The 59140-nt window shown below is 46.4% G+C and overlaps 2 protein-coding genes across 5 annotated transcripts; one reads left to right on the top strand and one right to left on the bottom strand.

Annotated features, from left to right (window-relative positions):
* The first annotated feature begins 17143 nt into the window (after positions 1-17143).
* On the top strand, positions 17144-33492 carry LOC144940736 (transmembrane protein 180-like). Of its 4 annotated transcripts, XR_013639163.1 has the most exons (12): positions 17144-17349; positions 19887-20048; positions 20782-20835; positions 21200-21466; positions 22012-22231; positions 22724-22944; positions 24299-24453; positions 27033-27116; positions 27816-27959; positions 29604-29773; positions 30838-30886; positions 31907-33492. XR_013639163.1 is itself a non-coding variant. In XM_078867107.1 (11 exons), the coding sequence occupies exons 2-10, from the start codon at positions 19896-19898 to the stop codon at positions 29743-29745; spliced, it is 1440 nt and encodes a 479-aa protein (XP_078723233.1). In that variant the 5' UTR covers positions 17144-17349; positions 19887-19895; the 3' UTR covers positions 29746-29773; positions 30838-33492. The 4 variants fall into 4 exon arrangements, 3 of the variants coding, with proteins under 3 accessions (XP_078723233.1, XP_078723234.1, XP_078723235.1); XM_078867107.1 differs by having other exon boundaries at positions 30838-33492; XM_078867108.1 differs by lacking the exon at positions 17144-17349 and adding an exon at positions 18167-18182 and having other exon boundaries at positions 30838-33492.
* Positions 33493-34318: 826 nt separating this feature from the next.
* Positions 34319-57432, bottom strand: SRP68 (signal recognition particle 68). The gene is made up of 15 exons (XM_078867106.1): positions 57320-57432; positions 54976-55042; positions 54160-54273; positions 53266-53461; positions 51871-51953; positions 50598-50707; positions 47860-47942; positions 47097-47237; positions 46075-46173; positions 44598-44656; positions 42114-42362; positions 41037-41166; positions 40071-40146; positions 38644-38696; positions 34319-38128 (listed from the first exon to the last, which is right to left on the bottom strand). Exons 1-15 carry the CDS (start codon positions 57393-57395, stop codon positions 37901-37903), a joined length of 1764 nt encoding a protein of 587 aa, XP_078723232.1. The 5' UTR covers positions 57396-57432; the 3' UTR covers positions 34319-37900.
* Between the last annotated feature and the right edge of the window lie 1708 nt (positions 57433-59140).

Below are 59140 nucleotides of genomic sequence, written 5' to 3'. Positions count from 1 at the left end.
AACCAAGAATGTGAAGCTCCTTTTGCCTGATCGCATCATACATGCTCACGGTCTCGAACGTTTGACGCTGTAGGGGCGCTCCGTTTGAAATTGTGTTATTTTTCACTGTTGTTGTTGTAAACAGATCATCTCATGGTGGTTGTCAAGGGGGCCCCAACTCGTAGCTTTGGCCACCATGGGGGGCGAGGATGGGGGGAGGGCAAGGCACCCCCTGCCTGCCCCGCGATAGTTAGGCTACTGGTGACAACCATAGCTTCAGCATTTTCATGTCCCCGGCTGAGTAAGCAATCCCTGCCTCATTTGATGCAGAAAATCTGGCTGTGACGATCCCACCTGATGACGGAGACTTGTGTTGCCTCCGAAACGTCGTGATTTTATTATTATTTTATTTTTATTAATTTTAATTTCATTTTTTTTACCTACGTGACTGTACCGATAAAACTAAGAGTATGAATCCTTGCAGTCACGAAAGCTTCAAATCTAGAATGAGTAAGCAAAACCCAACTTCTTACACAGCCGAACGAACCTCTAGCAGAATATGAAGCAACCCCCCCTCCACCCCCCCCCCCCCACAAAAAGCTACGTGCCGTGCTCAACGCAGCCAACCTCAGCCATGCCCCCCGCCCTCGCAACACAGCCATCATCTGTTACCTTGAAAAGTAAACACAGGAAAGTCCCACATCCTGACCTGTGGCCTCGTCTAACTTTGCACCCCAACCAACCCGTCAGCCCCGAGCGGTCTTGAGCGTATTTACTTTCAGTCCTGCCGTTCGGATTTACCCCCCCCCCACTAACCGCCCATGTGTCACTGTCGCTCGGCACAGATGACACAATAATTCACGACGTATCGTGTGCTCCCTCTCGCCCCCCCCCACCCCCAAGCCCTGGGGTGATGAACAGAGAACGACTCGCACGGCACGCCCTAGCAAATGGCGTAAAGCTAAAGATGCGAAACTTTTCGTCACTTAGGGTGGTGAATAGTGACACGCCCGTCTAGATTCGTTATTTGGCTGCTGTTAAATTTCGGCACGATAAGCCACTTCGTCGAGATATTCTTTGTGGCCAGGTAGCCTCTGAAAAACAAGCGAACAGTTCAGTGGGCTTTACCTGGTAAACTAAACATCTAAAAGTTGTATTTGTTATTTTTTGTCATTTGTTTACCTTCCATATACTTTGCGCTCATTTCGCGCTTTCATGTTGTTTGTTGTTGTAACGTTCTGACCCGCCCCTACTGGACATCTGTGAAAAACGAGATTAATAGCTCGTCGGATTCCTCCAAAATAAATACAGATTCATCTTGATTTGAAGCTTTCGTGACTGCAGGAATCCATACTCTTTGCTTCTTTCGGTAAAGTCACGTAGGTAGAAAATAAAATACAAATTATTTAATACAAATTTTTATTTTATACCTACGTGACTTTCCCGAAAGAACCAAAGAGTACAAATACATATTCTGATTCTGATTGAGACACCGGGTCGCATAAAGCTCGAAGATTTGTTTGGGGTTGGTCGTTCTATAACTAATAATAGCATCATGAAATTAATGAGAACATTTATCCCCAGTGAAACGACGGATATAGTTAGTCGTTTATCATTGTCAAGTTTGTTTTCTTTTCAACATGACCGGTTCGCTTAAACAATAAGTTGGCACGTATGACACCACGTGGCAACCCGATTTATCAGGCTATGTCAGGTGGCGGAGGTCTTACCCAGAAAAACTACTCATGAATCATATCATTGGTCATGAAAGCTTACGTATTAAATTACTGCCATTGTTAATATCATTAACACCGAAACATAAACATAATTACTGTACCTTAGATATGGAACGATGCCGTCATGGCGGCCTTGTTGCATTGGTTTTGTTTTCCTGGCTGGTGATTGGCTGGTCCAGGGGGAGTGATGACGTGGGCCCCTAGCAACAACTCTTACGTGAGTGGGACTTCCAATCCGACTGAAGGGACTCCACAATTTACCGTAACTTTTAAATTTCGATTTAAAGCTTTCGTGACTGCAGGGATTCATCTTCTTGGTTCTTTCGGTAAAGTCACGTAGAAGGGAAATAATAAAATAATAAAAATTTTACATAATAAAATAATTCTCACGACGTTTCGGCCACAACGCAAGCAGCCGTCCTCAGGTGAAGAACAGGTCTGTCGGGAAAACAGCGTCTGAATGAAACACCCCAGGCTTGGAGCATATATTTAAGCTGGGTTGGAGGGGGAAGAGCGCCTTGACAAAAGAATGTGCATATCAAGAGGAATTTAGCATATTTATGGGAAATGCAGATTTGGGATTAGTCACTACTTGTAAAATGCGTAGGAGGTGGGCGGGGGGGTTTCAAAGTCATATTATGTCCGTGCATTATGCAGGATTAGCAGCATCAAAGGGAGGGGATAGGGGTAGCATTAATAACTTGTAAATCCGTTTTCTCTTATGACAATTGGTACAAATCTTAAGAGCATTTTCTGCACTCTTTGCCCTCTGGTCTCGAGTGCGCTGCCACCAACGAGGCAGATGGCTGGGGCGAAGTGGTGTGATTTGTTGGGGTGTTGAAGACGCAATCCAGTGATTAAAAAAAATACCTGTATTTGCAAATATGTCAACACGCTTTAGCCCTGAGAGTTGCTCTACCTGCCAGCCTCCACACTGAAAATGAGATCCTTCCAAAGATGAACACATGTTGGAAAGCATCCGACGTGAGTTTGATTCTTGGTCAAGCAAAAATATATTTTAAAAATTGCATGATCATGTGTTCCATGTGTGCACTGTAGAGATGTCCCTATTTATTATAAGGACACATTCAACAAGTTTCAGTATACGTATTTCAACTTACAAATATAATGACACCTCCATCGCCTAGATACATCGCTATCGGGTAACGGTGCATCAAAGCCTCGAGTAATGCGAGAGATTAATCACTTCGTGCGTAAGTTTCGATGGTTTTCTTTGCATCCCAATTGAGTGCAAATTATATACTTTGAGGCAAATGGGGCAAACGCAACGGTGGAAATGAGAGAATACAAATGAGATGCAAAAAATATATAGGTTTTATGACAATTCATAGGCTCGTTGGTGGAGGGCGGGGCTGGGGCTTGGGGTTAATCGTTAAACCCCTAAAGAGAGAGGCAGGAGAACCCACAATTTATCCCACCACACGCGGCCTGCCGATCGACTCACTGTGGAGGACCCATTTACGCGGCTGAGTGGCTAGAGGGCTGGGGGGCGATGTTAAGAAAGCCGCGCCACAATTTGCAACTAGCAACGCCGAGTGATGGAATCAAAGCGGTGCCGTCTGGATAGCAACTCGAGTGTGCCAACGAAATGCACCACTTCGATTTAAAGCTTTCGTGACTGCAGGAATAAAAACAAAACATAACAAAATAATATAATAGTGAGAATTATATTATTTTGTTATGTTTTGTTTTTATTATTTTATTACTTCCCTTCTACGTGACTTTACCGAAAGAACCAAGAAGAGAAATAGACCACGTTCAGCTGGAGGGAATAAGCCCTGATAAATGGTTCGCGTTGGAGTGATGACAAGTATGCGTACGTATTCAACATACCACGTTTCTTCCCTCCTCTAATCTTTGGAGACAAGGCACTTGCGCATACATGTGATTATTCGAGAGATGCTGAAATTATGGGTGCCACTTCCAAGCAGTGAAATTTTTGACTTTCAACCCCATGTGTGCGTGCGCGTGAAAGTGACATTCCAAGACCTTGATTTTATCCCAGGAACAATAACAAATATTTATTCAACATAGTGACTGCGGTTGAGAGTCGATGTGTTTATTTAATTTTTTATCTGAGTTATTTATGAACTTCATACATTCCTCATTAATCGGATTGCCCCCCGCACTTCGTTCTCTTGAAATAAAAAAAACACTCATCTGTAATGAAAAGATGGAACGAAGACAATATACAGTAATACATTACACTTTCTAATTATTTCCATGAAATCCAAACGTCTTTGAAAATTTGTTTTTGAATTCCTATTTTCAGCCTTCTCTGCTTGGTATAAAGCTGGCTTTCACACAAAAACACTTAACGTGAACAGATTTCTGAGGAATATCTCAGTAAATCACGTGAAGTACAGACCGACCGAGGCACCTTAAGCGGTAATTTATTACCACTTCAGCAAACTGGTGTTCTGGAGAGAAATCCACGAAATTGCTGTCCCCAATTGTAAAATGTTGTAGATTACTAGCCAACACACTGGCGTACTGAAGCAGTCATCAATTGGCACGTTTGTTCACGTGACAACTTTATTGATTGGCTGTGTCTGGTGGAGGAGGGATTACGACACACATTTGACTTGCGCGATGTGACCCCAAAATTACCGATAAAATCACCCAGAAATGTCTGTCCGTCCCGCGCGTGACGTCACTCCACATGACGCCCACCCCCCTCATTAATATTCATGAGTGGGTGGATTTTTACACTAACGCACAATAAGGTCGCGTGGGCATTATACAACTTTTACCCAAATGCGTTCAAAATTTGACGTCTCTTTATAGAAAGTGAGGGCCGAGGCGCCTCCTCCCCCCTCCTCGGCGTCAACTTACACCCCTCGCTACAAAGGCAGAACCCTCACGTCACGTGATCCCCGTCACGCTATTGAGACATCAAAGTAAAAAGGACGTCATGATGAACAAGGGATTTTAACCTTTAAATGAAACAAGTCTGTGTCACCGCGCCCTTACAAAGTTGCACACGCATTAATGCAATGAATATATCACGTCACGGTTTGTTTTTCGCTTGCAAGTTTCAGATTTACTGCAATACACACGTCGTCCTTGGACTGCCTACACCAGAGACAGCCTTCTTCGTGGCCTCGTCTCTCCAGTGTCACACCAGAGAACGCCAAAAGGCGAACAGCACAAGGACAACGCATACTTGATCATAGCGTGTTTGTTTTGCATGTTTTTGTCACAAGTATACGTGTGGTGAATGCAGACTCGATTCCTTGCAAAAGGTTTCTATTTGGTGTTTGAGCATCTTCTATTGCCAGAAGGGGTAAAACCTATTCTTATTTTTCATGCAGAAAAAAGGTAAGCAAGTCACTGCAATTAAAATATATATTAAGTATAAAAATTGCAGAAGTACATACATTGTAGCCGATCTTTCAACAATAAATGCAAAATTTGGGCAAGGCAGCAAAACAACAGTCACAGGCAACAAAGACAAAGATACCCCGTATAGCTTTAACAGACTGTTGGGTCAAGTGCTGTTGGCGAGCAAGGGGGTGGGGTGACCAGTATCACGCCCGACCACCTTTGCCTCCCCAGTGGCGACATTTACATACGGTACTAGGTGCTGACTGGAGGCTGAGTCGACCTAGGGGAGGCCCAGGACCGGTTCAGATAATCGTCCCGTGAGCGGGAATGCGACCCAGGTTCGTAGCGCACACACACACGCACACACACACACACGCGCGCACACACACACACACGCGCGCACACGCACGCGCACACACGCACACACACACACGTGCTTATTACACACACGCGCGCGCACACACACACACACACACGCGCGCGCACACACACACACACACACGCACACACACATACACGCACACACACGCGCGCACACACACACGCACACACACATACACGCACACACGCACGCACACACGCACGCACACACGCACGCACACACACACACACGTGCGCATTACACACACACGCGCGCGCGTACACACACGCGCGCACACACGCGCGCACACACACGCACACACACACACACACGCATTACACACACACGCATTACACACATACACGCATTGCATACACACGCGCACACACAGACGCGCGCATTGCACACAGGTGCGTCCGTGCATACTTCAACACAAAAGCAGCACGACCATGCAAACACGCGAGTAGATAAACACATCGAATACACACACATAAACATTTACCCACAAGAAATAAGCGCGCATGCCTAATCGCTCGGACGTACGCGTAGCTAATGCAAGATCTTCGTTCAAGAGTGTCCACACACATGTCGTCCTTGGTAAGGGAACGTTTTCGTTTCACGCAGCACAACTCTCAGAGTAACAATAAAAAATTAACCCGTAAAAACAACGTTTTTCACTATAAATCCTTTATATGCGTGGCATCGGTTTTATTTTATTATTCATTTCTGTTTTTCTTGAGTAAGAGTTTCATTTTTATCACATTGGTATTTTAAATAAAATATGAAAAAATTTTTTCCTAAAAAGTGAAAAATTTTGGAAATGTTTTTTCACGAAAATAAATTGTCACGCACAGCGAGTCTGTGTGCAAAATGTCAGCTCGATTGGATCACGGGAAGTGGGTTAAAAAACGACCGAAAGATTTGCACGGTCGTAAGCGCGCAAGCAAGTGAACTTAATATAAAGGATTTAAAAATAAATCAGCAGACATCACGTCCCCTCCATATCACCTGCTCCTCCGCGTTCCTTCTGGAACCTTCCAGGTTTTAGTCGACGAATTCGATGCATAGTTTGCACCTCAGACCAATGCATCCAATACGGCCACTTATATCTTTCCAGCCGAAGCGTTAAGGCGCAGGACACAAACCGAGTTTGTGGAGAGAGAGAGAGAGGGCACTGTCAGTTCCGTAACGCGTTTATTGCAGAGGAGAATACATGTCGAGGGATTAAATCAGTTTGAAGGCGACTCTGTAATCGGATCGTCACAACGATTAGGCAACTGGCGTACATTAAGCTCGCCGCAAGAGAACTTATCTATTACCTTAAGTGGTAATCGTCAAGCCCTGGGACCCCGGCGCTCTGCCACCAGACGGACATCAGCTTCGATTTACACTCGCTCGCCCTCTTGCACCAGAGCCGCACTCTAAAACCATCGCGGCAACCTTCCACTCCGGAGAATCGCACTTCGTTTTGCGCCTTTCAATGCCGCGATCCACGTTCCGACGGGGACAGCCAAACGACTCGCATTGCCTGGCCCAGTTTCGATTTAAAGCTTTCGTGACTGCAGGGATTCATATGCTTGGTTCTTTCGGTAAGGTCACGTAGAAGGGAAATAATAAAATAATAAAAATGAAACATAATACAATCATTTTCACGACGTTTCGGCCACAACGCACGCAGCCGTCCTCAGGTGAAGAACAGGTCTGACGGCTGCTTGCGTTGTGGCCGAAACGTCGTGAGAATTATTTTATTATGTTTTATTTTTATTATTTTATTATTTCCCTTCTACGTGACTTTACCGAAAGAACCAAGAAGATGAATCCCTGCAGTCACGAAAGCTTTAAATCGAAATTATTTTATTATGTTTTATTTTTATTATTTTATTATTTCCCTTCTACGTGACGTTACCGAAAGAACCAAGAAGATGAATTTCTGCAGTCACGAAAGCTTTAAATCGAAATTATTTTATTATGTTTTTCACCTGAGGACGGCTGCTTGCGTTGTGGCCGAAACGTCGTGAGAATTTTTTATTATGTTTTATTTTTATTATTTTATTATTTCCCTTCTACGTGACTTTACCGAAAGAACCAAGAAGATGAATCCCTGCAGTCACGAAAGCTTTAAATCGAAATTATTTTATTATGTTTTATTTTTATTATTTTATTATTTCCCTTCTACGTGACGTTACCGAAAGAACCAAGAAGATGAATTTCTGCAGTCACGAAAGCTTTAAATCGAAATTATTTTATTATGTTTTATTTTTATTATTTTATTACTTCCCTTCTACGTGACTTTAGCGAAAGAACCAAGAAGATGGCCCAGTCTCGTTGGGTTTGTAACATTTACGCCCGTTAATCACGCTCGGCATGCATCATTTTCCGGTGCGTCCAGACACAAAACGTCTTAACGTACCCAACACAGACGCAAAATAATCATAATAATCGTCACTTGGACTTGTAACGCGCCGCACAGTGTCTGCTCACCCTTGCGGAGGGAGAGAAAGTAGCGACTGAGAGGCGCGATGAGGAACCACAACGAGCGGGGAGGCACCCACGCGGTGTGCCGGCGACAACAGTTTCCCACGCTCTGCGGTCCTCTGTATATCAAGGTGGTATCGGCCAATCAATGAGCGCGGGATGGAAAGCGGATCCCTCGGAGGGGGAAACACGATCCAATACAGAACGAGCAGGTGGGAGTGGTGGAGTCCCCCGGGGTTTTTGTTGTTGTTGCTGTTGTTGTTGTTGCTGTTGTTGTTGCTGTTGTTGTTGTTGTTGCTGTTGTTGTTGTTGCTGTTGCTGTTGTTGTTGTTGTTGTTGCTGTTGCTGTTGTTGTTGTTGTTGTTGCTGTTGTTGTTGTTGTTGTTGTTGCTGTTGCTGTTGTTGTTGTTGCTGTTGCTGTTGTTGTTGTTGCTGTTGTTGTTGTTGTTGCTGTTGCTGTTGTTGTTGTTGTTGTTGTTGTTGCTGTTGTTGTTGCTGTTGTTGTTGTTGCTGTTGTTGTTGTTGTTGTTGTTGTTGCTGTTGCTGTTGTTGTTGTTGTTGTTGCTGTTGTTGTTGCTGTTGCTGTTGTTGCTGTTGCTGTTGTTGCTGTTGCTGTTGTTGTTGTTGTTGTTGTTGCGATACCGCATTCCCGTGGCGCGCGCCAGCGGAGTAGCACCTCGCCGACGGGAAGGGAGCGTTCCGGTAACACGTTGTGCGATCCACCAATGCTCGCCTCCACGGTGCTGGGCTGCAGGCGTCCACGACCACCACCGCTCGGCTTACACGTGCTGACGGTGTTTTGGGGGTTTGCGTTGCGACCGGTTTAAGAGCGGGGGGGGGGTGATGGGAAAGAGGGGGAGGAATGGGATCAGGAGAAAGGTCAATGTCGACCCCGAGAAAATTGGGAATATAACCCCATTAAAGACCGACCTCCTTAAAGCATACGGATTAAATAGAGAGCGATAGCAAAGGAACAGGGTGTCAGATGAATATGAACAAAGTGACGGGGTTAGGACAGGGACATGGGGGTGGGGGGGAGGGGGCAGAGACGGGGAGCTGGGCTAAGGAGGGCGGAGGATAAAGATGAGAAGGGTGCATCTTGAAGGAAGGGTTGGTGCTGGAGGAAGAGGTCATTTGTACTATTATTAATTACTACATTTTGTTTAGCCAGGAAGGATTCACTGAGTCTCAACTCTTGTTTTAAAGGAGGGTGGGGATAGGGGGGGGGGGCTGTCAAATGTTTTGCTGTATGGGGTCGATTTTGTTACGCCGTTTAATGACACATTCGTATTTCTCTTCTTGGTTCTTTCGGTAAATCCACGTAGAAGGGAAATAATAAAATAATAAAAATAAAACGTAATAAAATTCTCACGACGTTTCGGCCACAACGCAAGCAGCCGTCCTCACGGGAAAAACAGGTCTGTCGGAAAGACAGCGTCTGAATGGACACCACCAGCCTTGGCAGCGTATATTTAAGCTGGGTTTACGCGATCTAACCCATGAGACCGTTATCACGCGACTCAAATTGAGTAATCTACAGGTGACGTTTTTGTTCCATTGGTATGTTTGGCCAGTATCAGAGACATCGTACGAGTCTTTCTTTTAGTATGGGAGCAAGGCAGAGAACCCGGAGGAATGGCATGCAGAACTGGGGGAGAATGTCACAACTCTGCGCAAGAAAAAACTAATTCACACGGGTCAGGAATCGAACTCAGGGCCCCTCTTGCCGTGCCACCCTGCGCCCACTGAAGCCTCGTCAATGTGGTCATCAAAGCAGGGTCAGTTCTTATTTGGTTCTTTCGGTTAAGTCACGTCTAAAGATAAAATAATAAATTAAATTAAATAATAGAATACGACGTTTCGATTGCAACACAAGCAATCATCATCAGGTATAATGAAATAGCGACATAAAATCTAACCAGAAAACTATAGACAGACATATTAGCAGACAGATATCACCAAGATACATAGCGGGAGCAACACAGGTAACAGAGAGGGGTGATCGTCTCTGTGGGGTGGCCTTAAATAGACAGGGGGGGGGCGGAGGCAGAGAGAAGGAAGGGGGGTTAGAGAAAAAAATTGCATATCAATGAGTGGTCAACAGACGTGGTGCTGCACGGCAAGTAAGCCTGAAAATCAGGAGGACACACTAAAATTAAATAACCTAGTAAAATATCGAAATGTAATGTAATACAACACAGAGGGTCGGTCAACACACAATTAACGCATAGCCTGGTTGATTACGTATTTCAAAGATTACTAAGTTAGAATTTAAGTGTGAACATTCTAAAGAGGACACAGGCAGAGAAAACAAGTCGCCAGAGAGAAAAAAAATAAGCTTAAAACTTCCCCGTAGAAGTGGTTCAATCTTAATTTTAGAACTTTCGTGACTTTTTTTGTTGACCAGTGTAATACAGGGTGCTTAAAAAAATGTTAACGCTTACATGGGACTATCGTTTTTAATTGACAAAGAACGGATGATACGCTGTAACATGAGAACAAATGTAATGTTAAAAGCTTCACTTGTTCGCCATCGTTGTCAACGCGTGGCCTGGAATCTTCTCCAGGTGGTCTCCAGAGCCCGGAGGCGGCGCATTTCTCGTGGCATTGTCGTTGCAAATTCTCAGAAGTGTTTCAACATTTTTGAACATGTTACGTGTTTTTAAGGCGCCTTCCACTAATGTCTCAAGGCGACTATTCCTGCCCCTCGGGGTAGGGCCGCTGAAATGGGACGTCAACGCTGTTTTATAGAAACAGCATTTCTGCGATACGTTTGTTTTGATCTGAATGCTACAGCTTAGAAATTGATTAAATACCTACAACATTTTTTTAAAATTATGACATTCAGAATATTGCAAAAACATATTTCGTGTCGCGTTACAGACAATGAGTGCAAAAAATGTCAGCGTAAATATGCGTACTGAGAAAAAGCCTCAATCGTGGTAGCGTTTTGTTCAGATTAAAATAAAATAATTTAGTAAAAGAATTTAAGTTATCCACAGCTAGAATGACGGGAGAGAGATGGCGAGGAGAGACGGGGGAAAGAGAGGGGGGAGGGGTATAGGGGAGGGGTGACCCTGGGAATAGAATGCGCCGCGCTAACACCTCAAAATAATCATTAAGCAATACCTAAAAATGTTTGCATTTTGACTGCTTGTGTTGTGGTTATTGCAAACATGATGCCTTGTATAAAGATGTCAGTTTTGTACCAGTTTAAAGGGTAAAAACCTACTACTATATTTTGCCACTGGTAAAGGAGGTCTCATAGTGTAGGCAATGCCCCCTTTACATATCCCGTGTCCACATCAGCGGGTGCACCGCCTACCGTCTGGGAGTGTGTCATTCCAGCAGCATTGTTTCGAGGCAAAGCAAACTCTGCACGGGCCGGTATCAACACGCAGAATGTCTCATGGGCAATCAGGCTTGCTTATGTAATGTAGGTCTCCGGCGACACTCACTGTCGAGACAACTTCTTTATTTATAGTACTCGTACTCACACTACTACACACGATTCACTGAGCACATCATGTAACGCTGACCATCAAGCTCGACGGCGCCAACTGACTGGCTAGCTCGCTGACTATGCGACAGTGGCGACGTCGGGCGATGACAAAGACGACTTCCACGGCGAGACGACCCCTGATTCCCACAGACAGTTCCGAGCTCCCTCTCTAGCCCCCTTTTACGCTTTCAGCGGGGCCCGGCCCTGCCCTGGCCACGCCCCCCTTCTCGAACCTTCTAGCTGATTCTGGGAGCCACAAGATGGATCCCTTCCACGACCCTTGGCCCAGTTCTTATCCCTTCCATGACCTTTGCCCCAGCTCTTCCCCTTGGGTGGGTCCACTCGCAATTGCTGCTTCTGGCCGCCAGTCGGAGCTGTTACACTACACTTTTAAGCAATGCTGGCGAAGTGCCGTCTTACGGGGGAAAGACCTCTCCTTACGAGATGGGGTGGGGGGAGGGGAGTCCAGTGTTTGCATGCAGTTTGAAAAGCGCGCACCATTATTACCGACATCACAGGCAGCAGCAGTAGCAGAGATCTTGGGTGATATTCAAGTGCAGTAGCGGCTCCTGCAAAATCTCTCAGGGGGGGCAAATGTCTGGATGATTGATAAGGATAAGGTCCACCCATGCAATGGATAAATTAACAGCTTAAGCATGTAAAGGCAACTTCACTTCTTTAATATTAATGAAAAATAAAGTGACTCTTACAATACATCTTGTTTGTTTCTAGCGTGACTCTGTGGTTGAATGACATTGGTGGTGCGTCGCCCAATCGCCCTAATGAAGAAACCGCCCCTGTTCAAGTGCTGTGTGTGTGTGTGTTAATCACCATTCATAGCCACAGTCCGTCCACTGCTGGATGAAATCCTCCCCAAGGCGACAATAAATTGCAAGCCAGAGAGTAAATATTACAACAAAAATAGAATCGATTCTCAAATCAAATCCCGATATCCTCAATGATCGTTATTTATGGAATGGCTGTGCAGCGAATCATTGCATGCTAAATAGGCGATATTTTATGCATTTAAACGATGACCATGATGTTTTAAAACCGTGATAGGAACGTATGCAGAGGCTGTAATTTGTCAGGATGAATGAACGCATCCTGCACATTTTGGAAGCACCGAGTGTTCTTATTTGAGTGCAGGCATGATGATGGGTTTCCATGGAAATTAATGCAATTAAGTGCGTTTCCATGTATACGGGTTGAGAATGTCTCTGTAGTGCACGTCCCTCTAATTCGCAGCTCCCGAGAATATTAGCCTTCAATTTCTTTATTAAAATACTTCACTTGGATAATAAAAACCCTTGAGACGGAGGAACACCTATACCTCGTCTGCATTGATTTGACCAGGGGGATGGAAAATGCAAATGATGAATATTCTGATCTTTCATCAAACAAAACATAGGCTCTCGGCATATGATTTAGTGAAATTAATCTAGCGTGCGCGTTTGCGCCCATCCAGGCGGCAGCTTCATTATTTCCAGGATTCGTCTTGATGAGCCGATAGTGTCCAACAAAGTGTGTCATGTATGTGTGTTCGTGTATGATGAATGTCTTCTGCACCGTACGTAGCCAACCGTGCTAATTAGAGGTCATCGTGGTCATCGTCGTCGTCATCATCGTCGTCCGTCTTGCACCACCACAGCTACAGTTAGGGTTGTCGCGTGTTACACCCCTTCTGTGTGTAGGCCTCGCTACAACACACAGGAGGCCGTGTGGCCAGTTCGCCGAAGGTCAATATACCTCCAGGTTAAGGACAATCCCGTGAGATAGGACATCTCGATTGCAATGATGTCCAGGGTTTTTTTTTATTTTCTGCAAACAATGACCTTCAGCAACTTTTATCAAACAAAACATAGGCTGATAATTGTTTTTTTACCCTTCTATCTGGCAACAAAACTGACATAGACCACAATACCCGCGGTCATAATGCAAACAAAAAACATAACTCTGATAATGTGCACTGTCCTTGAAGTTAATTGGTCCACACCCATGTGAGACTAGGCTCTAAGGAAAGCTGTCTCGGGTGTGGACCAATCAACTTCAAGGACAGTGCATACATTATCAGAGTTGTGTTTTTTGTTTGTGATTATGACCGCAGGTATTGTGGTCTATGTAAACATGACTCCTTGTAAAAAAAGGTGTCAGTTTTGTTACCAGATAGAAGGGTAAAAAACAATTATCATAATTTTTTACTGGCAAATGAGGTTCCAATGGTGTAAAAAACATAGGCTGCCAGGGAAAAAAATATAGCATGAATAGCGTTCGCAAAAGAGATTAACTGGACTTATGTACTCACGACAAATAATTATCGCAACATTTCTATTCTTCGTGGTTCTTTCGGTAAAGTCATCACGTAGAAGGGAAATAATAAAATAATAAAAATAAAACATGATAAAATAATTCTCACGACGTTTCGGCCACAATGCAAGCAGACGTCCTCACCTGAGCTGCTTGCGTTGTGGCCGAAACGTCGTGAGAATTATTTTATAATGTTTTATTTTTATTATTTTATTATTTCCATTCTACGTGATGACTTTACCGAAAGAACCAAGAAGATGAATCCCTGCAGTCACGAAAGCTTTAAATCGAAACCTTTGTATTCTTGCATATACGGCAATAAGTGCAGGAGGTAAATGTCAACGTCGAGATCTGCTGGCCACGACGGGAACGTTTCAGGAGAGAGTTCGTGTCGTTTTTTGCGATTCCTCGTCCGTTAAAGGAGTGCAGGCCACAGTGGTGGTTGATGCAACTAAATACGTAGATGAGAAAACGACATTGCCCATCTAGCAAAATAATAACTTACAGCGTTTAGTCAGTTTTGCAAAAACAAAGCTCCCTCGCACAGGAATAAATATATCGTAATTAATTTTGATTATAGATACAAGTAAATTAATTAAATGGAAATGAAATAATGGTATGGATCAAGAGATGTAATTGGGGTATTAGCATGCATTACGAGTTGGCCTCCAGACATTGTCGCAGCGCAGCCAAATTGTTTTTGTTTAAACAGTGCATGTAAATAGGCAAAGAAATTACGTTTTCCTTCCCACCACATTTTTCTCTGCACGTAAAAAAATTATAAGTTAAAGTATTTTACAAAACCTATCGACCAGACGGCCTTCAGTAGTCAGTGCACGTCAGCAGCAGCGTCTGTTCAACACAAACAAAACTCTGGAGCAGTTTTCATATTCAGTGTCTCATCAGGAGATGCTGGCCTGCTTGCTAATTAATGCTGGTTGAACTGTGTGATGTTTAAAGGCAATAAACATGTACTTTTTTTACAGGATCTGTTCTGGATCATAGTTCGATAATATATTTGTAACAATACAAAACACAAAATAATAATTCAACCTGGTTTTTGAACATTTGAATTTCAAAAGAGCGTTCCTCCACTGCATGTGTGAAAGTTATCTATTTCTCATAGCCCTCAGCAAGCGGTGGAAATTCCGCATTTATATATAGCGGGGGTGGCGAACTATCCATACAACAACCACTGTTGACTTGCCCACAAAGTGGTATTAATTGTATCAACCCTGTAGGGATGATGGGCTGAGTCAACCCCCCCAACCCAGAATATGTACTCCGCAGCCTTCCGACAGTTCGCTGTACCGCTAATCCACCTCTTCTCGCCTCCAACTAAACACATAAGAAGCTCTCTTGCTGTGTGGCACGAGTCTCATTAACGTAATCTGATGCGTTACGATCCGCTTCCACGCGTGGCTAATTAGTCGACCCTTTTATCCGTCGAGATTCGTGAAGATTGTCATTGCAGTGAGCACGCTGGCATCCACAAAGCTTTCACATGCCCCTAATTCCTCGGCTATGAATTCAGTTAGCCGGAAATATTTTTGACATTACAGTAATTGGTGCTCCAAATTATCATAACAAACAGCCATTTGCTCGCAAAGAGCGGGCTAGAGACTACACATTGCGAATTGTTAATACTGGTAGGAACCTCCTGGTTACACCAGCCCACAGGGGATTATTGTGTCCGTCCGTTCGTCGTGCAGGGAGGGGCTGGGTGGGGAGGGAGGGGCTGGGTGGGGAGGGGAGGGTGGGGAGGGGCTAGATGGGGAGGGTGGGGCTGGTGGGGAGGGTGGGGCTGGTGGGGAGGGGAGGGTGGGGAGGGTGGGGCTGGGTGGGGAGGGGCTGGTCACCCCGTGGTGCCCTTATAAAACTCAACGTTCAACCTACTCACGCCGGCTTGTGCCCGCCCTCACAGTCGGGCATATTTGTGGAATACACCACGCCGCCGTTGACCCTGGCCATTGACCGAGCAACCCAACGCTCCTACCAGCTCCCTCCGCAGGACAATGTGTTTAATTCCACCCGGTACATTTTGCACTTCGTTGTATCGACTCCCTTGAACTTTATTTTTAATTTTATTTTTGCAGTGGAACACTCTCGCCGCCTCGCCGACACAAAGAGTTCCGTTGTTGTGCTTGTAGATAGCTGCCCACACCAGCGCAGGTACTCCGCTAAAAGTGAGAAATGTTCACGCTGCCAACTCTTGCTTTGAAATACTTGCAGGGGGGCGCGGGGAACATCCTTTCAATACGGATCAAGGGGGGCGACTTTGGGTGAGTAAATGTGGCAGCGTTATGCAACGCATCGGGGCCCAGTCGGCCACAAGGGGACCCCCCACCCCTTTTATCTGGTACAAAAACTGACACCTTTATACAAGGGATCATGTTTGCAATAACCACAACACAAGCAGTCGAAATGCAAACAAAAATAAACAACTCTGATAATGATATGCTCTACGAATTCAATTGGAACCTGTCCCTCGTGTCTATCCGCTCTACGGATTCAATTGTCACCTGTCCCTCGTGTCTATCCGCTCTACGGATTCAATTGTCACCTGTCCCTCGTGTCTATCCGCTCTACGGATTCAATTGGCACCTGTCCCTCGTGTCTATCCGCTCTACGGATTCAATTGGCACCTGTCCCTCGTGTCTATCCGCTCTACGGATTCAATTGTCACCTGTCCCTCGTGTCTATCCGCTCTACGGATTCAATTGGCACCTGTCCCTCGTGTCTATCCGCTCTACGGATTCAATTGTCACCTGTCCCTCGTGTCTATCCGCTCTACGGATTCAATTGGCACCTGTCCCTCGTGTCTATCCGCTCTACGGATTCAATTGTAACCTGTCCCTCGTGTCTATCCGCTTTACGGATTCAATTGTCACCTGTCCCTCGTGTCTACCCACTCTACGGATTCAATTGTCACCTGTCCCCCTCGTGTCTATCCGCTCTACGGATTCAATTGTCACCTGTCCCTCGTGTCTATCCGCTCTACGGATTCAATTGGCACCTGTCCTTCGTGTCTATCCGCTCTACGGATTCAATTGGCACCTGTCCCTCGTGTCTATCCGCTCTACGGATTCAATTGGCGCCTGTCCCTCGTGTCTATCCGCTCTACGGATTCAATTGTCACCTGTCCCTCGTGTCTATCCGCTCTACGGATTCAATTGGCGCCTGTCCCTCGTGTCTATCCGCTCTACGGATTCAATTGTCACCTGTCCCTCGTGTCTATCCGCTCTACGGATTCTATCGGCAGCTGTCCCTCACGTCTATCCGCTGTACGGTTTCTATCAGCAACTGTCCCTCGTGTCTATCCGCTGTACGGTTTCTATCGGCAACTGTCCCTCGTGCCTATCCGCTCTACGGATTCCATTGGCACCTCTCGCTTACCGGAAGCGGTGCCCCGCGCAGCCCGAGTTGCATTTCGTAGTGCGCATTGGCGCGAGAGGCGCCCCAAGCGCGCTTGCAAATACAAAGGCGGCGTTTTAACCCGCACCGGTTTCCAGCGAGCGAGCGAGCGGTGATTAGTTTGGGTTGTGGTGGTGGTTGTGGTGTTTTGGGTGGTGGTGGTTGTGGTGGTGGTGTTTGGGGTGGTGGTGGTGGTGGTCAGGGTGCAAGCGCTTGCGTTGGACCAGGTAAGCATTGCAGGCGATGTGAGGTTTGCTGCTTGTGGCGGAGTCCGCGTTTGGTTTTTGATGGCGAGTGGAGTGGTGGTGGTGGGGTGGTGATGTGGGGTGGTGATGTGGGGTGGTGATGTGGGGTGGTGATGTGGGGTGGTGATGTGGGGTGGTGATGTGGGGTGGTGATGTGGGGTGGTGATGTGGGGTGGTGATGTGGGGTGGTGATGTGGGGTGGTGATGTGGGGTGGTGATGTGGGGTGGTGATGTGGGGTGGTGATGTGGGGTGGTGATGTGGGGTGGTGATGTGGGGTGGTGATGTGGGGTGGTGATGTGGGGTGGTGATGTGGGGTGGTGATGTGGGGTGGTGATGTGGGGTGGTGATGTGGGGTGGTGATGTGGGGTGGTGATGTGGGGTGGTGATGTGGGGTGGTGATGTGGGGTGGTGATGTGGGGTGGTGATGTGGGGTGGTGATGTGGGGTGGTGATGTGGGGTGGTGATGTGGGGTGGTGATGTGGGGTGGTGATGTGGGGTGGTGATGTGGGGTGGTGATGTGGGGTGGTGATGTGGGGTGGTGATGTGGGGTGGTGATGTGGGGTGGTGATGTGGGGTGGTGATGTGGGGTGGTGATGTGGGGTGGTGATGTGGGGTGGTGATGTGGGGTGGTGATGTGGGGTGGTGATGTGGGGTGGTGATGTGGGGTGGTGATGGTGGTGTGATGGTGGTGGTGATGTGATGGTGGTGAGTGCCCTGCGTGACGGTGACACGAGATGGGCATCGCCGCTCACGGCCAACAGCGGCGACGAACGCTTGAAGCGGCCCAGGGGCCTTAAGTCGAGTGCCTCGCGCGGTGTGTAAACGATCAGCAGCGTGGGGAGACAAAGGCGGCCGTGTACGGTGTGTTATTAAGCACGCTGCGTGTAGCATTACAACGTAGACGAATACAAAGTTCACCGTAGCTCCCAGTCGCTTCCTCATATCGGGGAGGAGAAGAACGTTCCAGACGGACGCAGCGCAGTCTGGAAGCGATGCCGGTCGATGGCTGAGCCAAAAGCTGATGATGTTGCTGTTGTTGCTGCTGCTGTTGTTGTTGTTGCTGCGGTTGTTGCTGTTGTTGTTGCTGCTGTTGTTGCTACTGTTGTTGCTGTTGTTGCTGCTGTTGTTGCTGTTGTTACTGTTGTTGCTGCTGTTGTTGTTGTTGTTGCTGCTGTTGTTGTTATTGTTGTTGCTGCTGATGTTGTTGCTGCTATTGTTGCTGCAGTTGTTGCTGCTATTGTTGTTGCTGCTGCTGTCGCTGCGAGAATGGCCGAAGTTCGCGTGAGAAATGTAGCGAGGTTAGTTTTTTTTTGTCGTCGCATATTTGTAAGGCGTCTCAACACAGAATTGTATGTAAAGGCTCTCGTCGTTTAATTTGTTATGGAATCCTGGCAAAGGAATGGGCACAGAGAGAGAGTCTTCAGCTTGACCTGAGCTAACATTGTCCTCAATATCTTGTGAGCACTGTCCAGCTACACAGCAAGTTATCCATTTATCTTTGTAAGCCAAGGGCAGGCAGGATGTAGGTCCAGTTCTAGGGAGATCTATTTTGTCAGCTCCAAATTTATTAGTATGTGACAGGATGGATAATAATGTTTGCTATATACACAGGAAAGCCTTAATGATCCTTACGACTCAAAAAGGACATGCATTTGGTTTGCTTGACCAATTCCATTCGTCAGCTTAAAAAAGTCGAAAGTTATTTACAGTTGCCGTAAAACTGGACGTGTGCTTTTTGATAGTCTAACCCTGAGGCTTGCCTGCTGTAGGCAATCATGCACACGCAGATGGATCTGCTGCATCCCAAGCCATGTGAACATATTCTTAGGTTTTTTTCGGTAAAGTCACTTGGGTAAAACATTAAAATTAATAAAATAAAAATCACGACGTTTCGGAGGCAACACAAGCTTCCGTCTTCAGGTGGAACCGTCACAGCCACGACAGCTGTATCAAGTCGTGGCTGTGACGGTTCCACCTGAAGACGGAAGCTTGTGTTGCCTCCGAAACGTCGTGATTTTTATTTTATTTTACTTTTATTAATTTTAATGTTTTACCTACGTGACTTTACCGAAAAAACCTAAGAATATGAATCCTTGCAGTCACGAAAGCTTCAAATCTAGAACCATGTGAGCATGCCCACTCTATCCTTGCGCATGGCAATATGTTCAGAAGCTAAATGCCAATGTCAATCAAGGTCTGTTGGCCATGAGAGGGCTTCAGGAGAGAGCTCGTGTAGCTTTGCCCTACTGCACCTGGGTTGTAGGAGCGCAGATTCTGACCAAATCACTCGCAATGCACCCGATCTCGTTACGTTGGTGAGCTTCAGAGGACGGTGCAAAACTCACTGTACTGTTGTACGTATTTACTCACATGTCCGGTTTCCACTGCCTTCACAAATCCACACTGACCACTGTGGTGGTGACGTGGGTTGACCCAGAAGTATGTTGACAAAAGGGTCTCCTGTACTTGGTGATATGTAAAGTTTGGCCACGTGTGCTGTCCGGGTCTTTTTTTGCAGTGCACAGCCATGAAGGGCTTCTGCCAGCTCAACGGCAATGCCCTGGCGTACTCCATGACCACCGCCGGGGCCAGTATCATCAACAGCATCTTCAGCTTCTACTATGTCAAGCTGTTCCTCAGCCAGTACCACATCTCCGAGGTCGACTTTCACCGAGCACAGGTACTGCTTACATCAGCCGCACCGTAACAACTCTTGGAACCTCCGAGTTCAACCAGTCTACACAACAAAGGCTCATTCCTAACAGCGTGCTTCAGCCGCACCGAACCTCACAATAATAATATCCAGGGCCTACCTTGGCTCCTCCCACCCTCAACCAGTATATATACATGGACTGTTTTCTTGGAATTTCTCTTACTTGATACAGCTATCGTGCTGTGACAGTTCCACCTGAAGACGGAAGCTTGTGTTGCCTCCGAAACGTCGTGATTTTTATTTTATTTTTATATTACTTTTATTAATTTTAATTTTTTACCTACGTGACTTTACCGAAAAAAACCTAAGAATATGAATCCTTGCAGTCACGAAAGCTTCAAATCTAGAAACAGGTACTTCTGTCCCCCGGGCGTTAGCGAAAGCAAAACAATCGGTTAGGGGTGCACTTGGGAATTCCATTTCATAAATGTTTATTTTCTTAATCATACTCTTTGGTTCTTTCGGTAAAGTCACGTAGGTATAAAATTTAATAAATCACGACGTTTCGGGCGCAACACAAGCGTCCATCATCAGGTGGGAAAGCATGGTCTGCTGCTGAGGCAGACTGTTTCAGGAGGCAATGCGTGTAAGCATTGCGAAAGCAGCATTTTACACGTAAAATATTTCATTCTGGAGTTGTCATATTCCCATTTGTCCTGGTTTTTCAGCGTCCGCTGACTTTTGATTGGGTTCTTCGCAGGTTGTGTACATGGTGTGGAATGCAGTCAATGACCCGCTGTTCGGATATCTCCAGGTGAGGCCATTTATCATCCTTTTCGTAATGTTTGTTGCATTCGTCAAACCGATATTATTATTATCCTGCTGGAATTTGGCCAAATTAATCGCAGAGCCAAATTTGATGTGATTCATGTTTTGTTCCGCCATTGGTGACCGTGCTGAGACAATGAATTCACTACACTTCAGAACCTGGTTTAAGCAAAGTCGACTGCTTGGATGCCCAGGATCTCGGCGGCACCAGCTCAGCGATCTGACCTCTAAACCTCCTGGCCACCTCCACGTTTTTGTCACTAACGCCTGACGAGGTGCACACCACGGAGAGAGCGGGCGCGTCTTCACGCTCACGACCCTCATTTATCTCCCTCGACGGTGCCGAGCAGGACACGGGCAGCTGGGCATGCTGCCGTAGCCGGCGCTTGGCCATTGCGTACGGCGCCACGCTCTACGCCGTCGCCTTCCTCTTGCCCTGGTTCCCGTGGCGGAGCGGGGGCTATGGGCCGGGCGATCCGCTGGCAGGAGTGCACCTGCTGGTGGCACTGTGTGCCTTCGACGGCGCGCTCACGTTCGTGCTGCTGGCGCAGTGCGCGCTCTTTGCCGAGATTTCCGGCCGGCACAGCGACCGCCTCACGCTGCTCAAGTACAGCCAGGTGCGACGCAGACAGATGCGCCAACACCTCCGATTAGCACGGTTGGCTTATGCGTGATGCGAAAGAAGGTCGGCGTATGTACATGCATACGGCAGATGCGCCGACGCAGGCAGACATTCGCACACAGGCCGACGGGAAGCTTCCCAGCAGGCAACGTTCCTATGGTAGGCTGACAGTGAATATATTTTTTGTAAAATACATTGGAATATGTCTAAACATTTTGAAAGATTGTGATCCTCACATTTGCTTTTGTCGACAGAAATGGCAGTTTAATTTCCACAGCTGTCTTGTCCCTACGCCCGTCGCCATCTTATCCCACTTGCAGAGCATTATTAAAATGCAGCATCTACCATAAACCAGAGGCGTAGTACCACATTTTCAGTGGCACAGCACAAATCCCACGTTAAAACATTTTTACATTTTTTTTTTTATATTCAGGTCTTCGATGCAAAAAAGGTTAATGAAGCTTTCGGTCCTTTGGTACATTGAATTTAAGCGAGTATAAAAGTAACCGTGCTCTTCGATGGCCTTCCGTGTCTGGGCAGGTGGCCTCATTCCTGGGCTCGGGCTCGGTGCTGTTGTGTGGCCTCATCACGAACAACATGACCGTGTTTTCCACCATGCAGTGGTATTGCGTGTTGGCGGCCTGCATCGCGTGGCTCTGCATGCGCTACACCGGCATCCATGTGGTGTCTGCCACTGATAAGCTTTCCAGCCACGCCACCGCCAGCAACCCAGAACCCCAAGACACTCCACTTCTTAAAGGTGCCGTGCCTAGCTTCTGCTGGGTCTTGTATGCAAACGAGCCGAGTTGGGGTTTTGAGCCTGGTGTTTTCTAGAGCTGTTTATCTAGAACATTTGGCTAAACCAAATATTAACCAGGGAATTAGACCCGTGAGCCTTTTATTGAAGAGAGCTTTGAACCCTTCGTGTGTGTATATCGACAAAGCGCTGGCTAAACATGGCCTATTGTATAGCAACGGTGCTCCCTCGTATTTCATGAGCCCAGGGGTGGGAGTATTCCCTTCTACAAACAGCAGACGAGGATTAAAATCTTAATTTGCTCTCATCGTCAGCCATGACGAAAGCCTCCCCTAGCCTCCACCACATCTCACGATCAGCACCCAGTACCTGCCCATTAAGCGAAGGATATCCAATCGGCAACACGTTCGCAGGGCGCGGAACTCTCTGCGTCTATGAACTGCAGCTCTGTCCATTCACGCAAAGCATCTGCACTGCATCCCCTGCTGCGTGCAGACGGCAAAGCCCTGCCCCAGGCGTCGGCCGTCTCGCTGTCGCTGCAGATCATGCGGCAGCGAGACTTCCTTCTGTTCGTCGCCATGAACTTCCTGCAAGTCCTGCACGTCACCTTCTCCAGCAGCTTCACGCTCATATTTGCCGAGCAGCTGCTGCCCGCCGCTACGATGCCCACGCGAGCACAGAGCGTGCTCTACGGAGCGGGCTTCATGTGTCCGCAGGTGAGGGAGGGGGGCCCGTTGAGATGCCCTGTGTATGTGTGTTGGTGAATGAACTAATATCCTTGTTGTGATAACTTTTTTATTTGCTTGTGCTTTTTGTTTTTGTGCCATTTGCTGCTGTGTATTTACACGTGAAACCCCACTTGGTTGAGCTATAATTTGTGGCCAGGTCGCTTCGAACAAATAGGTTAATACCTTTAAATTTCGATTTCAAGCTTTCGTGGCTGCAGGGATTCTTATTCTTGGTTCTTTCGGTAAAGTCACATAGTAGGGAAATAATAAAATAATGAAAATTAAAGAATACAATTCTCACGATGTTTCGATTGCAACACAAGCAATCATTAGGTGTGAAAACCACAGCAAGAATTTTTTTTTAAACGCCACTTTTTTTCAAATTTTCTTGCTGTGGTTTTCAAATGATTGCTTGTGTTGCAATCGAAACGTCGTGAGAATTTTATTGTTTAATTTATTTTATTTTATTATTTCCCTTTTATGTGACTTTACCGAAATAACCAAGAATAGGTTAATACCTCATTAGTATTTGCCTGCTATGATGGGCATGGGTCAGTTTAATTGATTTGTTTACCTTTGTTATACTTTGCATGACTATCGTGGTTTTGTATTGTTTGTTGTAACGTTCTAACCCGCCCCTACGAGACATCTGTGAAAACGAGCCTTGTAGCTCATTAGATTTCTCCAGGAACAATAAATATTCTAATTCTAGATTTGAAGTTTTCGTGACTGCAAGGATCCATACTCTTTGGTTCTTTCGGTAAAGTGACGTAGATGAAAAAGAAAAATAATAATAAAAATAATAAAATGAAAATAACTCAATCAAATCACGACTTTTCAGAGACAACACAAGCTTCCGTCATCAGGTGGCTGTTCCACCTTTTTTTTTTTTTCATCTACGTGACTTTACCAAAAGAACCAAAGATAAATATTCTAATTATTAATTGGTAGTAGGCTTTGCTTGGTACTGGCTGTAAATGAGATTTGGTCCTTATATATAATGAATGTACAGCATTGTGGAATCTTATTAGCATCAATGACGCTATATAAAATGAAAGTATTATTATTATTAGGGCTGAGTTGTGGTTTTTTTTATTTGTGTACATGTGGGTCTCATCCGCCTATTCATTCTCATCTCCACGGGGCATTCATCCAATCCCTCTTCATCCACCTATACGCTGACTCATGCGTGGACGCACTCACCCCATTCACCCAATTTCACACGCTCAAACATTGCGACCACCAAACTGGGAGCACTCAAACGTGTGCAGACACCAACTGTGACCCTCCGATTCGCTCGCCCCGAGTACTCGCTCTCCACCGCCCGTGTCTGTGCCCACAGATCCTGGTGCTGTGCAGCCAAGGCTTGCTGCAGCGCGTCGGATACTACCGCTTGCTGCTTCTCGCCTTCGTCCTTCAGCTGTGTCTCGCCACGATCACCTTCGTGGCTGGCTCGTCCTGCTACGTGTCGCTCACCGCCTTCCTGCTGCTCGACATGTGAGCATAAACTGGGAAGCAAATGTTTTTATTGTACCAGGTAAGGCCCACGAAGCTCTGTGTAGCTCTTTTTCAGAAGCGACCTCGCCACAAATTATAGCTTCACCGAAGTGGCTTATCGCGTGGAAATGTAGCGCGGCGAAATAATCTAAACTCGTGTTTCTAAATGTGGAAGGAAAAACCGGCGGTTGCACGTTCTCCACAGGGAGTTTGCACGTTCTCCACAGGGAGAACGTGCAAACTCCAAACATACACGAGACTCAATTATCCGTGCTGATGACGGGGAGGATGGCTGCGGATAATTCAAAATCACGGATTATCCAAAAATACAAATTTTCCGCTAATCTCTATACCAAAAACCACTAATATGTTGTATAAATGATGTTTAAGTTAAGAAAAGGTAGTTTGTTAACGAATACTGACGATCAACCGATCGATGCGCGTGCTCAGTGATAACACTTTCCTGCTCCCGCGCAGAAGACTGAGTGGACCGCAGCAGAGCCACACCGATCAACATCAATCAAACTCCACCCACTGTTGTAAAGCGTTGCAACTTCTGTACTGTAGAGGCGATCACGTGGATTTTGGATTAACTGGAGCACATATTTGTTCGGTTTAAGCACGTGACTTGTAATAGACATTTCCAAGAGATTATTAATTTGGGCTTCAGGGAAAATCCACGAGTCATTAATTTACGTCAAAATCTCAGGTGCGCAGTTAATCCACAAATCGGATAAACCGCACAGGGATAATCGAGAGTCTAGTGTGTACAGGCGTTAGGGTCAGGATCGAGCCCGCGACCTGCATACCAGGTGAGGAATAGTAGTAGGTTTTTACCCTTTTAAACTGGTACAAAACTGACACCTTTATTCAAGGCATCATGTTTGCAATAACCACAACACAAGTAGTCAATAAAGCAAACAAAAAGAAGCAACTCTGATAATGATAATAATATGTACTGTCCTTGAAGTTGATTGGTCCACACCCGAGACGGCTTTCTTTAGAGCCTAGTCCCCATTGGTGTTGGACCAGATGACACCAGAAGGCGTACAACTCAAACACAGTGCAATATCAGAGTATTGAGAGCTCGGGGTAAGCATTTACACTATGAGATCTCTTTTACCAGTGGCAAAATATAGTAGTGAGGGAGTTAACATCTCAACCATCGCGGTTCCCTAGCATGCCACTGCTGGGCTTAGTGGTGAATGCATCCCGTGATGCGTGACCTCTCCATGCTATGCCGCATTCTTGTACAGGGAAATTGAGTTTTCAGGTCCGTACGGCGTACAGCCGTTTCAATGCAAGCAAGCAAAACAACTTTTTTGTCTATTTGTGTTTCTCCCTTGCGATGGGATTTTGTAGGATGAACGTTGAGATGTATAGGTCGGAATTGGTCTGTAATAAGATGGGCACTGATAAGGGTTTGACAGGTATCCCATGCTGCCAGTCAAACGTGCGGGTCACGGTTTGGCAGGCGTGGGTCTTCCTTGGCGAGAGGAGCCCAGGTGAAATCCCATCCGTGCCCCGTAGGGTTCTGTCAGCCATGATCAAACTGCGCCATCTCCTGGGCAAATAGAAGAAACAGTGACGTGTCTACTGTCGGCTTGTAATGGGAGGTTTATCTAAGGGGCCGTCCATAAATGACGTCACGCACCTAGGGGGGGGGGGGTCAGACATTTGTGACGATGGGGGGGGGTTAAGAAATGTGACGTCACATCAAAATGCGCAACTTTAAATAAATATAGACAACACGTTCTACTTAATTAAATAGACTTTTTAATAAATGTTTTCTCCTACAACATCAGAGTGCAGCGCCACATTAAATACGTACTACAATGACAATAGTTTAAAGCGATTTGAAGCATTTCTTTTTTGTGGGGGGGGGGCAGAGCTTTGTGACGTCATATTTGAGGGGGGGTCTGACTTTTTGTGACGAGGGGGGGGGTCAAAAATCGTCCAAAAATCGCGTGACGTCATTTATGGACGGCCCCTAATTTCTTTAAACAAACGCCAATCACCTTGCCGGTGTGTTTTCTGCGTTGTGCCACGTGCCAAACAACACGTGGCACAACGCAGCTGGTAGCTTCATCAGTTCCAGGAACTGATGAAGCACACAGGTCGCTATACCACCAACAGCAAGAGTGAAATGGTAATTCTGCGTTGAATCTTGATTTTCAGTTGCAAGCTGTATTTTGTTGCTTTAAATTAATGTACGTGACAGCTACTTCATCCCTTCCCAACCCTGAACGGTGTTAATTGTGCTGTGTACTACTAACTACTACTATTATTATTTTACCAGGTTAGGCCCACTGAGCTATATAGATATTTTTCAGAAGCAATGATAGCTCGACGAAGTGGCTTATCCCGTGGAAATTTATAGCCTCCAAATACTTGAAACACATGTTTATGTGGAGGGGAACACCGGAGGACCTGGAGAAAAACCCACGTGGCCACGGGGAGAACATGCGCACTCTAAAGATATACAGGCGTCAGGGTCGGGATCGAACCCACGACCTCGTGTAAACTAGGCAAGGCAGTTAACATCTCACCACCGTGGCGCTCCGTGTGTTTCATTGCAGGGTCCTGCCCCAGGCTGTGTTCAGCCTCTTCAACCTCCCTTTGTCTGATATCATCGACGCGGACGCCCGGACCCACCGACGCAGGTGCGTGGACTCAGCGAGGGCGCAACAGGGGCGACAGGGTGGCGGCCCAGTGGTAACGCTCATCGTGCCTCGCAGCAAGAAGGGCCTGGGTTCAATTCCCAACTCTCGAGTACCTTTCTGCGTGGAGTTTGTAGTTTCACCCCACTGTTCTGCATGGATTTCCTCCGGGATATCCCAATTTCCTCCCACGTACAATCGAACGAGTTTTGACCAATATCCCAATTCTGATAAAAAAAATTCCTGCAATTTAGTCATTTGGGATTACACGTAGCAACATTGCCCCCGACTAACAAAGCTTGGCGGAACTCTCCTGAAACAAGCAACATAATAATAAACAACTTTGTGCCCATTTTTCATGAGCCGTGTAAAACAATATAATTTTATTCATGTTAGCATCGACTCACCGTGTTGTTTTAGTTTAGATTCTTTTCCGCTTCATATTTGTAAAGCTAATGATGTTTATAAATATTCAGCTCAAGTTGTATTTTCCAAATTGCGCTCAAGGACGTTTTTGCGTGTGGTTCACCAACTGCCTCTAGTTCGAGAGGGGCCTTTGTGTGTGTGTGTGCACAAAGGCGGTCGGGCGTGGTGCTGGCCACCCACCCCTTCGCATGCCATGCTGCCCTTCGCGAACAGCACTTGCCCCAACAGTCTCTAAAGGCTATACTGGGGGTTCTTTGTCTTTGTATGCATGTGCAGCTCTCCACTCTCATCTATGGTGTTTGGGCTCAACGCACTGTTCACCAAGCCAGCACAGTCGCTAGCGCCCATGCTGGTGGTCAGGATCCTGAACCAGCATGGCTACCAGACCCTGGGAGACATGGCTGGCACAACAGACACCAGGTGGGTTACGGTCACGTGTAAGTAGAGCTGGGACAACGATTCGTCGATTTTTTGTTGTTGTAGAATAATGGACAAAAATTTGTGGTCGACCGACGTTTTGAGCGGTTTAATTTTCGGGGGTCCCTTTAAAAGTTCGAGGCTGTCTACATCCTGCTTCGCAAAGTCGGGAAATCTCCTGCGCAAGCCACGCTACCGATGACATCGCCAAGGCCTGCCCATCGCTGCCCACCCATCTCTTTCTGTCCAGCGGTAAAAATTGGAAGAGGGGGTGACACTTCTGCCCCCTCCCCAAACTATTGTCATGGTGTCCATACAGGCGAGTAATCAGAATAAGTAATAATTTGCTTAAGTAATCGTATTTGCGCGTCTCTCTTAATATGCTCGAGGCACTCGTGTGCATGCAGGTTCACGTCTTGATTGTCAGCAACATCAGAGAGTATTGAGCGAGATTTGAAGTTTTCGTGACTGCAAGGATTCATACTCTTTGGTTTGTTCGGTAAAGTCATGTAGGTAAAACATTTAAATAAATTAAATCACGACGTTTCGGGCGCAACACAAGCGTCCTTCTTCAGGTGGGGACAACTTAGCGAAAGCACACACGTCGTGATTTAATTTATTTTAATTTTTTACCTACGTGACTTTACCGAAAAAACCAAAAAGTATGTATTGAGCGAGTTTCGGCCAATGAAGTGTCTCGCTTTAATTGCTCATCCTCTAAGGTTCGATAATAAAACGGCATTCACCAGTGCACGTGAACAATGCCACCTCGTGTGATATTTATAAAGTTGTGAATTTACTCAAGTGGTCAGGCGGGAAGGACATCCTAATTAATCGCCTTTGATTGACAGAGATACGACTGCAGGTTGTTCACATTGTGGTTGAAACCCTGTCCGCCAGAATGCAGATTTAGGCCTTCTATTAAAATCCTATCAAACTCAAGCCAATAGGAGGTCACTCCTTCTCTACCACTGTCCCCTGTATTCTGGGAGGATAGCATCGAGATAATTTTTTATTGAAAGTGTATGTAGTTGCCCGGTGTTAAAGCATAGCACCGACCCTAGCATTGAACGCTCAACCGAGTTTGTCATTGACTGGTACCTTTGCCATTCCGTGTTCAGTGCCGTAGCATGGCAAGGGCGGGGTGAGCGTGCAAGGTGGACGGGCAGGGCGGCCGGCCCCAGGTGCCTCTCCCAAGAGGGGCGCCACCAAAATGGGTCGCTGAATTGTTGGAACACGAAGTAAACAGTGGCGGCTGGTCACTACGCTTTTTTTTCCCGAGGGTGGAGTCGGTGCCGCAGCAGCAGAAGGAGAGGGTTGGGGGGGGGCAGTGTGAGGATATCACCTTGCCCCAGGCACCAGAGTGTACAGCTACAGCTCTTGTCAATGTTGAGACGATCGGTCCAAGATTTGTAATGTGCCATGTTCAGCAAAAAATCTGAGACAAAAGCGCGGATGGCACACAGAAAAAGAAAAAAAAATGCTTGCTTTTTCGGGCCACGGATTGTGATGCTGAGAGCAACAGACTGTAGTACTGATCTTTGTGCCAAGTCTAACACTGACCTGGGTTCACATTGTGTGCTTGTTTCTGTATGGCCGTGTGCGACGTGTGTCTGTGTGTTCCTGCTCGACTCCGCATCCCCCCAGCTCGCAGGCTGGGCTGCACCAAGCCATGTTCAGCCTGCTGTGCATTGTCCCGGCCACCATCTCCCTGCTGCAACTGTGCATATGGGCACCATTCTCAATCCGCAGCAGCCACAATGCCATCCCACGGCACGCCGACCTGTAGACAGAACCCAGACCAGCTGTGATAAGAGGTATCATTTTTTTATTTCATGGCATGTGTCGTCTTGGTGTAATGGTGCACACGCTGGACTTGCAATCCAGAGGTCAACACTTGGATCTTCTGGCACGGCGGTTAAAACAATGGTAGCATAAATGGGTACACCGCAGTCGATTTGGCAGGTCGTTTGTGGTGGGGTAATCTTCGTGCTTCCACCTCTCTTCCGAGATGCCCAGCCAGCTTGGAAGAGAACGCCCAAATACCTTGGGAGAGGGACTCTTTAAAGATCCCTCAAGTGGAGGCCCTTCCGCCAACAGTGGTGTGAGCAAGCAGTTGCAGGGCTGCGCCTTCACCTTGTTTAGTATTCATCACACCTTGGCACTTAACCAGTGGAGGTTAAATTGTACATGCGTACACACACACACACACATCTGTTGTTTTTAAACCCTGTTTTACCATCAGGGGTTGACTTTAGACCAGTGGTTATTAACCTTGACTGCAGCCCTTTTGGTTCTCAGAAAGGACATCTCGCACCCCAGGATAAGAATCACTCATTTCGACTATCGTCGCCTTTCTTAGGGGTCAGTAAAACTCGTTTTGCACGGTGAGGTGGCTGTACCATTTAGTGCATAGCCAAAGTTGTGTTAGAGGCGTGCAATGGAATTGAAACCGCCAGATCAGGAGCAACAGTGGAGATTAGATTCAGTGCCTAAACAAGTTAGGAAGAATCGTCAATACACTTGGATTATGTAATGTTTTCCAACACGTGCTTGTCTTTGGAAGTATTTCATTAGTACGAAAGCCAACGGGCAGTTGCATAATTGTAAATAATCATTTTTGCTCTTATTTGGGTCTCCCAATTTTTTGGCCGATCGTTCACCGGTCTGGCTGGTTTTCTGTATGGCAAGTCCCAAATAGCAACGCAACTTTTTTTTATGGGATCGTCTTTACGAGAGTTATCATTCCGCCCCCCCCCCCCACCTCATGAGAGACATACTGACGGACAAAGCTGATGCATAAATACTTTTGATCTCAATTCGAAAGCGTTGATAAGTGTCAATATTTTTTTTACCGTTTTTGTATTTGTGCTCCCAACAGGTCATGGCGACCCTCGCATCTCCTCGGCATGGCAAAGGAGGGCGAGGAAGTGAGTGGGGGGAGTGGGGGGAGTGGGTGAGGGCCGTGAGGAGTGCATGACACGAGCGAGATACAGGGGATGAGATTGAAATCTCCGCCACTTAACTTCCGAAGCCGTGCGTGCAAGCCTCGTCAAAGTTTCTTCTTTTTTGAGCTTTGAAGTTTCAAATGTCACAGTTGGCACTTGCCCATATCCAGGGCCAATATGGGGAAAAGGTCGGCCGTGTGAATAGGTCTGCTTCAACCAAAAAGAGGGTATGTTTTAAAATAAGTTCACCTTAAATTTTGATTTAAAGCTTTCGTGACTGCAGGGATTCATCTTCTTGGTTCTTCCCTTCTACGTGACTTTACCGAAAGAACCAAGAAGAAGTTCACCTTAATTTAATTTTAAGTCTGGTTTGTGAGGTCAGGCTGCTTGCTGAGCATTTATTCGCTCAAGCGTCTTAAACGGGGCATCTCCAGGAGTTGAATTCAACTGCTCAAGATTGCAACGCATGGCACAAAAAAAAAAATGCGAGTGACGAAAACCCCAAGTGGGTTAACAAGCGGATTACAAAATCTCACGCTTTAAATTCACCGCGATTATTCTTCCACGCCCCCCCTCAGCATTTTAAGGACTTAATTTCCGAGAATATTCCGATACCGTCTCTTTTTCGTACGGTCATTTACAGCAGCTGCAAATTAATGACCAATCTGCGAACGAAGCGGTTGTCTTTTGAGTCATTAGCGAATCAATTGTTTGTACACGGTCATTCGTGCCGAACGGTAGCACACGTTTAATGCTTAAGTGTATCATGTCATGGGACCTTTTTTTGGCAGTATCAAAGTATGAAAAATAATAGGTTTTACCTTTTCAGGCAATAAAACAGGCGTTCAGATGGTCAAACAAATGATACCTTTTACAAGGAATTAAGTGTGCATTAGACACACGTAACGTGTGAACATGCAAACGTGCTCTGATACCTTGTCTTTGAAACTGATTGGTCTACACCAGACAGCCTTCTTTATGGCCTCGTCTCACCTGTGTTAGACCAGAGAACGCCAAAAGGCGACCGGGACAAAGACAAGCTCGGGGAGAGTGGCGATTTCATGTGACCTTAAGCATGTCGGTCAAGTATGGACTTCTACATTGAGGTAGGAGCCTCGTTCTTCTCGTTGTTCGTGGAAGATGAGAATAGGCGCACGTCCTCGCATGCGCTTGTGCACGCGAGTGCATTTGCACAACAAATTGACCCCCCCCCCCCCCACATTACAAAATGTCCATCTATTGCCTTGAATTTGGGACCAGCATGCGTTCATCGGTAACGTTCAAGCAATGTACAATAGGTTCAAGTAAAGTATACTAGATTCACATTCTCACATCAAAATGTTTCATCTTAAAATCTATAAAACGCCAATACAGGGACGACTCTACTTCCGAACGAGTTAGGTTCCAGAGGTCTGTAAATCGATTTGTACGTAAGTCCACAACTTTACTCCTGCGATTCCAAACATGGTGTACGGCATGTACACTAAAAGTTGTATAATCTCCTGTAGATGGCACTGGTTCATGTTCTGCAGATGTCGGTGCCACCAGCACCATCTTTTACCCGGTGGTTGAGCTAACAACTCTCAGTCCAAACAGGCAACTGGACATACGGGCAGGTTTTTTTGTACGAGTTTTTTAAGTCGACTGTAAGTAGAGCAGAGGTCGCAACTGGGTACCGGATACCCGTACCCTACCCGATACCCGGCTACCCGTACCCGGCCGGGGACGGGTAGGGGTACCCGTTTGCGACCCTGGTGCGGCCGGGTACGGGTAGGCCGTGAGTCACTGGTAACCGTTTGTCACTCATTTCGGGTAGGGAACGGGTATCTATTTGCGACCCTGGTGCGGCCCGGTACGGGTAAGGAATCAAAACCCGTTTGCGACCTGTGAAGTAGAGGAGTCCCTGCAGTTCCTTCCATACGATGTAAACAAAGCATATTCACTCCTGCACCAACAGGTGTCTTGGCTAGACAAGCAACATTTGTACAGTAAAGGTCTCAACAAATGTTCTCTCTTACCGTAAAGGTATTCTTAAGGTACATCATTGCCAATAGACTCGGAAAACAAAACACTGATTACGTGCCATAAAAACACATTCCTGCGGAGGGAGCTGGTAGGAACGTTGGGTTGCTCGGTCAATGGCCTGGCGTATTCCGCAAATATGGCCGACTGAGGGCGGGCACAAGCCGGCGTGAGTAGGTTAAACGTTGAGTTTTATAAGGGCACCACAGGGTGACCAGCCCCTCCCCACCCAGCCCAACCCCCACCCAGCCCCTCCCATTTTTGGATGCATGGTGGATGGACGGACACAATAATCCCGTGGGCTGGTGTAACCAGGTTCCTACCAGTATAATCAAAAATTATTGAACTTGCCTGCCAGGTTGCTGTTTTATTACTAGGGAATTCATATTGGTGTCTCATGTAGCCCAATGGTGGGATTTTACTTGTTTTAAGTGCCTTTACACTTACAGATGTGCTCATGTTTGTATATTTTTGGATGTTACATTTGAATATTACACTAATCATGTATATACAAACTGTGCAATTGCAGTAAATGGTACAAATTTTTTTTGATATGCACTTTGAAAAAATAAAATAAACATGGCTTAAGTCTTTTTTTTATGCGGCCTCTTTCTTAAAGGTCCTTGCACCCTTAGGCATCCTTGCTTGAGATGGTTGACACATGGTAGTGCACATGCCCGGGCTCCATAAACCAAGGCGACCACTGCAAAGGAGACACCTATCAAGGAGCTCGTCGATTGGCGGAAACTGCTGGTGTCAAGATCAGCTTCTTGTAGAGGTGACGGGCGGGCGAACAATACTGGCTTTCCATGGGCAGGCATTCACTGCGACGGCGTGTTGCAGAGATAAGCAAGCCAATTTGTAAGCGAAACATGTTAAGATTATCCTTAAGCCATTCAACAGCATCGTTTATAAGTTGATTAGTTATGGTGCCATGGTTCAGGGGGTATCGATGACAAGTTGACCGTGCGTTGTAGTGAATGTAAGTTGCCACCCATAGCCATTCGTGTTGGGTATTCTCCCCAAAATGCCACCAGGCTATACAGAGAAGACTTCTTTGTACCCATGAGAGAGGCTGCCACCCAGGCACGCCAATCCCTCCGAGCCTAACACGCGTTTATTTTCAATATACCAACACTTGAGCCCTGGCAATGATGCTGTAATATGCAGGACACCCACATTATACAAAAAAGATTAAAAGCAAAATTTGCATGACACACCAATAATAACGGTACTTGAAATTAAGTTCCTATAAAACAATCACTTGAGTAATGTTTTTAAAGTATTACGCTTGTTTCCTGGTCACTCAAAGTTTCAACGTAAGCCAAGTGAAATGGGGAAAACTCGTACTTCTGTGTTTTATGAATTCAGACATTGCAGTTATTTTATTAATCCAGATGGCACAAAGTACTGAAACATTTTATTGCGCCCAGAATTACAGCTTTGCACAATAATACTCGAGCAATTTTCAAGACTTTGTATTTTAGAGGCAAAAACTTTCCAAAACTTATAAATTTAAGACTATTATTTTAGCATGGTATAAATCCCCCTCTTGTGTCCCCCCCCCAATCTTTAACATATTGACTGGAAAATAAGTATTCCAAAATACTATTTCAAAATTAATCACGCTGCATAAAACAAGTTTAATATTTAGCAATTAACAATTATCTTTTTGCTTAATGCTTTTTTATATTTGTTGATGCATCTTCTTTTCTTGTGTTCCAATCATAACCGTTTTGACGGATGTTTGATTAAGCAGGTACCATTTTACATTACTTTGAAAGTAATCCAAAGATAAAAGGAACATTTCTAACAGAACTAAAACACTACCCAAATCCATGCCAAATAAACCTGCTCAGAAAAAATCAAAATCTTCATGTTTGAAAGTGTTTTGTAGGTACTGAAGATTAACAGGAAAAACCCCATTCGCATCAACAACACGTTCATCAGAGACATGCTTGAACCTTATTAAATGCATTTCAAAATATGGCATTTTTCTATCTAGACAAACGAGAGATCTATTTTTATGGGGTCTGCAGCGATTTACATTTATCCCACAAATACAAAAATAAAACAAATCCAGTTTCTCAAGAGTAGGTCGTAGAGTCAACATATTTTCGCAGCCACTTGCAGGCTCTAGGATTCGTTCACAAGATTGTTGTGTGGGTCTAATCTTACGTAGTGAATTTCCTAGTTGAGTAGTGAGTGTGCACCAATGAGGACAATCTGCAGCGGACACACATTGTTTGCCACAGTCACAGTGACCTGTTATTTTGGACTCCCATACCACCTGCCGACCATGATCAATAACAGAAACTTGGCAGATAGAGACCTTAAAAGTCTTGATGCTCTTGCACATCCCACTTGGGACAATGCAAAGCACTGGTCCTTGTATTGAACAACGCCAGCACATTACCTCTGACAGCGAACACTAACAGCCACTACCTATACGAAGACGATACTTGAGGACCAACGGTCCTTGCACAATGCCCACCACGGACCTTGTGTACGAGACGCAAAACATAAACTTGCTTTGCAATCCTGGCTATGCCCACACGCACTGTGGGTCCACTCAAAACAACCCTGATCACAAGGTTACGATTTTTGACACAGCTCAGTTCATGTGTTTCCAGAGTCCAGTCCTTTCGCGGATCCTGAACCAATTTTCAGCCTTCCACACTGGCAAACATTTTCCTTTTCCCGTTAAGGCAGCAACGGTGCACTTCATACGACTACGAACGGGTATAACATGGAGAGCAAATAAAGCCGGGATTGTAATACCTGGCGAGCATCATTGTGCCTTGAGCACAAGACTCCTTTAAGCACGTTTATAAAGCCACTGCCCGTTCCACTCTCAGTGCGGAACAGCGGTCTGCTAAACAGGCCAAGTTGTTCATGCAAGTATGGGACACCAGTGGGATCACTTGGAGCTCCTGAAGGGGTACAACTGGCCCAATGCTGCACATAATTCAATGGTGTGATTATCCACATTGTACAGACAAGGGATTCTTCCTTCTCAAAGTAGTAGTCTTCCATATTGGCCCTCGTGACTATGGAGATACAGGTACGATAATATTTTCCCCATCACAAGCCATCTGCCAATTGGCGTACTTCGAATACCGAATTTATGGTTGGGTGAACCTAAAAAAACGACTAAAACCTGGAAGTATTTATGTGTGAAGTTCAATTCTACAAATCGGTAAATTTCCAAAGAGACATGTCACTAATATGAGTATCACAAGTTTTCCAAATCCTACCAGCATCAATTTGTGTGAAACTTACAAAGTAATGTGTATAAAAGGAAACTCGCCAAACGTTGCATCTTCGCAGTTGAGCTGTCTCATAACGCCAAAACGCGCTGCGTCGATGCCTGTTACCCACATTCCCCACAGCCCCCCCCCCCCCACAACTTCTGCCAAGCAGAGGTCGCAACCAGGTACCCGATACCTGTACCCTACCTGATACCCGGCTACCCGTACCCGGCCAGGTACGGGTACCCGTTTGCGACCCTGGTGCGGCCGGGTACGGGTACGGGTACGGGTAGGCCGCGAGTCACTGGTGAGTAACCGTTTGTCACTCATTTCGGGTAGGGTACGGGTAGGGAACGGATACCCGTACCCGGCCGGGTACGGGTACCCATTTGTGACCCTGGTGCGGCCGGGTACGGGTAAGGAATCAAAACCCGTTTGCGACCTCGGCCGCCAAGGTCTCGTTTGCACCCAAGAGAGCACTCTACCCCATGCCCAACGCAAGCCCAGCCACAAAATTACAGACGAGCCACGCCAAATTAAAAAAAGCATTGCGTTAATATTGTGTTGTACAACATTTGGCCTTGCCCATCTTTGAGGGCATTCAGCAAAAAGGGGGGGGGGGGGGGGGGGGGAAGAGCAGTAATGCACACACCTCCCTCATCGTTAACCCTTTCCCGTTAACGGTCATTTTATTTAGAGAGGCATAGCGTCGTTGTTTTTAAAGACATTGTACTCACCCGCAGAGAACCGTAGCGACGTGACCGCACTCTGCGATAGCTGGCGCCAAACCGTGCCACACGCCCTCCCGCGTGGCCATGTGGGGGGGGGGAGGAGCCTCGGTACGTCTTCCGGAATCGTAAGAAAAACGTGTACGTCATCGGAAGAAAAACGTATAACATACACCGATGACGTGCGCATACGTACACGTACGTCATCGAAATGGGAGAGGGTTGAATAGTGCGAGTTCCGTGAAGAAAACATTTCGCTCTGCACCGAGACATTAACAGCATGACATATAATCGACCGAATAGGGACTAAAACAACGCGCAGTCATTACAGTTTGTTTAAATCAAGAATATGAACAAGCGTATGCCGAGCACGAGCCTGCTGGTTTAAAGGCGCAACCCCTAATGCACAAACGCCGCCCCCCCCCCCCCCCCCCGTCTTGCTGATACATCCCGAGGTCGTGTGTCTACCAGCTGCCCAACAAATACGTACGGAGATTTCTTCACGAGAATGTTCTTCACAGAATTGAGCCGGCCTTTAATTTTTTACCAAACAAAATTGCCGTCTCAACAAGTGGACAGTGTGAATTGTGTGAACACTTTTACTATAGTCAGTCTAGTTGATGACCACCTGTAGAATGTTATTTAAGTCTTACTTTATGGATTTCATCATTCAGTCAACAAAATAAAACGCCGACAAATCCCCACGTTTGTCGTGAAATGGACTAAAAACGCTGATTAAATTAACAATGCCTGAGCGGATAGACAGGCTGCCCTTGTATTCATAAGAGCTATTTGCTTTTTTTTTTGGGGGGGGGAGGGGAATTCCCTTAACCGCGCCGCGCGCAAGTGGTACGGATCGGAAGAGCGGGGAGTGGATGTGTGTGTGGCGTGCGGGGCAGAGTGCGTGACCGGGGCGAGGACTTGAGGAGCGAGAGAAGAGGGTGGGGGTGGCGGAAGGTTGGGGGGGGTCGGGGTCAGGGGGCGGGAGAGTTGGTTCAGCTTCGGAAGCCGAAGATGCCCTTGATCATGCCCGTGAAGCCGCTGCGTGACTTCTGCTCTAGCTTGTCGTCGAGCGGCGGCAGAGCGACGTGGTTGAGCGCCAGGTCGAAGAACAGCGGCTTAACGGGCACGGGCTGGAACTCGGGCGGGAATGTCACCAGGTTGGGCTGCTTGCTGACGAGCGCCGGGTCCAGGCGGTACACGTCCAGTCGCTCGAGCAAGGGCTGGGGAGGAAGGCGACAGAGAGAGGAGGGCAGGGTTAGGGATGCCGGCCTGACCAACAGGCATTCACGACCCCTCGCCATCCAATGAATGGTCACAATTTGGGGGTCACAATTCCACTCAAGAATCTTCCTTGTGGCAAGGTCTCGCGCGTAGCACCATCAAACTCATCTGCGCCATCTCGTTTTTTTCCCATTATCCAAAAGGTCACATTTTGCATATGCATATAAATTGTAACTTTCAGATAAACTGTATGATGAATGCGATCGATCAAATGCCTGATCAGCATGGTGGGGGCAACCAACAACTCGTACACAGCAGAGCTCGACACTGCTTTGATATTGGCACATAGGGATAAGCATCACTTTTACACTAAAAACATTGACAATGGCTCGGTTTTATGGACACCAATGAACTACAAATGGTAGTGCTGTACCTATTAAATATATACGATAAGAGAACACACTGATAAATCGTGGCTTTCGCCGCCAATATTACATTTGCTGAAGATCCTTACTTTGTTATCCGAAACTTCCAAAGCCGCCATGCGATCACCAATATCGTCAGAGTCTGCGAAGAACAACAACAAACGAGCGAAAGAGTTAAGTGGCAGCCACCTGGTGGCATGGCGTTAACGTAGACCCTGTAGCCGGCTCGCCTCTCGGTAGCCGCGTGTGGGACTCGGGCTTTAAAATCACAAACGTTTGCTCGCTTCACGATCTTGGCGCAGTAGGGCTCCGTCACAAATAAAAGCGACGTCTGAACTGCACTCGGCACCCACGTTAGTACCATGCGAGAAAGGACACGCCCACGTACACATTTTTTCAACTCATAGGCACAAATGCCAGATGTGCCTGGGTCAAAATGACTTTTTTGATGCTCACAACTTTGGACGAGAACAAATAAACAAATCCAGCAAAGGCGTTTAAAAGGTACGCAACATTGTACTTTCAAAATGGGCTTGGGTTGCGCCAACCGTAGTTGAAAATGGGTGTCCATACAATGTTGTTAAAAGTAAACGGTCTCCCTACTTTTGCTCTTGCAAGATAATAAAGCTATGCAACTTGTTCTGACCACCTTACGGTTGTACAATCTGTAACCCACATCTAGGAACACACAAATAGAATCACAACGTAAAATAAGCATCCCGAAACGGAGAAGTGTGGTGATCACATTAGGAGCACTGGCTGGAATAATGTCTTTGCCTGGTCCAGTATTACCCACAAGGTCATGCAATTTAGAACGTGTTTCGCACTTCATATAACAGTGCCTCATAAGGAAGAGTATATTAACAGGTGATCTTCTTGGTTCTTTCGGTAAAGTCACGTAGAAGGGAAATAATAAAATAGAAATAAAACATCAAATAATTCTCACGACGTTTCGGCCACAACGCAAGCAGCCGTCCTCAGGTGAAGAACAGGTCTGTCGGGAAGACAGCGTCTGAACAGACCTGTTCTTCACCTGAGGACGGGCTGCTTAAGTTGTGGCCGATACGTCGTGAGAATTATTTTGTTTTAATTGTATTATTTCCCTTCTACGTGACTTTACCGAAAGAACCAAGAAGATGAATCCCTGCAGTCACGAAAGCTTTAAATCAAAATTTAACAAGTGATGTTTCAGACAATGGCCCTTCTTTGCAGCACATGAAATTCGCGCACAAAAAGGACACGTGACGAACGTGTTGACATTTTTTTGTTGCGTGCCACTGGAAAAGCAACATTACCGTACACGTTATTTATCACATACTGTACTTCGTGCGGCGGATTTTACTGATAAAACTAAAAATGGGACCGTGATGGTGGCAATTCTTCTGCACAGACAGTCTGGATAGCACTTACTGCTGCACCCCCTGTCAGTGGCACAGTCGGTGGATGTGGGTATACGTTGCTTCGTGACATAAGTGGTGTCAAAAGGTTTAGCGGCGTACGGCAGAAGCACTTTTACCGAGTATCGCTGTCGCTTGTATCGAGTACTTCTCGGCGTTTATGGAGTTGATCAGCTCTTCCAGTTCATTCTGATCCTAAACGCAGGTATGCCAAAGCAAAAGCATCAATGCAAGCATAAAACAATGCAAGGCAGTTGTCAAAATACAGGTAGGGAATGCAGAGTAGGGCTTCCCAAACTTCACTTCTGTTCCGAGTGTCGAGGCAAGTGTTGGTGTATCACGCAAATGACTAACTCGCAAAATGCACTGCGCTTCTGAAGCAGCCGGGGACATGGCAACACAAGTGGGGGGGTGGGGGGGGGGGGCGGGGATTCATGTATCTGTCTGTGTGGACCGTTGAGTTTTAAATCCTGGTTTTGCTTTGGTTACGCAGTATTTTTTTTACTCCACATGCAGAGCAATGTTCAAAAAGGAGTTTGCTAAATTCTGGCCAAGGTGGCTCAGAGGTCACGGCGCTGAGGTGACACCACGGGGATCATCGTGGGTTCAAATCCTGTGCTTAAACCGGGTTCTCAAGCCTAGCAAACTAATGGTCTCAGCCCCATGGCCAATGACCGCACACAAAAACCATCCGTTTAAATTTGTACTTACTTTGGCAAAATTCCAGCTCTGAGAATTAAAATATCGATGAAGGAGATGCGAGTACAGTATTCTCATGTGCAGAATGGGTGGGAAAGTGCTACACTGTGTACTAATGTATCGACCAGAGGTCACATGAAGGGAAATCGGGTAGTTTTGCGTGGTTTTCCAGAAGCAAACTTCCTCTCATCACATGACATAATGGCGATAAAACTGAGGAAAACATTGCAAGACACACAAAACAGTGTATTTACTCAACACCCCAAATACAGGACTATACGATTAAAACAAGCCTCGAGACTTGACAAGGTTTTCCCCATCCCCCCCCCCCCCCCCAACAACGAATGGCAGTGGCTGCCCCGGTGGTCTCGGTGCTCATCACTCACCATATTGGGGCAGTTGCTCTGGGCGCAGGCAGCCTGCGCCTCCCTCGCGTACTTGAGGACGCGCTCAAACAGCGCCAGCCCCTCCGTCCACTTCTTGGCCGCCAAGTACGACTGTGCTATGAAGTAGCACCTGTGGACACATGCACGCAAACACACGTGAACACAAGATTCACACCTGCTTGCACACTATATCATTCGTAGCTCCAAGGAGTATAACTTGACACTACGGTGATGATGATGATGATGATAACAAGGATTGCAATTCTACGATTAAAGAGACCATCTAGCAGATGAGCCGATTATTTTCCACACCTATGACTAGCACAGTTGGATACGTACAGTGCGAAAGAAGTTCAACGTACATTCATATAAGATGTTGGCATGAGCTGCCAAGTAGTCTGTCTTAGTGGTGAGTGTACTCGCCACTAGTTCATATAGTCCACAATTCAATTCCTGCAGCAGGCAGGTCATATATTGTAAGTACATGCACGCAGTAGGTGCGCAAAGCATTTGTCATCTTGACAAATGATGTTTCGTTTTACAGCACACGCGTTTCTCTGTTCATAGGGGTTCCCTGCGGCAGAAGAGAACACCGCCATGTTAAAGGGAAACAAAAGACACCATCAACTGTAATGATGATGACAATGAAGGCGACAGCAGACAGTTTGGCCGCTGTGGCGTCTGCCACTTCTGCTACCGTTAGTGCTGCTGCCGCTACCGCTACCACTACTGCTGCTGCTGCTACCACTACAGCTGCTGCTACTGTTACCACTACTGCTGCTGCTGCTGCTACCACTACTGCTGCTGCTGCTGCTACCACTACTGCTGCTGCTGCTGCTACCACTACTGCTGCTACTGCTGCTACTGCTGCTACCACTACAGCTACTGCTGCTACCACTACAGCTACTGCTGCTACAGCTGCTGCTGCTACCACTACAGCTGCTGCTGCTGCTACAACTACTGCTGCTGCTGCTACCACTACAGCTGCTGCTGCTACCACTACAGCTGCTGCTGCCACTACAGCTGCTGCTGCTGCTGCTACAACTACTGCTGCTACCACTACTTCTGCTGCCGCACCTGAAGGCCTTGTAAGCCGATTTCTTGTTATCGAGAGATCGCCACAGGTCCGGATCGGCCTCCATGCCGGGCAGCTGCTGCATCTCGGTGAGGCTCTGCAGGATGAGCTCGTAGAGGCGGATCAGCTCCTGGGGACGCGGCGCCTTCCTGCCGTCGTCAACGGCGCCTCGGCTGAGGCGGCGGCGCAGGGCACGCGCCATCACCACGTTGCGCTCCACCGTGTTGCTCAGCTTTATGAACGTCAGGTAGCTGCACTCCCGGATGAATACATGCGCAGGGTCACCACGGCTCAATCGTTCTTGTTTTAAAATATTTGAGAAATAAAATGTTTCTTGTAACTTCTCCCCCCAACCCCCCGCCACCCTGCCCAATTCCCACTGCACTATCGGCGTCATGTTACAAGACAAAGTATAAAAGTATCCATTCAGTTGTCTCGCAGAGCAGTGCAACCCCGGCGCAAGGAAGCAGATATCGCAGCGCTCCCTTCAAGTGACCTCTGGTACCACAGCAGAGGGCAGCACTTTACTACCTGCTCTGTATATGAGAGTAATTTTTTGGCAGAAGACAAACTGATATTTTAATTCTCAAGAGATGGAATTTATCCGAACCAAGTGCGGAAGCACATTTTTTTACGCGATAATTTTTTTTTGTCCAGTCATTGGTGACCGGCTAAGACTGTTAACTGGCTACACTTGAAATCCCAGTTTAATCAGGTGCAGCTGTAACCTGGATTCGAACCCAGGATCTCAGCGGTGCCACGTCAGCGCTGACCCGACCCACCGGACCCCCAATTGCTAAACTATATTTATTTGACCAGGTAAGGCACACCGAGCTATACAGCTCTTTTTCAGATGTGACCTGGCCACAAATGAAAGCTCAACGAAGTGGCTTATCGTGTGGAAATGTAAAGCAGCCAAATACTCAAAAAGCGTGTATCTACATGTGGAGGGAAAAACCGGAGGACCCGTAGAAAAAATCCACGCGGCCACGGGGAGAACACGCAAACTCCAAATATAGAGCAGGCGTCAGGGTTAGGATCGAACCCACGACCTCCTGTATACCAGGCAAAGTAGTTAACATCTCACCACTATGGCAATTGCACTGTCTGCACCTGGCCAAATAATGAACCATTATTATACCACAGATCCCCCCTTTAGACACTCTAGAATGACACAAGACAAATTAGTGAAAATTAAAACAGATAGATTAAAGGCAAACATGTCACAAAAGACAGCCTGTGTTTTTGTGCAATAAACTTGTTTCAGTTACTATCTGCAGATGAAAAAATTAAGAACTTAACAGAAGCAGGCTAAACATAAGCTTCTGAAACATACATCGGCACACATGGAAGTGGGAAAAATCGCACAAGGCAAAAAACACGTTAATTTTCTTTCCCCCTGCAATTGACGATATTTGAACTCTTTCAAGAACGAGGAGCATTGCAAGCTTACAACTATTTCCCGACGGTACATCTCTTAAAAACCCCTTCAACAAATACCTTCCAAGTGCACCCCCACACGCAATTCAAAAGCAATATTCAAACAACATCACGACTCGTGCTTTTTATTTCCATTACGTCCAGCGCAAGTAAACGCTAGGAAGGCTTCTTTCGTGAAACAATTGAAATCGCCAAAATTGATGTTCGCCAACTAAATTGTATATTGTTGGGAGTTTGTAAAAAAAAGAAAAGAGGCTTTAAAACGTTCGTGTTTATCTTGCTCCTTATTCTGGGAAAAGATGAAAATATTGAACATTTGCAATTTTTAAATCCTTTATATTAAGTTCACTTGCTTGTTTGCTTGCTTGCGCGCTTATGACCGTGCAAATCTTTCAGTCCTTTTTTAACCCACTTCCCGTGATCCAATCGAGCTGACATTTTCCACACAGACTCGTTGTGCGTGACAATTAATTTTCGTGAAATTTTTTTTTCAAAATTTTACACTTTTTAGGTAAATTTTTTTTATATTTAATTACCAATTGCTTAATGGTGGCAGGCAATCATCTGACCCATAGGTGGCAGCCATCTCAAGCCAGAGGACGAGAGGACTCTAGCCGCCACGCATATAAAGGATTTATAGTGAAAAACTTTGTTTTTACGGGTTAATTTTGTGTTTTCTGAGGTCTCAACACTAATAAGTTATTCTGTCTACTCTTCCACCCTGGCCGGATGTTTTGGAAGAGGTGGGAGTATCCGCACTCTACCCTCCACCGCACGCGGACCTGCCGATCGATGACCTGCGGTGTAACCCACTGACACTGCTGGGTAGACGGACGCGGCGGTGGAGATTTAAGAGACTTGCTCATTGCCGGGAGCCCGACCCGTCGACCCCTGGATTGCTCCAGAAATCCAGTGTGGTAACCATGACAACCATGAACACCCGATGCCGTCAGCTGTCTCGGCACTATTTTGTTCGCAGCTTCTGTGTTGTTTTCAACGCTTCGGGTCAATGCACAACAGGGAGTGGGGGAGGGGGGGGTCGTTACCTATGTAGGTGTTGCAGGTTCGAGTTCTTTCCTGCCTCCGTTTCTCGCTCTCGCTGTTTCTGCGTCCACGTGCACACAAGGACAAAGATCCTCCGTATAGCCTCCGCAGACTTTTGGGGCAAGTGCTGTTATAGCGGGCCCCCATGAAGGCCGGCACGGCACAAGGGAGTGGGTGGCCAGCACCATGCCGCCTTTGTCTCCTTAGGACCCATTCAGATAATCGTCACTGGTGTTAGCAGTAAGCGGAATTCCAAATTGGGTTGTCGGGTTCGTATCGCAGTGCGCGAGGCGCTACACTAACGCTCCCCACGTGCGCACACACACATACCCACATGCATCAAACAATTTACAACATGGGCACAAGTGCAAATATGATTGTGGGCTAGAAAAACTTAACGAGTTAACGACACAACAACAAATGGAAGCTGCTTTGCAAAGACCTTAAACGTTGGGCAAAATGAGCTTTGAACAATGAGTTGAAATGCGTTTCACTATTATACGATTCAAATTATGCTCCAAGGTACACAATGCTTCTCTACGTTAGAATGTTTTTAACAGAGTCCTTTGGTTTTCTGTTTAAGGCAGCAAAAATGAGAAAACGACATTTTATTTTAAAGCCCGTCTCCTGCCAATCTCAATACATTTTTAATGCTCTCATTTGTAAGAAAATTGAACTGTTATTTTCCCAATGCTCATTCAGCTGTTGAAAAGAGGATTGCAAAATAACAGTGGAGTATATATAAATTGATGTGCATGAATGCATTCGGGAATATCAGATTACATTTTTAAAATATCAGATTTTCAGATATTTTCAGTCCAATTTTGAATTGGAATGTATATTCTACTTTTGTATTCAAATATATAGTAAACAGTAATAACTTTCATAGTTCATGCATTCAATATAATCATATCATAATGTAACGTTCCAAAAGTAAAACAGTCAATTTAATATGACATCACATGACGGCTACTCTGGTGGAAAAGCCATGGACACGATGTCATTTAAAATGTTGTCGTGTAAATGTTGTCGATGCATGTGACATCACATTTTATGATCAATTGGATCCAAAATGTCACATTTAGGTCCAGTTTTGGAATTAATATTAAACTCGGCAAGACATCAGTAGAAGACTGTGGCCACACGGGATGCGTGAGAGTGGATCTGTGTTCACGTGCTAACGTGAACGCATTACACGTGCGCATTTGAATGGAAAATTAACTTCAATAAACAATGCATACACATGTAACGCACATGTATAATGCATTGACATTTGTATATCCATCACAGTTGGCTACATACGGTGCGAAAGAAGTTCAACACGCACGCGCACTGCATGAAATATTGCGCGCACTGCATATTGCACTGCACAAATACAAAGCACACTGCGCGTTCTTATACATTGCAGTGAACGATGCTTTGGAGTAAAAGAAAACTGTGACGGACGCTGCTCCCAGGGGCAGAGAGCACCGCTGTTACCGGGTCGAGCTTCAGCTCCTCCCGCACGGCGTGGATGGCGTCGCGACACTCGATGAGCAGGCTCTCGTAAAGCTGCTCCTTCCCGTCCTCCTTCTCTGCCTGCACTCGTGCGCCCACCAGCAAAGGGGCAAGAGCGGTGCCAAGCGCAATCAGTCGTTGCGCTCTCGTCGACTCCTGCGCTCGGCGGCACGCCGCTTGGTGCGTAGCCGCTGAAGAAGAAGGCTGCTTCGCTCGGCATCAATGGAAACTCCCCCCACGATGACCACGGTGGGGGAGCTTGCAAAAAAACGATGGGCCGGAATATCAGCACAGAAAGCCGCGTAAAATTTGCTGTGTTGGAACATCAATCGATTGCTCTATTGACATAGCAATCAGGACACCATCTTACGCGAGTTGACCGCATTTCCGCGGGGCGGTAGCATGGCCAAGCGGTAGCGCGTTTGCCGACAGTTGTGGAGGTTCGTGGTAACGAGCTCGGCGGGCACCCTTGGTTATTACTGCGGTTGTATTACTCATGAACGCGACACGCCATCTGCTTCACAGTGGATGCTAACCATCCCGTGATGTTTTTCTGAATTGATGAGTAGGCCCAGTTGTGCAGGTGTCACCGTCCAAAAACTAATTTGAAACCTTAACTGTAAATTACATTATCGGGTAAAACCACACAGCAGGATCAACCCCCAACCGGCAAGACCATGCGATAACATTGTGCTATTACAGGGGTCTGCAACCAAAATAACAAGAGACATTTTTTTCGAATTAATTAAAAATCTCAATTTTTGAAGAGCCACAATGCACGTGAATACGTCACAAAGCGGTCCTTAAAGAGCCGCATGCGGCTCCAGAGCCGCAGGTTTTCCGACCCCTGCGCTAGAAGAATGGTGCAAACACAAAATGATGAAATGATGATTATCCTACGAGCTGGGGCGTGAATCGAGGGTGGGCAACGGGAGCCGGGAGGGGGCGAGGGAGCCAGCGGTGGAGGCCGCGTGGGCTGCGTGGACCGCAGGGGCCGCCGTCACCTGTGCGATGGCTGCCTCGCTCTCCTCGAGGCTGAGCAGGAAGACGCGCACGCGGTCGACCTTGACGGGCACCGTGCGGCCGCACCACGTCACCTCGCTCATGCTCGTCGACTGCTTGGCACGCATCTGAGCCAACAGCACCTGCAGCCCGGCACAACACCACGGGGAGAACATGCAAACTCAAAATATACAGGCGTCAGGGTCGGGATAGAACCCACAAGCTCCTGTATACCACGCGAGGTAGTTAACGCCTCGTCACACACAATGAACTCAACCACTGGCATTGCTTGGCCCCAAGTCAGATGCAGATGCCTTATTGGACCGTGGTATTACAGTTTGTTTTCCGACCTGGCTTGGCAAATAGCGAGTGGAAAACCTCCCATCAGTATGAGGGCTCCATGGTGGCTTGGATTATATGTGCCAGTGTAAAAGAGATATTGAAGGAAGATGCAGCCATAAATCAAACAGTGCTTGTAGATACGTAGCTACACTGTCTTTGGGCTGCCCAAAACCAGCTTGAAGCTTCACAAAGGGGCCAAAAGACTTCATAACCTTGGTCAGATGCTTTTTCATAGCATCGGAGCACTCTACCTGAATGTTGCAGTTACCCGTATGGGGAACGAGCATCGTAATTTCCTTACTTATAAATCTACTAGACAAGTGACGCTAGAGGTGCGGCAGCCAGCCATGTCACAACAGTATTGTACACATCTTGTGAAAATAAACTGCACGAATCCAGACGCTCATTACATCCACAACTCACCTCAAGTTTTTCTGTGAGCATGCTGCTACTGTCACCAGATTTCAGGCGCATTTGCAACAAATCCCCAATCGCCGACTGGTCACCTGTGCAAACAAAAAAGTAGGGCCCACTGTTAACGGACGCTGTGACACAATGGTGCAAATCGCGCTCGGAATCCTCCCATTCAGCCAGAAGGGTGGGCCGTCGTCAATAAATCATAAACATCCAGGATCTATCCACTGCTGGACGGAGGCCATGCCACATCATCGACGCCACTCGCCGTCTGTCCGATACCACGACCCATCTTGTTCCTGCGTGCCATGCGAGTTAACCCCGTCGCTCCTTCTCCAGCAGTGGTTATCCTTATGGATGCGTTTGCTCCTTTGGGCTGCCGCTCCTGTCACCAATCGCGATTTGCACCTGGCACAAGCCCACTTCGTTTTTTCTTTTGTCAAAACGTGAGATCTACGATTTGTATTTTTTCAGTGTTGGCCCCTGCGTAAGTTTACGATATTCTGCAGATTTAGCATTTTTCCCCCCCAAGCCAAAAAGCTTCCGTGTATTCGGAGAAGAAACACAAAAACTCAATGTCCTCTACCAGGAGGGCGACCGAGCGCAGTAAAGTCGCCACTGCTTTCCCTGCACAAAAATCTTCGAGCAATGAAGCCCTACAGATCGACAGAAACATTCCTCTTTTTCGAAGAAAGTTTTGGTTCTAATTTACCAGGGTGTCTGATCGAAGTGACCAACTGTGTCGTCTCACTCACGCCTGTCTTCACAACCACCACCGCACTGCAGGTCACGGCACTTCTCAAGTGCAGCAATTGTGATTTTTAGTTTTTGGAGTAACTGGTGCACCGTCAGGTCAAGTTACAAGTGACCTTGCTCTCTCTTGCGCCACAAAGAATGCTGACGAGTGACGAGGCAGCCCATCAATCTGTGCTCAGAGCATTCCCAGCCATTATTCTTTGGTTCTTTCGGTAAAGTCACATATAAAGATAAAATAATAAATTAAATAATAGCATACGACGTTTCGATCGCAACACAAGCAATCATCATCAGGTATAATGAAATAGCGACATAAAATCTAACCAGAAAACTATAGACAGACATATAAGCAGACAGATATCACCAAGATACATAGAGCGGGCAACACAGGTACAGAGAGGGGTGATCGTCTCTGTGGGGTGGCCTTAAATAGACAGAGGGGGGCGGAGGCAGCGAGAGGGAGGGGTTAGAGACAAAATTTACATGTCAATGAGTACGAGGAGACGCGTAGAGAAGTACGCAGGCTTAGAGGGAGAAAGAAACACACTAAAATTAAATAACCTAGCAAAGTATCGTTTTTTGTCGTTCTTAGGTTCTGCTCTGTCTGTGTGTCTCCGTTCCTCTTGTTTTTATCTTTTGTCTTTCTTTGGAATTTTCACTTAAATTCTAACTTAGCAATCTTTGAAATACGTAATCGACCAGGCTATGCGTTAATTGTGTGTTGACCGACTCTCTGTGTCGTTTTACATAATATTTCGATACTTTGCTAGGTTATTTAATTTTAGTGTGTTTCTTTCTCCCTCTAAGCCTGCGTACTTCTCTACGCGTCTCCTCGTACTCATTGACATGTAAATTTTGTCTCTAACCCCTCCCTCTCGCTGCCTCCGCCCCCCTCTGTCTATTTAAGGCCACCCCACAGAGACGATCACCCCTCTCTGTACCTGTGTTGCTCGCTCTATGTATCTTGGTGATATCTGTCTGCTTATATGTCTGTCTATAGTTTTCTGGTTAGATTTGATGTCGCTATTTCATTATACCTGATGATGATTGCTTGTGTTGCGATCGAAACGTCGTATGCTATTATTGAATTTATTATTTTATCTTTATATGTGACTTTACCGAAAGAACCAAAGAATAATGGCTGGGAATGCTCTGAGCACAGATTGATTCCTGCAGTCACGAATGCTCCAAAATTAAGATTCCCAGCCATGTTGTGCCGAGCCTACCCCCGTTCTCTCCATGTGCTTTGCAGGGTCGTAAAGGGACTAGGATGACAATAAATGACGACAAGGCAACAATAATTGAATGATGCCACCATGTCATTAAGCAGTCCTCGATTGCTTCAACATCCCTGCTTTCATATGGCACCTTTAGCAATTCACCCCCTCAATAGGTGAACTCAATAACAATTTTTATCATATTCAGCTTAAAATAGAAAAAACGCCCAACAAAAGCACTTGATCATTACCATGGTGACAAGCAATTGCGCCTCGGTGTACAAAATTAGATATAACTATCGGCACGGACAGAATCAACAGCAACGGACAGAATCAGCAGCAAAAAAAAAACACGTAATTATCTTTAAAAGCATGCACTGTGGAAGTGCTCTATTTTAACACAGAAGGCAACAATAAAGGAAAGCAGCCGGTGAGTATAAAGCACACTCGCGTGATTCACCACCACGCCAGATTTTGATTTTGAAAGGTACATTTAAATTCACAGCTAAATTTAACTCGCTCACAACAGGACTTCTTCACGTCCCCCACATGGCAGGTCCACAATTTTTGTGAATTACTTTTCACTTGGCGTGCGCTGCCGCCGTCAATTACAAGCCATTTCACAAAGATTACTCGGCATGCTCATTCACGCAGCTGGTGGCGAGTGGGGCGGTCGGAGGAAGGGGGAGGACGAGGGGGGAGGGGACAGCAAGGGAAGGGAGTCTCATTTGAGGTGAAGCCACGGATGGGATCTGCAATGTGCGTGGCCCTTACCGATGTTGTAGGCGCAGTAGCGCAGGTTGGGGGAAATCTCCTCGACCCGCTGGCGATACAGCACAGCCTGCTCGTCCGAGAAGGCGCTGGCAAGCTTCTCATAGATGGTCCTGAAGGCATGACACGCGTGCGCGCACGGTCAGTGGAAAGAGCAAGACAGACGCTGCTGCCCGTTCATCCTTGGCGCCGTATCGATTAATCACTTGAAGAAATATTTTTTTACTTAGATATTTTTCGATTTAAAGCTTTCGTGACTGCAGGGATTCATCTTCTTGGTTCTTTCGGTAAAGTCACGTAGAAGGGAAGTAATAAAATAATAAAAATAAAACATAATAAAATAAAATAATTCTCACGAAGTTTCGGCAACAACGCAAGCAGCCGTCTTCAGGTGAAGAATTAGACACTGCCAAGCTAGGAGCTTATATATAAGCTGGGTTGGAGGTGGAAGAAGAGCGTGACTTTACCGAAAGAACCAAGAAGGTTAGATATTTTTATCAAGTACAGTAATTAAAAGTCGTATTAAAATGTGATTCGGTAACGACGATGATGATTGCGTTATTTCAATAAATGATGGCTGATTTGGATGATGATGATGATGCATCATTCCCACCCTCCTCGACCTCTGGTCCCGGAGCCATTATTTATTTATACAAATCACCTGAAAATTGTACGCCGACTTTATTTATTTACACCGCGATAATAGATTGGTAAGCGAAATATCTCGGTCTTCATCTCTCTTGCTGACAATACAACCAAGTGCGGTAAATGTTGGTGGTAACGCATCACAGCAAAGATGTGAATGTCAGTAAATGTCACACAGATGAATCCCTCTTTGTAAACCCATTTGTAGATGGAGCTGTACGCACGCCTCTAATGATTACAAAGTCAGTGTCAAGTTTTATTGCCGTATTTAATTCGCCCCGACGGTCTATACCAGGGATCAAGATGAACGTAGTGAAAATTATTCGATTTAAACAAAAGTTTCCATACAGTTGTGTCACTTATTAGGGGCTTACCCTACGTAAAAAAAACAACACAATTGCTCAAAAGGTTGCTAGAAACCTTGGCTATAAAAACCCATCGCTGAAAGGATAAGCCTCATCAGCCAAGGCGCTCTAGTTTAGCCAAGAGGACCCTCAGTGACAGCTGTCCCTGCGCAACACACGGCAAAAGCAGCATTGGCCTGCAACGCAAAACCAAATCCGTGTGCACGGCTTCTCCCCGGTGCATTGGCTCACCTAATATGTGTTCCCCCCCCCATCCACTGACTTACTTGCAGCTGCCAAAAGACTCCATGGCTTTCGTCCAGTCTTGCTTTTCAAACCTCAGCATGCCAGCCATGTACGCAGCGTACGCCTGTCAAGACGGGCAGATGCAGAAATTAAGCATTTCGTACAGATTCAATTTTTATGTACAATTTTTATTGAGTGACTGTGTGTTGTCTTAGTGTAATCTGGGACTGTTTTTGCTGTTGTTTTACTGCCTTACCGAAGCAATTTGAACTCAAATTATTTATTTAATTATGAGGCACCACAGTGGTGGAGTTTGACTGAATATTTGGAGTTTGCGTGTTCTCCCCGAGGTCGCGTGGATTTTTTTCTCAGGGTACTCCAGTTTTTCCCTCCACATTTAGAAACATGCAATGAGATTATTAACATTATTTTAGTGCTATAAATGTCTATATGAAGGGCCCCTTTGTTGAGCTATCATTTGTGGCCAGGTCGCTTCTAAAAGATAATTTAATACCTCAGTGGGCTTTGCCTGGTAGGATGGGGGTTGGTTTAGTATTATTTGTCTGTGTCCGAGCGATTTGTTTACCTTTCTTGTACTTTGTCCTACTATCATGTTATTGTATTGTTTATTGTTGTAACCTGATTAGCCGCCCCGACTGGTCATCTGTGAAAAAGAGCTTTATAGCTCATCGGATTCCTCCAGTATAAATAAATATTCTGATTCCGAGATTCCATTAAACTTCGGTTTCGATCACGTTTTTTTATTTGACGTTCTCTTTCTAGTTTATCATTTTATTTTTTTCTCGCCTTTCAGGTTTTAGTTCCACAAGTCGCAGTCGCGCACACCTATCATCCAGAAACTTGCACGTAGAGCAAGTTACGCAAAAAATTAACTTCTTGCTGGGCACAGTACATCACTTTGCGGATCTATCTATGAAAAGAAAAGAAAATTGTGATCCCGCGTAGGTAGAAACACACAAGCACAAAGGATAGAAAGCACACATCATTCGTCAAAAACATTGCCTGAAAAGGATGTTTTTCCCTTTGACTGTTAATTAATTTGGACCATGATGCTAGCACACATAGCATACTCTTTTTCGAATAACGGGAATGGGATCCTTAACGTCCACGTTGAAGCAGACAGCGTGTATTTTTTTGGTTAATACACTCGCAGTATTAACCAGGCCAGCGTCTGGGCATGAACCGCAAACCTCTGCGTGTCACCGCCCAATATTGCCTGAATGATATCATCACTTCCTATATTCATATTGAGTATTACTTATCACAACTATAACTTTTTACAACGCCGAATGCCGTACAAAGTCATTTCATTGGAGTCACGAAAAAATATCTATCATCTTGGGTCGAACTTACGACGTTGCTACGTCGCAACGACGTCGCGAGCGCGTTCTGCACTCCGGCCCCTCGCTTGGTACCTGCGCCTCGAGTTTGGTGCGGGCGTCGATGCGTTTGCCCTCGCACAGGCGCTCCAGCGCCTCGGCGTGCTTGGCCGCCTTGCGCAGGCGCGACACCAAGTGGAAGCGCTTGCGGGGCTCCGTGTTGGCCTCCTGCTTGAGCTGCATGGCATAGCTCCACGCGCGCTCCGCGCTCATCAGCTCCAGCAGCAGGTACCTGCAAGCACATGCGCAGACATACGCGCGCTCCGGTGGTGCTCCAATTCTATTAATTGATATCAACGTTTTCCATTTATGGTTATAAAAACTATGAACCATTTTTTTTAACATGGCTGGCCCTCTTGAGCTATGTAGCTCTTTTTCAGAAGCAACTTGGCGACAAATGATAGCTCAACGAAGTGGCTCATCACGTGGAAATTTATAGCAGCCAAATGCTCCGAACGCATGTCGATTCTAAATGTGGAGGGGAAAAAAACTGAGAAAGATCCACGCCACCACGGGGAGAGCATGCAAACTCCGAATATACAGGAGTCAGGGTCGAGGTCGAAACCAAGACCTCCTGTATACCAGGCGAGGTAGTTAACATCTTGCACCACGACAGCTGATGATTATGATTTCTTTTTACATTGTGCGGTATATGCCAGGACGTCTCAATGGCACTTTAAATCACATCCCAAACATGTGAATGGGCACCCTCAGTGACAACTTTCCCTGTGGGCACAAGACGACTCCTCAGCACCTTGCCTGCAAATGGATAACAGTCTGCCAGCAGTGGGCGATGATTGCAATGTATATTCCGAATTGAGTAATTTGCAGGCAACTTTCAAATTTGGCGAATTTGGAGCCTGACGTCAGCACACAATGGCCTATTCTTGATGATGTGGATGACAAGATGTCACATTCAGCAACGCTCACCGCGGGTCTTTGAGCAACTCCACAGTGACCTTGCGCCCAGTGTACTTGTGGCGATTCCCCATTTTGAAGTTGAGAGCTTTTCTCAGCCTCCGGAGCCGTCGAGAGCAGTAGCCCCTGCAACAATTCATAGGAAAATATCAAGATAAAATATCGAGTTAAAATCAATGAAACCTTCATTTTGGACGGCATGTGCGTCCAGATAACTTGTGGGGTGTCGTGGCACGGCTTAATCTATCGAACTGGAATTGTCATTTCTATTTTAATTTTTATTATTATAAGTTTTCACAGTGGGTGCAGCGATGGTTAGCGTGCTGTGCTACGAATTCAGCGACCCAAGTTCGATTTCCCAAACGCACTGACTCGTGTGGTGAAGCATGATGAACTAAACTCATAGCCTACATGGCATGGGGGGAGGCCTCCATCCATTGGCTGGATTGTAAATGGCTGGAATGTATTTATTAATCTGGATTATAATAAGCACTCTTCCCCCCCCCCTATTTTAAATCGAAAGTTGGGTGTACATTTAATAATCTAGTGTCCTTGTGTGTGACAAAAATTATTTCTATTACTTTATTGATGCCAGACACAAGTTTGGGGCGAATCTTACTTTCCATCTTACAAAGCAAAGAAACGTGTGGGGGGGGGGGGGTTGTGAGAATGCACTATGGATGTTTACATGCTTGCCGTGTAGAGCTTTGAGATGCTCGTGGTATATACATTCAAACTATCATTACAGACACTGACATGAAGTTAGAGCGGTAAAAATTTAGCAGACGCAAGTAACATGCAACACATCTGTGTGTGGTGTGCGAGTACCTGTAGCGCTGGTAGTCTCCATGACGCAGCCCATGCTGTTGCTGCGACTCCTTTATAATTTGCAGGACTGCCACGCTGGGTCAAGGTGTTGACAACCATTTATATAGTGCGGCAAACCCGATAATGGCCACAAACACATTTTGTAATAAAAGATTCTCAAACAACAAACAGCAACATTGTAAGCGTTACAAGTTACCTTATTATAAGTCTCTCCTAATCTGTACAAAAAGGTGAAAGTGCAACCCTGCAATTTACTTGCCCACGCCACTGCTGGCAGAAGAGCTTCTAGGGCGGCAACATTCTAGAGGGTATTTGTTCTACTCTGCCGTGTTGACCGGATGTGTTGGAATAGGTGGGCGTACCCACACTTTACCCTACCACAGGTGAGCTGCTGAGTGACTGATGTACCCGTGTACACTGCAGGGCAGACAGAGGTGGAGGAGAGGGGTATTACAAAAACCTGCACCATTGTTTAAAGTGCTGCGCCGAGAGGCTTGGCTACCTCTGGATTGCAAATCCAGAATGCTAACCATTAAACTACGGCAGCTCCAATATGTATAGCCATGTGAAAAACCACTCGGTCAACATGTGTTATTTTGCATGGGAAACACACAACGTGCAGCCTTGTACAAGGCAGGCAACAATCGATTAAAATAAAGTCCACACACTCAACATGGCATATACCACTACGAGAAGGAAACCACTTTCATATTAACCCTACTTTGTAATTCAGCGTTGCAGGCGGGGAGCATAGACATCGACGCACAGTACAGTCAGTACAATGGATTTTGTGGCACTGCCCTATGCTGGCACTAGCTGCTATATAGGGTAGAATTTAACAATGAAATTCATATAGCAAGCTGAAGTATGACCACATCTCATAATATTATACAAATCGGGGGGTAATGTGCACATCTGTAGAGTGTGAAGGCTGGCCAGAGTTTAAATTGACACGACGTTAGGGTACAAGTGGAGTCTTTTCACGAAATGTAATTTGGCAATGAAAAACAACATCAGTGTCCCCAAAGTAGGAATTTTTCATTTGGCGCATTTCACTTGCCCCTGACATATGGAGTCAGAAACATTGGACACCGACAAAGACGATGGAACGAAAACTGAAAAGTGGCACGCAGAATAAGAAAAACAAATTCGTAACCAGCACAAATCTCACACATCAGACAATTGTTCAATCATAAACTCCGAACAAAGACATTTGCATTCTTGGAATGACACTGAGAGACGGGAAAAATAAATTCGCGGACCGGAGAACGCAACTCAGAGACATCGTGACTGCGGCCAATAAAAGTCTGGTGACCATACGGTTAAACAAGCGCTCCTACATGTACGACAGTCATTTTAATGTCCAATGGTAAATTACGGAAATATTTAGAGAAGTTGACAGGGGCTTTACACGTTGGGCTCAGGATATATGTCACAGCTAAGACACATCGTTCTGGAACAGGAGAAAATATGAACCTCAGCTAATTTAAAGCTCACCACAATCAAAATGAGGAGGCGGACCAGAGCAAGTTGGAGTGCTTTTAAGGAAGCGCGGGGAGGCCTTTGTATGTAGACTGACAGAAGCGCTGCTCTTCATATGGACCATCAGCAGCTGAAATCACACCTCGCATCTCATTGCTACCAATGTTCAACTTCTTTAGCGCCGTGCTAATCGGAGGCGCTCCAAACGAGGGGGGCCGGGTGGGGGGGGGGTCCCATCAAAAGCTCGTAAAGCCAAGCAAGATGTGTGGGGGGTGTTGAGAGTTGGGGGGGGGGCAGCCACGTACGCCTAGACAGCGCTTTGATTGAGCAGCCACCATCATCACCGCGCGTTCAAAACGTGCGCAGTGCGAGAGAGAAACACAAAATCCCATTCCCAAGCACAGAACCCGCACGGAACCAGCGCGGTTGAGAACCGATTCGAGGGGCGATTTCGTCCTTCCAGACCGCCCCACGCCGCCGAACCTCGAGGTTAGCGGCGCGGTCGCCTACGTACGGCGCGAAAGAAGTCCAACCACACCGTACACACACGTAAGTCCAAACAAAAAAAAACGAAAGAAGGCTCTATCGGGCAGATTTCTATAGGGGTTAACGTCGTGAGACATGCCAACAACGTTCCGCGCCTACCGAACCGAAGCTACACAGACTCGCGAAACGAAGAAGCCGGCCCGATACGGGACGGGTGGCAAGCGGCGCGTACAGTGGACGCCCCATTCATATTACGTGGCTTGGCCAGCAGCGGGTTGGGTCACGTGCGAAACGCTTTTGGAAGCGGCTTTAGTCGCGATCGCCACGCAACGCGACGTACAAGTGTGGGAGACGGGCAGGCGGCGGCGAGGGATACTCTCCAAGGTGAGCGTAGCCGCCTCCGCCTCGGCCAACGCGGCCGCCGCCGTCTCCTCAGCGCCAGCGGACGCCATCACGGGGACCCCGGTTGGAGAGAGAAGGTGGAATCGATTCGCACCGATAATAATTAATCGCGAACGCCGATTCCTTAGTCTCGAGGCGTGGGTAAGCGGACGAATCGATTCTCGGATCGGATCTGGCGCGCGCTTGTTCAACAGCCGCACGTTTGCGTGGCGTACGATTCGACGTGTCGATTCGTTGGGAGTCGCGAGGCGTGGGGGCATCATGATGAATGCATCCCCTGTCAGATTTGAAGCTTTCGTGACTGCAAGGATTCATAACTCTTAGGTTTTTTCGGTAAAGTCACGTAGGTAAAAATAAAAATAAATAATAAAAATAATATAAATAATAAGATTTGTATTTTTTCTAAATAAATAATAAAAATATTAGACATAATAGAAATATTTTTATTTATTTTTATAATAAAACCTAAGAGTATGCATCCCTGTCAACCCCCTTTGTCAGTTGCCCTACCTTATTACAGACCAATTCAGACCTTATTGGTCGCCCCATGTCCTTATACATCTCAACGTTCATCCTATACAGCCCCACCACAAGGAGAGAAACACAGACAACACAATCTAGTTTTGTTTTATTAACTCATAGTTGTTTGTGTGTACTCATACCTGTCAACCCCTTATCAGTGCCTACCTTATTACATACCAGAGGTGGGACAAAGTCATTGTTATGCAAGTCCAAGTCGAGTCGCAAGTCATCAAATTCATGACTCGAGTCTGACTCGAGTCCAAGTCACATGACTCGAGTCCACACCTCTGTTACATACCAATTCAGACCTTATTGGTTCCCCCCTTGCCCTTATACATCTCAACGTTCATCCTATACAGCCCCATCACAAGGAGAGAGACAGACAAAAAAAGCCATACTCTTTGGTTCTTTCGGTAAAGCCACGTGGGTCGTTTTTTTCTTGCTGTGGTTGTCCCACCTGATGACGATTGCTTGTGTCGCGATCGAAACGTCGTGATCTCTTGTTTTTCTATCTACGGGACTTTACCGATAGAACCAAATAGTATGGATTCCTGCAGTCACGAAATCTTCAAATAAAAAAATATCTAGTTTTGTTTTATTACCTAATAGTTTTGTGTGTGTACTCATACCTGTCAACCCCTTATCAGTGCCCTACCTTATTAGACCAATTCAGACCTGATTGGTCACCCCGTGCCCTTATAAATGTCAATGTTCATCCTACAAAGTCCCATCACAAGGGAAAAACACAAACAAATTTACATATTTTTTTTGTCTGTATTAAAACGGCTGTACGCCGTATGGACCTGAAAACCAAATTTCCCTGCAGGAGAATACGGGGTAAACCGTGATGGGTTGACAGCGACGTTAATTCCGTCCAAAAATCCGCCACCCCCCCACCCCCAACTTGTCACAACGATGATACATCAAGTTGCGCATTTTGATGTGGCGTCACAATTTTCTACCCCCCCCCCCCCCTCGTCACACATCGTCACAAATGTCTAACCGACCACTTGGAAGATTAGGTCGCCCCCAATGTTGACCCTATGTCTATACGGCCTTGCTATTGAGGATAGCCCACAGTGAGACTGCGATCACCGATCTCAAACCCATTGGCCGATTCCATCACTCCGCAGGCCGTGCACTGGCTCACTCGCCAACCTCCTGCACACGACCGTACAGAAGAGTACGAAGACGTACGAAGCGATGTGACCGCTGTCACAAGATACCCTGGCGATTCGCCTTTCGACAAATTGCGAACATCCGCGGGGAATTT

This window comes from Lampetra fluviatilis, chromosome 23 (genome assembly GCF_964198595.1).
Source record: "Lampetra fluviatilis chromosome 23, kcLamFluv1.1, whole genome shotgun sequence".
In the NCBI taxonomy this organism is placed as follows: Eukaryota; Metazoa; Chordata; class Hyperoartia; order Petromyzontiformes; family Petromyzontidae; genus Lampetra; species Lampetra fluviatilis.
The sequence above is the reverse complement of the archived record's forward strand: the minus strand, read 5'-3'. Positions and strand labels throughout refer to the sequence as shown.

Excerpts from the sequence above, each read along its gene's own strand:
- LOC144940736 (XM_078867107.1), top strand. The coding sequence starts at position 19,896 with ATGAAGGGCTTCTGCCAGCTCAACGGCAATGCCCTGGCGTACTCCATG. Across the intron at positions 22,232-22,723 it reads AGACACTCCACTTCTTAAAG|ACGGCAAAGCCCTGCCCCAG; the intron begins GTGCCGTGCCTA and ends TGCTGCGTGCAG. Across the intron at positions 27,117-27,815 it reads GCCCGGACCCACCGACGCAG|CTCTCCACTCTCATCTATGG; the intron begins GTGCGTGGACTC and ends ATGCATGTGCAG.
- SRP68 (XM_078867106.1), bottom strand. The coding sequence starts at position 57,395 with ATGGCGTCCGCTGGCGCTGAGGAGACGGCGGCGGCCGCGTTGGCCGAG. Across the intron at positions 54,274-54,975 it reads GGAGACTACCAGCGCTACAG|GGGCTACTGCTCTCGACGGC; the intron begins GTACTCGCACAC and ends GAATTGTTGCAG. Across the intron at positions 51,954-53,265 it reads GCACCAAACTCGAGGCGCAG|GCGTACGCTGCGTACATGGC; the intron begins GTACCAAGCGAG and ends CCGTCTTGACAG.